Source organism: Urocitellus parryii, chromosome 4 (genome assembly GCF_045843805.1).
Source record: "Urocitellus parryii isolate mUroPar1 chromosome 4, mUroPar1.hap1, whole genome shotgun sequence".
In the NCBI taxonomy this organism is placed as follows: domain Eukaryota; kingdom Metazoa; phylum Chordata; class Mammalia; order Rodentia; family Sciuridae; genus Urocitellus; species Urocitellus parryii.
This window is the reverse complement of record NC_135534.1, coordinates 12,938,955-13,011,043: the sequence shown is the minus strand read 5'-3', so window position 1 is coordinate 13,011,043 and position 72,089 is coordinate 12,938,955. Positions and strand designations below refer to the sequence as shown.

The 72,089-nt window shown below is 39.4% G+C and overlaps 2 protein-coding genes and 1 pseudogene across 3 annotated transcripts; 1 reads left to right on the top strand and 2 right to left on the bottom strand.

Moving 5' to 3' along the window:
* Window positions 1–21,779: 21,779 nt before the first annotated feature.
* LOC113198791 (membrane-spanning 4-domains subfamily A member 6B-like) lies at window positions 21,780–32,427 on the bottom strand. 2 transcript variants are annotated; one of them, XM_077797470.1, is made up of 7 exons: window positions 32,339–32,427; window positions 31,550–31,712; window positions 30,443–30,577; window positions 28,406–28,462; window positions 25,242–25,451; window positions 23,325–23,426; window positions 21,780–22,412 (listed from the first exon to the last, which is right to left on the bottom strand). In XM_077797470.1, the coding sequence occupies exons 2-7, from the start codon at window positions 31,694–31,696 to the stop codon at window positions 22,320–22,322; spliced, it is 744 nt and encodes a 247-aa protein (XP_077653596.1). In that variant the 5' UTR covers window positions 31,697–31,712; window positions 32,339–32,427; the 3' UTR covers window positions 21,780–22,319. The 2 variants fall into 2 exon arrangements, with proteins under 2 accessions (XP_077653596.1, XP_077653597.1); XM_077797471.1 differs by having other exon boundaries at window positions 31,565–31,712.
* Window positions 32,428–42,442: 10,015 nt separating this feature from the next.
* On the bottom strand, window positions 42,443–64,805 carry LOC113198801 (membrane-spanning 4-domains subfamily A member 4A-like). Its single transcript, XM_026411645.2, has 7 exons — window positions 64,725–64,805; window positions 58,155–58,314; window positions 50,930–51,049; window positions 48,503–48,559; window positions 46,068–46,223; window positions 45,303–45,404; window positions 42,443–42,719 (listed from the first exon to the last, which is right to left on the bottom strand). Exons 1-7 carry the CDS (start codon window positions 64,742–64,744, stop codon window positions 42,648–42,650), a joined length of 687 nt encoding a protein of 228 aa, XP_026267430.2. The 5' UTR covers window positions 64,745–64,805; the 3' UTR covers window positions 42,443–42,647.
* A 298-nt stretch (window positions 64,806–65,103) lies between these two features.
* Window positions 65,104–65,941, top strand: LOC113198782 (protein kish-A-like; annotated as a pseudogene).
* The last annotated feature ends 6,148 nt before the right edge of the window (window positions 65,942–72,089 follow it).

Below are 72,089 nucleotides of genomic sequence, written 5' to 3'. Positions count from 1 at the left end.
ATTTCAGGAAAGGGCAAAGTTGTCCTTATAAGCCACAGTTACCAACTGTCACATTCTTCCTAGCTCTGACTTTACTGCATACCAGGGACACGCAGTCACACAGAATCCTGAGAAAGCCACACGTCCTTGGACTGTCATTGCTATGTACATTTGTTGGCATCACACTCTTGATCCACTTGCAGAAATTTGCAAGATATACTTATGTACCGGAAGGCTCTCCTTCTCATCACTAGCACATCTTTTCTCTTAATTTAAGGACTTAGATCATCTTGAATTTAAACATGGACTAAGAAAGGACAGAATCTAGGAAGATGAGACAGACTGAAACAAACTGAAGAACATGACTAGAAGAGAAGAGGCATAAGAAAAGAAAATACAAAATTAAGCCCAAACAAGAAAACAAAACCTCTGAGGAGAATTGTTTGAGATTGAGCCGGGGAACACAAACTTTGATTTCCTAAAGGATGATATGCAACAGAAAATTGATTTTAAAATTGGGCATTACTGCCTAAAATCTCAATGACAAAAGAGATCTCATGTGAGTTTTCTTATGTGGACAATTGTTGTTACCGTGTCATTTAGTTTCTCAATATATGTACATAAAATCTCTGTTTTTATTTCTTCCCATATCTATACCTATACTCTTTCCTCTTTCATTGTTTCAAATCACTAGTAAGGAAATTCTGCACAGTTTATTCATTACTATAGACTTAGCACAAGGTGCCCAATACACATGCATTGAATTGCTATGTAGACTGTTTGATCAAATAAATTATTTTTTGAGTGGAATATAAGGAATACTATGACTCTTTAAAAAAACAACAGTGAAATGGTTGGCTGTTACAATATACTCAAAATTATACAATTTTTGTTTTGCCTTAACTTGCCACAGGATCAAATATAAGACAGACTATATTCATGTAAAGCATATGAAAATAACATCAAAAAATGCTCATTTTGGAGCCTTTTGTTATAAGTCACATTCAATCCTCACAAAACCTGGAAATAATGACTAAAATATCCATTATCATCGGCAAGGAGACAGTTATCTGCTCAAAGTCACTCAGTCATACAGATAGAGAATGAATCGCATTTAGTAAGTTTATTCAGTTAAAACGAGCTTTCAGGTGAGCACTAATCCAAGAGGACTGCGTCCTCAAAAAGAAGAGATTAGGACACAGATATCCACAAAGGGGACAGCACGTGAAGACAGAGCAAGTCCGTCATCTATGAGAGAAGAAGAGAGGTGGGAAACACATCCAGTCCTCAGAGTACTCAGAAGTCCATGCTGCTAATACTTCAACTCAGATCTCCAGGTCTCCAGCACTGAGAACATTCTGTAGTTTAAACCATACAGTCCACAGCACTTCATTATCCTAGCAAACTAGTATGGGTTTTGGTACTGCAAAGTGGGGTGACTCGTAACAAACACTTTAAATTGTAGAAGTGGCTTGGTAACAGGGTAATAGGCAGAAGCTGGAGAAGCCCTGAATTTCCCTGAAGAGAGTGTGGGTAGAACAATGGACATCACAGGTAAGTATAGTAAGGACTCAGAAAGTATAAGGGAAATAAAAAGAGACACAGAGACAAGATGCAGAAGCAGGAAAGATGGCTGCTCATCCAAGCAGCCAGATTTATTTATACCAATAGGTTACATTAGGTCATTAGTGCCATAACTACATTATTGTTTATTGTATCAGTAAGGTCACTTATTCTGCAGTTACATTCTACAGTTACAATGTGCAAGGTTAGGAGATTTGTCCAGTTCTCAAGAAAGTTCATTGTCTGAAGTTACTGTTAGGCAGGCAGATCCAGGAGCACCAGAGCTTGGTGAAACATTGTAGTTATCAAGGAAGCAAGTTCCTTTATTCCCAGGAGATATGTACCTGAGATCAAGGTCAGGACTGATAAGACTCTAGCACAGAGCCTTCTAATGCAGGGCATTGCCATAGCAGCTAGATGTCTCACATACATCAGTTATCTTACTAGTTCCTAGGAGAAACCAAAGGGCTTTCTAAGGGTGGGAAACAGGGTGCCTGTTACCTGCCCACCCCCACAGGAGTTTGCTCATTAGAGGAATGCTTCCTCGTATATTTCCACAGTCAGAATCCCTACAAGAAATGAAAGGGGAGAGTGACATAGAAAATGCCTATTGTCTTTCAAACATACCATTCTGAAAAGAGCATTAATAAAACTACGAACCTTAAAGGTGCTTCTGGAGAGGTTGCAGATGGGAATGAGGAGCTCATGGCTGGAAACCAGAGGAAATCCCAGTTAAAGTGCAAAAGTTGAATTGAGCTCCCGTGTTTTGTGCAGAATAGGACTTCCAGTTAATGAACTTGGATATTTAACAGAGATGTCTAAACAAAGTACTGAAGGTGTAGCCTGGTTTCTGCTTACTATTTATAATAAATGTAAGTGGAGAAAGAAAATCAAAGGAAGCATTGTTAAACAAAAAGGAACCAGAACCTACAGGTATGGTCCTGGGACCTTAAAGAGTCCAAGGTAGAAAAGGGCTTACCTGCAGAAGTCACTTATGTGTGACTTGTGCCTAATGAGATGACACCTCATAAAACACACAAAAGACCCACAAGGTTTTTGAGAAAACTACATTTAGAGAATAATAGCTATATTGAAAGAAACAGATCAATTTAGAATGAAGAATTTTTAGACCCACTGGGGCCTAAAATTTCAAGATTTGTAAGCGAAGCAGAGACTGATAATTAGGAATTCATATGGAAATAATGTGAACCCATATTATTTGGGAAAATGTGTTTCCTTGATTTATAACATACATAAAGGTTAAGGTATGAAAATCAAGTTCTTGATAATAAATAAATCATTATATTACATATATGTAAGAGAATTTTAAAACAATTCTGAAATAAATAACAGATAAAGAAAATCTTGATGAAATTAAATAAACTATGAGTGAAATATTTTAAACTAGATAGATTTCTTTGAAAAATAGAAATGAATTCCAATGCCATAAATAATCTGTTTTCAGCCTGTATCATCTCACACTTATATCCAAAGTATAACAATAACTTCTGGAAAAAGAAAATAGTACAATAAATACATTGACAAAACATATAAACTGCCACTTGGAATAAGATAAATTATACGTGACTAACAAAATATTAACCATTAATTTAAAATATATTGCAAATATATATGTAAATTAAATTGTAACACATTACTAATCCATACTATTGCTTCTTTATGAATGGAAATTTTAAAATGTCACTATATTTCAATGCATCTAAGACCTCATTGATTGTGGAATCTCGTATTTTAAAACACTATTAAGAAAAATAAACTGTCAGTTATACGCCAATTCTTTCAAGACAGATCTCAGAATCACAAATGATAAATATTTTAGAGTACTAACAAGGAAGAAATACAGTACAAGTAAAAGACCAAAAAGTCATGAATAATTCTATCATTATTCTTTCCTAACCTATTTGTGGACAAACAATAATTTTTGTACATATCCACCTTGGAACAGAAGTACTGAGTCAGGAAGAAGGCTTATGTTTGACTTGTCAAGGACTGTTAATCATTTTTTCAAAGAAGTAGTGAAATTTCATAGTGAAAAGGCAAGAAAAGACACAAGATGAACTAACCAAATGGGAATTGTGAATAGAATGACTTCTTGCACATCTTTGGGATAAAGTGGCATTCAGAAGAGAGACTTAGAACCATCTAGGTGAATAAGCATGGTGTACCAGGAGAAAGAACCCAGTGAAAGGCTTTATTACCTCATCATTTTTTTTCTAAACCTTCTGAAAGTCTAGCCTCTAAAAGACTAGGAGCTAATAGGTTTTCCTCTTGCTGGGTAACCTCCTTCTGCCTCTATGACCTCCTAAGAAGATTTTCATTTTTTCAAAAATAGCTCAAACAAAATCACCTTCTATGATGAGATGGGTATGAAATGCCAAATGTACAATGTGTAAGAGTTACAACACATTATAGAAATATCAGCAGAAGTCTGGTGGACCAATCCGTGATTGGCATGGATTCTTTGCATTACATTAAGTAAACCTATTAATTGTAGATATTGCTAAATGGGAAGGCATGTTTCAGCAGACAACTTATCCAAAGTGGGGGCCAGAAGTTTGAAATTCGGACATTGTTATAATTGGCTTTCCGGGTGAAGGCCTGTGTTCAACACTCATCCTTGGAATTCCCTCACTAAGCATGGAACCACATGGCAAGAACAAGACTACACCACACAGGAAGGGTTTGTCAGCATTAGACCTGTAGTACCAACATTTTTCCAGTGAACAGGATTCTTGTGGGGTTACTATATGTCCCCACAGTTACTTTATATTGAAAAGATAACCCCAAATAGGGATAGTGAAGGGAGTACTTTCCCAGGAGAGTGGAGATGGCTGGAAATCAGCCTGGAGGAACAGTGTAGCTGAAAGGATGGGCCGACTATTTTAGTAGAACACGCAACCACTGGGATTTCACTTTCCTTTAGGAATAACTGTGGGTGCTTGGTATTGAAAGTGGATGTCTTTGACAATCACTGGTAGGTGCAGAGGGTGACCCTTTAGGACAGTCATGGCCCTAGAAGCACCACCTAGAAGCTCTGGTCTACAGGGCCTGTTCAATAATATCTGGAGGATATATTTTCATCAAACATTAAACAGGATCCTGAATTTACTGAACAATGGCTTCTCATTACCTGCCATAATTGGAACTATACCCTTCGTGTAATTATACATTATGAAAGAAACGGAAGATGAGTTTGAAATGTAACTAGTGAAGTCGCATCAAACATTAATCTCTCCAACAGAATTTCATGGGATATCCAAAGGTTTTCCAATATATAAATAGAATTAAATAAAAGTCAATTTTATTTAAAATTTAATGTTAGGTGGACAGTCACTATATTGATAACAAAATATACTGGGAGGTTGATTTGAAGCATCCATTTGACAAAATGATTTGACTGAAAAATAAAAAGGGTGGATTTAGGCTTTAGAATATATACAAATTGAATTAAGTGTCTGAGTCAACATCTATTTTGAATGTCCAGATAAGTGTGAATGATGTAGGGGGGAAAGAGACACTGAGTTGTTAAAAGCATTAAAAATACTTGTGAAAGAATCTCATGGTTAACAAGATTTAATCTGGCAAAATCACATGGAATACGAGCAAAGTCTACTAAGCAATAAGAAGACTCTCACGGAGTATGAATTATTGTAGGTTTAAATGGTACATAATAGAATCAACTAAACTGATCAGGTAAAATAGAGAATTAAAATAAGGAGTTTCAGCAAAGCCTTGATTTATGGGCATTCATAACTTGCATGCAGCTAATATTTTATAAATCCCGAGTAAAGTGAGCTCAGAGTGGAGGTTCTAAAAGTGAAGACGGAGGCTTAGTAACCAGGGGGACAGGGCAATGGGAAGCGTAGTCTTGACGGTGAGCTCTGACTTCAATACTGTGTCCAGGATATGTGAGAAGTGGAGAGAGACTCACATCTCAGAGATACAGCACAAAGCTTAAAACATTATAGATACGCATCTGGTGAGCTGAGTGAGATGAATCCCAGGAAGCACGTGACCGACTGGACCCCTGGCAATGTCCTTGTCATATAGCCCACCTAAGAGCAGGTCACAATCTTTGAGGACTGTGAACCAGAGTCCATGAAGCCTGAAGGATGATAACTCTCATGTGTGTGCTCTAGAAAGATGCAAAGGTAGGAAGAATCCATCCCTCATCTCAGCCTTGCTTTGTCTATTAGAAGCAGATCTAATTGGGGGTAAGGGATATGAGCACAAGGGATATGGGGGTCCCTGTAAGTTGAATTAGAGGGAACTAAGGAATGAAAAAAATGTCTTGTCTGAAGTCTTGCTGCAAGTGAGCTGTTTGCCCTTTTCCTGGAATCGGAGGGGGAGACTCCCAGTCTTGGAAAGCAGAGACCTCTGCTATATGATCCGAAATACTGTATGCACAGGGCTGAGGACAGGAAAAACCATTCAAGATGTATTTGAGCTGACTCCTTGGGCAGATATGGAAATGGAGATATATAGAAAAGTCAGCCTACCCCGATCAAAAAATGTACAAATTGAATATGATTCAGTTTCTAGAGAACCACAACCCCATCCAGACTCCCTGTTGTCAGCACAACTAGGTTTTGATACTGATCATGGAAGAGACTTGAAAATAAACCTGTACTGTGAAGTGATTCCTCTCCTGGTGCCAGAGCAGATGCAGCAGGACATCCAGAGCAGATGCAGCCCCGGGATTGACCTTAAACTTTCCAGGGAGTTGAGGACATTCTCTAGCCAGGCCAGCCGGGCCCTTGGGCCCTGCCCTCTCAATAGCAAAAGAGTCTACTGCTCTTCCTGAAGGGGCAGCCCCAGGTCCTAGGGATGAGTGGACAGAGCAGAGCACAGGGCTGGGAGAGGGGACCACTTTCTGAGACAGGACAGGGGGAATGAGACCCTTGAGTTCTCTGGATCATTAATTTGTCTTACACTAATCCAAACAAAACTGACCAACTCAGGAAGTGGAGAAGTGGAAGGAAGCAGTCCATCCTTGGAAGAAACTGCATTGTCTAAGTAGCAAATACATAAATATGTATTTTAAAACAAATGACAGTGTCTGTGTGAGGTTAGGAAGCCTGTTGAGGTGAAGACTGTTACTTTCCTAGACAGTCTTCCCACACTTGGAGTTTTGAAGGGGATGTGTAATGATGAGAAAAGTTCTTCCTCCTACGAAGCTACACCTCCTTAGAAGATGTTTCTTATCTTCCAGGTACTTCAGATTCTCACTGGGCTGATGACCCTGTTCTTGGGGCTTACAGTGGCTTCTCTAGCTCATCCTTCTCTTGAAAACTGCATGGTTCTTGGGACTCACGTAGGCTACCACTGATGGGGACCTTTCTCTGTGTCAGTAATTATTGCACTGCTTCTAATTTCAAGCACCTGCAAATACTTTTAGCCATTTCTTTTGAAAATCTTTGCACAATTTTTGGGGGTCCCAAGCTTAGATCTACTGTTTGGGTAGCTAATATTGACAGGGAGGTTAAGGAAGCTGGGAGGATTTTATAACAAGGAGAGTGTAAATGCAAGCTCAGATTGGATTCTCTCTTTTATCAGTTCTTCATATCTAGGACTCTGTCTATTGCTGCTGGAAGGAAAATAACCAAGGACTTGGTGAGTGTCTTATTGGGGAGGCTCAGGTGAAATAGGGAACTGTTCCGTCATTTGGCTAAGGCATGTGCAATCTCACTGGATCTTTAAGGAAGGGCCCTCGATGTGTTCTGAAATACTTCTTCCATGACACTTAAGCAAGCATGAGTGACTTGGCTGCATGTTCTTTGACATTCTGTGTGAAGCATGCTGCCTGCATTGGAGCCCAAGGTCATCAAAGTTGCTATTTTATCAACTATTGCTTCCAGCATCTTCAAAGAGGACAGGTCCCCATGTGGATTTCCAAACTCAACCCAGACACAGGAAGAACAGGAGGTGGAGGATTTTTGACAATCTTTCTCATTTTGTTCAGACCCAAGGAAGCCTGGGGAGGAATACCATCAGTGCCACAGTAGTGGGGTCCGGTGCAGGTGTGGTATTTACTAGCATAATTTGGTCTACATGTGGAAATAGAATGGTTGGATCACTGCAGCTTGTGCCATTTTACTCTGGTAAGTATTTCTTGTTCCAGTGGTGGCCATTGGTTAATTGCTTTGCCATCTGAAATGTCCTTTGTGGCTTCCCACCATGAACCTGAGTAGGAGCCATTGGTTCTACAGATCCTGACTCATCTCCTGAAAGTTAATGGCATCTGGTTACTTTGCACCTTGCTAGAAGTACTGAGCACAAAGTTTTTCAAAACCCCTTCCTTTCTGAGCATCCTGAGGTGAAGTTATTTAATAGAAAGTTCTGCAAGAATTTGGAATCGCTAAGGAGCACTCTTCGCTTGATTTTAACATCCTGCTAAAGAAGAAAAAGAAACTGGCAGTTTCAGGTGCTCCCTGGTTTTCAGGGACTCTGAGCAAACAGCTGGGGTGGCTAGAGAATAAATGTCCCTTTTCATTGAAATGCTGTCTAGCCTGACGGAGGGAGAATTTCAGGGGGTGAATGATAAGCTCTGTTTTATGTCTGAAAACACAAATGGATTAAAAAATAAAGGGGACTTCTAACCCCTAAAAACCTACAGGAACACTGTTCATCCTGTTTGGAACAAATGAGTGAGAGAATAAATGATTAATTATCCACTTTTGGTAGTTAATTACCGAATATTAATTTGGAGAGAGCTCACTAATCTTCATAAAGCAGAAAACCTCTGCACTGTAATGAGATTAACCAGCACCAGAAGGGAAATTCTGCAGTTTCTTGTAACCCAACGTTTTGCCTTCTACCACTTGAATTCTGTACTCTGAAACCTATGTGTGTTCCTCCTATCTGACAAGGGTTTTATTTTGTATACATATATTTTTTTCTACAGAGCCTTTGTGTAGGCATGGCAATCCTGTCTGTGCTGGAAGACTCAGTGGCTTTCTCTCTATCCATGTATGGGTGTAGGGTGGTCTGTTCTATCAATAGGGTAAGTGTCCTGGACATTCATAGTTTCTCTCTCTCCCTCTCCCTCTCTCTCTCTCTCTCTCTCTCTCTCTCTCTCTCTCTCTCTCTCTCGTGTGTGTGTGTGTGTGTGTGTGTGTGTGTGTGTGTATGTGTCCTCCTATCCTCTTGTGGCATAGATTAGGAAGAAAAATTTAAGAAAATAGTGTTGGATGTATGCATGACCCTTACAGCTAGAATGGCCATGGGGGAGATGGTCTCTTTCCGCCAAAGAATAGACCCCAAACACTGAAGAATCCTTTATGTTTCTGGTCCCCTGGAAATCCTCCTTGGAAGAAGCATAAGAAAAAGATGGTTACAGCAAGTATGGAAATAGACCCACTAGGTACCAAGTGACAAGTGACGATACTGAAGAGGTACCAAAGCATGGAGATGCTTTCCTTCCTAATTTTCTAACTATAAGAATCTAATGTTCTGATTTCTCCACAGGTGGTCATTTTCTTACCACATAATAACACTATAACCTCTGTAGTCTTTCCTGAATGTATTTATGATGAGGGGGCATTTTGATAGCCTGGAAGTTTGATGTTTCCAGGCACTTTGTCCTGTTATCATCCTGTTGGCTGTTTACCCTACATGGTACACCTAAGCTCACAGTACAGTGTGTCTGACTGTGCTCAGGTTTAGACACTAGGAATCCCACCATGATGAAACAAAATGTAATAAAGACTCTTTATTTGCTGATGCTGATGATTCTTTTGATTGCCCACCACTATATCCTCCAACCTCTGGATGAGCCAGGGCACACAGTGTCATTTTCAGATTCTCAAGTCTGCAAAAATAGAACCTTGAACTGGGCAGCTTCGCTTCTGCCTGTATCACAACAAATGTATCAAAGGAGAAAGGAAATGCATTCTGATTATTTCTGTGTGTCCCTACTTTGATTCTGCCTCTTTGACTGATGACCCAGCATACACATGTGCTGAAAATAATCTCCCGATGTTAACCAAAATATGTTTTTCATTATGGATTATTCTGTTGTTCTATGTAATCAATAGACTCCTTTACAGACATGTTCCCATCTATATGATAGAGAGAGAGAGACAGACAGACAGACACACAGGCAGATGACAGATGTGATGTTGAGAGAATGGTCAGAGAGATGCAACATAAAAAGGATAAAAACATCCACAGCTCATAGTGAAGGGGTCAAGCACCAAGGAATACAGCAGGCTTCCACAAGCTGGAGAACTCAAGGGAATGGACTCTACATTTAGAGTCTCCAGAAAGGAGCACAACCCTTTGGGACAACTTGATTTTAGCCCAGTGAGACCGGTGTGGGACAGTGAAACACAGAACACTAAAACAAAATTCCATTGCTTCAAGTCACTATGTTTGTGGTCATTTGTTCAAATACAACAGAAAACTAGTATAGGCAGAATGACCACAGGAGATGATGGCCCATACTTCCTCCTGAATATAAAAGAGTTTGAAAAATATAATAAATAAAATAGGAGGATGTATAAAAATAATGAAGATGCACCGTGAGCAAGCTGAAATCATTCAAGATATTGGCAAGTAATGTAGCACTGGAAAATCTTTTATTTCCAAAAGAAATGAATTAAATTTTAAAAATTAAAATTTAATTTCAATTTGAGCTGGATGCGATGGTGCATGCCTGTCATCTCAACAGCTCAGGAGGGTGAAGCAGGAGAATTCAAAGCCAGCCTCAGCCACCTAGTTAGGTCCTAAGCAACTTAGCACGACCCTGTATCCGAATAAAAATTTAAAAGGTTGTGGATGTGGCTCAGTGGTTAGGTGTCCCTGGGTTCAATCCCTGGTACCAAATAATAAATAAATAAATAAATGAAATTAAAATAAAATAAATAATATAAAAATACTATGTAATATCAACAAATGCATGCAAAATTTTGATAAAATCAAGTGTACATAATTTTTGAAAACCTCTCAGAGATAATAATAACGGTAAACTTACTAAGGCAATAATAAAATGCACTTGAAGTCCATAGCCATTAGTATTATTGGAGTTGAAGTGCTAAAAAGTAGTCTGGTGTGATTAGGAAAACAGGTAAGGCATGAACTCTACTTTTACTTATTGTTATCTTGGCTCTCCAATAAGAACAAAAGTAAAGAAAAAAATAAGTATTGTGAAAGAAGCAAAAGTGATGTTATTAGAGATAATTATTTTTATATGAAGTACTTGCAGAAGATAGCATTTGAAATAACATGAGCATTTGTAAGGTATTGTTTATAAAATCAATTACATGTCTACACTCAACAATAAAGTTACAATACAAAATCTAAAATAATCAATATTATATCAAAAACAACAAATATATAGTCAATAAGGTTGAACCTGTCAATAATATGAAATATATATTAATTCTGAGTTAGAATTGAAATATATTTACAAATTTAAATAAAACCAAATCATGGTCTATAAATTGTCATGTATAATGAAATCGACCTCTAAATGTGATTCTAGTTTCAGAAACATCTCAGAAAATTGTTATTAATGAATTAACAAATTGACGCTAACTCTTTCCCATCACAGGATGCCCTAGAGACTTTTTGAAGTTGGAATTTAACAATTTAAGTTTGAGGTAAAGTTTTCAAATACCTAAATTCAAACATGTTTTGATTATCTTAAATTATCAAAATCTGTTGCAGAGGCTGAAAACCATCTTTTATTGTGAACATCCTATGGGGACTTTGAGTGCCCAGGATACTCAGAGCATTTAATAGAAGACTGTGGATGCTTTCAGGCATATGTTAGGACTTTTGGCCACTCTGTATATAGCCTAGAAGATTTGTTCACAAGTGCAGCCCAATTATGGTCCTCAGTACTTGAATGGTCTCCAGAAGATCCAAGGACTTGACACAGAATATGGGTAGAAAGGGTCTCTGTCATGAAGGCAGATTCACCCTCAGCCTTAACTGTTGATTGAGTGCTCTTTGTAAAGTCAGTGCCAGGAAAGGTTCACAGTCTTACTGTGGAATGGGCCAAGCAGAGAATCTCTCACCTTATAAATCTAACATACTTCTTTCTAGATAGAAATGTATTAGTGTATATGTTAAATATTCTGTTCTTTTGATGTGTAAGACCCATGTAAATCTAAACCAAAACTTACTGAAAGTACTTTTCCTATTTTCACAATAGTAGTCCTGAAGATAAACAAACTTGAGGTTTTGTCACAGGAAACCAATACCGCAATCTGATAAATGTCTGTGTCTATGCATGCCAGATGGTGGTATAGGTATTAGGAGTTCTTTTTGGATGTGTTATGTTTAAGATTTTTACTAAGTATACAAGTAGAGATCTAAAACTGATAATAAAAAGTTAATGCACCCATGTAATTACTACAAACACTTTATGGTCACTGTAAATATTTGGAGGGTATGGAAAAGGGAAGAAAGTAACAATAGTCCCTTTGTCCCTAGCATCTGTTTAGAGAGAACAGTGTGCAGAATCTAATGTTCTTTTGTTAGAAACATTCTATGATTTTAAAAATAAATTCAGGGGACAAAAATTTAAGAAGTAAAACTCATCATAGACTTCCTGTCTAGATCTAATATAACTTTGGGATCATGGACAGAAAATATTAAAGAAAAGTAGTTAGGATCACCAAAGAGTAAATGAAAATAAAAATATGAATACCAGGTGCTTGATTTGTGTTATAAATCTTGCTATCCTGAAAGACTAACACAAAGCAAGCACCGGGGCCCTTAGTGGATTAAAGAAGAACACTCAAGGTTAAAGGGAGAAAGAGGCTGCAGATAGTATTAAAATAGGAGAGGATTCTCTAATCCAGGAGAAAAAAGTTTCCACTTACTTCTAAAAATGATAATTAGGACTAAAAATACCTATCACCAGATTTTTCTCATTATTTTATGTACTTTCTTGTATTTTTTAGTTTTGGTTTCTTCAGGTAATCCGATTTTAACTATTTCTCTAAATTACCAGTTCTCTATCATTGTTAGAACAAAGGTGGGTATTTGTGACATGATAACCTTAAATCTGTTATCTCAGGGTTCATTTGCATAAAATGCTTAAAAGAGTATTCTTTATTTCTTATGAAAAATATAGTGCAAAGAATGGAGAGTAGATAGGTTCCCTTTAATAAGACTGGATTTGAATTATGGTCAAACTCCTTACTAGCAGTGTGACTTATAACAGTTGGTCTTATCTTTACTAAATCTGACTTTCTGATCTCACACTATTGGGAATATGCATGAGCACAGCCCCCAGCCTGTATGTGTGAAGGAAGGAGAGGCCAACTCTAGAGCTTGTTAAACTGCTATAAATGTGGTTACTGTGCTGTCTGTAAGTAGCTGGTTGCCAAAAATGAGAGTGTGCTCTTCCTGGGGTGGGGATCAGCCCTGCCATGATTTGGAAAGGCCATGCCGTTCTGAGGCTCACTTTGGGGAAATCTAAGAAGCTACCAGATGAAAACCTCTTCTATCAAAATCATATTTACTGACTTCTTCTGTTGTACTTTACTATTTTTAATAGGTTAGGAAAATGATAATGTAAAAGAGACATTTGTTAGATAAACATCAAATTTCAATAACTCATTCTTTCTTCAAGGTCATTAAGAGGGAAATAAAACTATTTTTGGTCACAGAATAATGCACACAGTGGAAGCTTCTTGCAGGGGCATGGAGGATGGATTTATCCTTAGCTCTCCTGCAGAGGGGACATATAGGGTTCCACTCTGATGATAGTTTAACCTACAATAGCCCTTACAAGGTCCCTAAGTGAGTAGTTATTTCTATAAAGACAGAGTTGAGCACATGAGTCTTAAAAGATGCATTTTCTAGAAAAACAGAACCAATAGAAAGTCCCTATCGTAGGTGTTTGTATAGTAAAGAGTAGAAAATTATTTTATCCTGCAGGTCAAGGGAGTTTTGGGGGGTGTCTTTTGAAGACTTAAAGAGCTTGAAATTGATAATGGAAGTTCCAGAACAAGGGAGGCAGCACTAGATGAGAAGCCTGGGCTCTCTGCACTGAGGAGAACCACAGGAGGGTAGATGCAGGGACCCCCAAACCCCAGAGGCTTGTGCAACGTCTCCAAATCCTAAAATAGAGAAGGAGAAGCACAACTCAAGAGCTGGTTTAACTGCCGTAAATTCAAATTGTGCCCTTTTCTAAAAAGAAGCCAAGTTTAGGTATGAAAGAAATCGCTGCAGATTTGTAGAAAGAGATCTAGGAAGAAAATGTGACTTGAAAGCTGGGCGGGGCCGAGGAAGTCCTGGCAGAAGACTCAGGGAACATTAGGCCCTGGAGCTAGATGTAAAATGACTTTCCATGTTGGAATTGTTTAGGGTAATCCTGCAGCTCACACAAATGAAGGAATTAGGTCAGGACAATATCCTCCATGTAGGTAAGTTTCAAGGAAGGGCCGCCATGGTCCCGAGGCAGAAAAATGGAAGCATTGCAGTTCAGAAGAGGTAGGGGAGACTCCAGCATGAGCCAGAGCCCACAGGCCAAGTAGCACTGTGGCCACAGAGGCCAAGAGTTTATGTTCATAAATCTCAAAACATAGGTAGCAAAAGGGTTAGAACCGACGCCTTGACCTTGGTCTTCTCCAACCCATGGCTGCTATTTTCAGTCAGTTCCTCAGCTCAAAGCAAAACAAAGCAACGACGATGCCCCTACATCTCCTATTTTAAGAGGAACTACAGCAAATCACCTATGACCTGAGCTAACAATTTAGGTCCAAGGAAAGTAAGGATAGGACCAAAGCAGACACCAAGGCTTGGCCCAGGGAAGGAATGCTGCTCAAGGCTCAGTGGTGTCCCCCACAAAATATAAGTACTGAAGCCCTAACCTTCAACGTGGCTGTGGGGAAACAGGGCCTGTAAAGAGATAATTAGGTTTAAAGAGGTCCTCAGGGTGGAGTTCTGATCTGATAGGGTTAGTGCCCTTGGTGACCTCTAAAGGAAGAGACAGAAAGCTCACTCTTGCTATCTACTGTGCTTCAGCCATCTGTCTTGAGAGGTCTTTCCCCATCAACCCCACCCTCAGTCCCCCCACTGTCCACCGCCTGTGAACCTTTTGCAAGGTCTGGAACTTGGCTGGATTTCATTTTCCTGACTGGTAAAGGATGGTAGTAACAGGACCAAATTCAAACAGAAGTTGTAAGGATTAAATAAGTTGGTCATTTAAAAAGGCTTAGAACATCTCTTAGTACTTACTAAGCACTCAATAAAGAAGTCATTATTTCTTAAGAAACCCTCATTTGACCTCTAGGATATTAGATATTTGGAAATATTCCTTCATTTATTTTTACTTTATACATAGTAATTTTTCACATGGAAAAGACATTCTAATTTAGACACAGAAAATCAAATAAAGCACTCTGAATCTTAACTGGAATCTCTGACTAATGGTATGTTTTAACTGAGCTATTGTTCTATTTTTTAACACTTCATTCAAAGAATATATTTCTAAATGACCAAGGTTGACAACAGGTTATGGTTTGAGAATGAAGCATTAATCTTTTTTAGAGACTCTCTGTCTATTTAGATTTAGAGAGAAATCTATTTAATCTATTTAGAAAATATCCCAAAAGATTAAAGTGCCTTGTTTGGTTGAGAAATAGTCCCTAAGAGGGCAATGGCATAACTGCTCACAAGATCTAAATCATCTTATATATTCATCTGGTGTTCAAATCAGATTGGGTCTCAAAAGAGGAACCTTGCAGAGCACCTCATGTTTATTAAAGAACACATAACATTATCAAAAACAAAGTCCAACATCAGTGTGTTGCAAAGTTAGTTTCGAGTTCTCACCCCTGAGAAAGTCGGGAACATGCTTAGCCAAGTCCCACATCAAGTGAATAAACATTGACGGCAGAGAGCCCTCCTTCCTCCTGTCTCAACAGCTGCAGAATAGCTGCTCTTCCTCCAGCAGGGATGCCTTAGGTTGCAGATGAATACACATTTCTTACTGTCAGTCCTATGTTATACTTTGTTGATACACATTTTGTATTCTAGTATCTTTTCTCAGACTCTCCTTGAGAAAAGCAGGGAAGACCTGGAAGCATTCAGCTAAGGAACTTGGCTTGGACTTGGTGTCAGATGGCATGACGGTGCTCATCCAAGCTACCTGTGCAGAGACTTCAAACTTGAATGAATCGTCAGCCAAGAAAGAAAGCAAACTTTCTAGGTGAAATAAAAGATCACAAAAATATTTCTGTTTGAGAGCTAAGTATTAGATTTTTCCTAGAAATGATGATAACCCTAGTTAAAATAAATCTATGAATGTAGGGAATATGAACACTACCAGGTTCCTCTTTTGAGACCTAATCTGGGCAACCATAAAATAAAGAGCAGCGCCATACTAATCATGTGCACATGCATGTGTGCATGTGTGAAATTTAGTGACAGGCATGAGGAGGAGGGTATGTGTAGCAGATTCCTACCATAAACCTGTCTTTGGTTACCATCGTGATGATCTGTGTGGTAAAAATATATTATAACAGAGTCTCATGGATGGCATTCACAGAATCTATACCTTGCAGTGCTAAGTATTCATCAGCTTTAGGTGGAGTCAATAAGTCTTGATAAAGATCTTCAGAATCTAATCTAATCAAGCCAAAGCCTGCAAATAACAACAGCAATAGCATCCTCAGTTATTCCACCTGGATCCTCATTATCGCTGAGGATTCTTTTCTTTTTTTGTCTGTACTGCAAATTTCTCTCTGCAATGCTGAGTCTAGTTCAGCAGTTCTCAACTCGAAGTAATTTTGCCTCCCAGGGAACATTTGGCAATGTCTGGAGACAGGGATTTGGGAGGAAATACTGGCAACTAGTGGATTGAGATGCTCCTAAACATCCCGCAGTACACAGACACCTCCCCCAACAAAGCAATATCTATCCCCAAGTGTTAATAGTGTCCCTGTTGAAACACCCCACCCAGCCAGTGTGTTCACAAGAACCTAGGGAGAGGGGTAGGGCAATTTTAGCCAAGTCTGAAACGTTTGTAAAATACTGAGTGATCTTGTAAAATTTCTAAGTGATTTTTGTGAAATATTGTATAGCCAACAATCTGTGCAGTGTCTACAGAATTTTGAAAAGTAATAGGAGAAAGAACTACTCCATTAAAAAATGTGAGATAGATTCATAAATACACTGAGACACATTCCTATGGCTTTTGTCCCCAGAGCATGGAAACAGAAATCTCAGCACAGTGGATTTGGGGTTATAACGTGGCTACCACTAGCAAAATCTGTGGTGGAACACACATGTGCCTATTGGGGAGACTACACACACACACACACACACACACACAACTCGAACCTGTGTATGTATACATGAGCAAATGAATGTCTCTGTGTGTATGATTAATGGGGATTGTGTGAAGTGTTTTTAGTACTGAATTAGTATCAAGATTACACTACCATTCCTAGGTTTTGTTTTGTTTTTATCTTTTGACTCAACTATTACAATTTTTCCGTTGAAACGTTTATTTATTTAATATGACCTATAGTTCTTCAGGATATTTGCAATGCCATTGTCTCCTTATCTTACCACAAAATAAGCACAGTCCATGTTCAATATATTTTAGATCAGTTAACTTAAAAAGACATATGAGAATGGATAGCACATACCACACTATGGAAGTTATGTGACAAAAGAATCTTTAGAAAATAGAGTGGTGACTATATCACAAGATCAGTGTTCTCTCACCCCTTCTCCCATCTGACCACTAATAATTTATTCTAGGCAATTCTCTACCTAAGCAGAGATTGAAGTTGGTGATTCCTCATGATTCTGGGAAGTGTTTCAAATGCCTCCTCCCCTTCCCAGTAAACAGCCATGCACCAGCAGACCCCACGGCTGTTCACACCCTGAGTGAGCCCAGGGAGTGAGGGTGAAATGAAAGTCACACATTGGCCACCTTGTTTGGAGGACCACGTGATCTAGCAAAGAGAAGGTAAGTCCAGGGCTGAGGTGTTTCCTCACTCTGTTGTAGCAAAATGCTCTCGTCCTGATCTCCCAGGGGCAAATTTCAGAGAAAATTTGGGGAAAGGATACATTTCCTAGTCAAGATATGCATATTCCATTAAGACAGGATACTGAATCCAACACAAACCTTCTTCTAGTGATCACCCATAAAGAGAATCCTACAGAACTAAATATGAGTCATGGGAATTCTGAATGGCAAACCTACTAAGAGCTCTCTTCACATTCCAGAGGTATTTATTTTATTTTAATTATTTCTTCACATGTATTGAGGAAACACTGATTATGAACATGCTGTGATTTCACACACACGTGCACACACACGCACACACACACCCACACATACGTACAAATGTCATGTGACTCAACTTTACCCATTGAAAGGATATATATTTTGACATTTCATACATGGTCTCTTAGATAATCATGGAAAGGATGCAGACCAGCTCCTAAATTTGGTATAATTGTCACTACTAAAACTCCATAAGCCAATATTTCACTAACGTTCCAGATCCATTTTCTCTTCTTTGGACATATTGCTCAATGAATGTATGGTATTATTTATGTGTATAACAATTCATTCTCATTAGAGAAAAATTTGAAAAGATAAATGTATATGTTTTAGAAAAAATACACAAAATATAGTCAAAAAATTCTGCAACTGTACGCAAAACCCCTAATATTGTATTTTTTAAAAATTTTAACAAAAAAGATGTTACTGCATTTTTTTGTTATTTTTCAATACTTAGAAATTTCATCTCTAGGCTTCACTCATGGAAGTCTAATGGGGCTGAAAATTAACATTTCATGTGAAAACACCATCCAGCAAAAAAATATTTTCAATTGTGAAAGAGAGATAAAAGCATCTAACACACATTAAATTGTAGTACCTGAAAGAGAACAGAGAGGTTACAGAATTTTAAAAAATACTTTAAAATACGTGGTTGAGTATTTTCAGAAATTATGATAGAAATAAATCCTTACATTCAAGAATCAATAAGTCCTAAGCATGTTTTGATAGGAGACAGACAAAGAGATAAAAAGGACCTTGCAAAAGGTAGGGAGAGAGAGGGAGAATCCATACTTAAATATGCAACATAAACACAATCAAACATTGTTTAAAGAGTCAGAATATATGCAAATGGCCAATAACCACATGAGAAGATGCTCAATGTCATTATTTATAAAAGAAAAGCAAATTAAAATAATGCCATTCACATGCACTGGACTGACTAAAATTAAAAATAGCAAAGATTAGTAAGGATGTTGAACAAATAGAACTGTCTTACATGTTTGGTAGTAATGTAAAATGAGAATCACTGAAAAAATAGTTTGATAATTTATCGAGACATTAAATAAATGTTTATCTTGTGATGTCATCTTGTTCCATGTAATAATTCAAGAAACAAAAACATACAGTATATTAACAAAAAGATTACACATTAATATTCATAGTGACTTTACTCATAATAGCAAAAAAACAGCTCAAATGTCCATCAACAGGTAAAGGATAAAGACTATAAAGTGCTCATATTATGAAATACTACTAAACAATAAAAAACTACTGATAGATGCAGCAACACAGAAACATTTCAAAATTGTAATGGTAAATATCAGAAATCAGATGCAAAGATGATTTGACCACAATCTGCTTGATTTTGTTCTATTGATATATGTAGCTTGTGTCATTAGGGTAAATTTCAGCAGACTTAAAATTGTCCTAAGCTATTTTGCTGTAGTTTCCCCAAGGCACTGACCCTCAGTCACTGCATGAGCATACTGATGAACAGTGCTGCTTTGGAGCCAGGGGTGTGTGGAGTTGCTCAAAGGTTTGTGCCAGCCTGTAATCACCGCTGAGAACAATGAGACTAGGGATTTGCATGTGATCTTTAATGAGATGCACAGAATGATCTGCTATCAGGACCCATTATATGCCAATAAATATGCCCAAATCAGGTAGAAGAAACCCTAACTAGTACAGTGTCTGGGGGATTCCTGGTTCCGAGGCGTTCTATTAGGGCTTCTTACCAAAAACAGAACATGCATCACAGAGACAAAGTGAGGGCCCTTGGAGCTCAAGCCCAGGCTCCGTGCCTCTTGCTGCAAGACAGTGTTTAACCCGGATGCACATCTTAACTCCAATACTGTTGGTACACTGCCTCCTATTCCCATGATTTGTAAACACTGTCCTAATGGTCCTGGGAGTCTTCTTTAGAAACTGAAGCCTATCAACCACTGTTAGAGGCAAATGTATCAGAAGAGACATTACATCAAAGACACAGAAACAATTTTAGCTAAAAGTATTGCTAAGAATTGCCTATAAGTTTAAAAAAAGATGATTCTGATAAATAAAGTGGAAACAAACTGCTAATAGAGGGTAATAACTGCATGCCTTTGGCTTAAAGAAACAAAGCTTTGGAATCAGTTAGTGATAGAAAAACATCCCAGAATAACATGAACATAATCAAAGCAGTCTCAGGATATAGCAAAATGAATGGGAAGAGAACTACAAAACAAACAAACAAATACAGCAAATCCACTAAAATTTATTTCCAGTGTTTGGCTCAGCAAAAACAGAAGTAAGCTTTTCTTCTTCTGGCCAGCAGGTGGAGCTCCAACCAAAGCAACCTGGGAAACTAAAATGGTCTATAGGAGTTAAAATGTTGTAATGGATTCTGAGGATTTATGAGAATGGATTAAAGGAAAGGTGAATCATACATGCTCGGAAAATAGCAAATTTTCTGATTTACCTCCTTGTGATATAAATATTCACAGCCTACTAGAGTCATAGGAAAGCTGTAAATGATAGGCTATCAGATGGGCTACGTGAAGACAATTGCATGATTCCAAACAGCATGTCCCTCGCCCAAGTTATGATTGACACTATAATAAAAGAGGCAACACCAGAATGTCATCTCATATGACTGTAGTGACCTCAGAAGTATATAGCAGGCCAGTGAGGAAGCATATTTCACCTTCGCTTTCTTTCCTTCTGGTTTTTTTGTCTAAGTTTGACACCAGGATACTAACCTCATGGAACAAGTTGGGAGTGTTCCCATTTCCTCTCGGTTGTGAGTAAGTTTATAAAGGGTAAGTGTTTTTCTTTAAATATTTAAATTAATTCACCTGTGAAGCTCTTTGGATATGAGCTTTACTTTCAGGGAAGGTTTTTTAATACTATTTCCATTTTTCACTTGTTACAGAATCATTCATTATTTTTAAATTCTTGGTTTGCTTTCTAAATCCTTTTGGGTAACTCTTGTTAATGTATGTCTTCCTATGATTTCTACTGCCCCCACCCACCCACCCATTTCATCAAATTGTGAAAATTGTTGGCATAATGTTGTTCATTTTATTCCTTAATAATCTTTTTCTTTTAGTTTCTTTTAATTCTGTAGAGCTTGGAGAGATGTCTCCTCTCCCCCGATTTGAAAAAAAAAATTGGTGCCCAGCAGTGAGGTGTGAAGCTAGAGTGACAGTACAGTAGATCGATACATCAACTGTGCATTCTAGGTGATTCTGAGGCAGGAAGGTGGCACCATGTGATTGACATCCAAGGTGGGGAGGGTGGGAGGGGTGAGAAGTTCTCCAGGAAGGGCTCTCTCTCTCTCTCTCTCTCTCTCTCTCTCTCTCACACACACACACACACACACATTATTTATCTCCTCTCTCCCTTTCATCTTCTACATTCTTGTAGGCAGAAGAAGGTATTCTTCGTTCTGTGCTCAAATATAATAAATATAATTTAACACCCTGTCCAATATAATCCTATTTTTATTGTACCTCCACTCTCTTTGTTTAACTATTACCTTTCTTGAAGCTAAGAACGGAATATTATTCACCTTGGTAATCTTGGAATCAGACATACCTTCTGGATCCCCAAATAGTGTTGCTAAACATAGAATGTTCACTCAAATTCAACCTAAGGTAAGTATTTATCATTTATCCTCTGACTTTAAAGATAGAAATTGCAATAGGTAAAGTAATAAGAGTGTGTGGGTGGGTGTGTGTGCACGTGCGCACGTGCGTGTATGTGCACATGCATGTTTATGCTTATTTGCCAGTGCAGAGGCCTAATATGTACAATTTAACAATTGTTTCTTTTTATTAGAAAAAAAATGTAAGTTGTTTGTTGCTTAATAACAGATAAATATTCCCGGTTAGACTCCTGTGCTTCATTTGTTTGAATATTTGATGAAAGGGAAAGAGGCTTCACATTTAGGTTTGTATAGATCATGGTTAACTCGGCCCTTGAAGGAAAAATAACACAATGACTTTTGAAATGAAATGTGCAGTCACACAAAGACTTTATTTTGAAGCCAACTACTTTTACAGTCTCTGAGATGCCATCACATGAACTTGTCTCCATGCACTAACAAGTGAAATACATGAGGTGAACAATTAATGCCACCTCTAAGAGAGACCAAATCTACAACCAATCAGATAACTCCTGTTAAGGGGGGCAGGAAAAAGTTGTCTCCTGGGCTTCACTATGATCCACTGAAACATTGTACCTAGTTTTCTGGGAAATGTCTGGGACTTTTGGGCCAGTCTATTTAAGCAGTTTTCCAGACCTGTGCTTTTGCTGAAGCCGACGATGTCCGGCAAATCAAGAGAGCATCAGCGGACACATACGTTCAACAAGTTTTGTAATACTCATTGCATAAAAAGTCTACATTTTAGGGAACCAAAACTTTTCTGTTCTACGATGGGTTTATTACTATTATTATTATTATGTATTATCATGAAGACCAATTTCTGCTGAATATTTTCCTCTTCTTTGTTCTTTAAGAAGTCATTTCCTCATATGCAGGGTTACAAAGCTCCTGTGGGGCCATGTTGAATTTATTCCTGTTACTATGAGGCAGGAATAACACACTCTAGAAAAAAGAGGATATGTTAGATTTCAGTCTTCACACAGGTTCAACTGAACATATACATATAACTATGTATATATTATGTGTATATATGAGAATATGAACATGAATATATATACATATATTATACATGTACATATACATGTATATAAGTTTGTTTGTGTGTACAGAGAGAGAGATAGCATTCCCTTGAAACTTTTACATAGAACTTTTGCCATTCCAGGATGAATATAGTACATCATTAAGTCCTCCAAATAGTTGCTATTCACCCATGAAGCATTCTACTATTTATAAGCAAAATAATTAAAACAATTCATTTTGGATACATTGTTTTTTAAAGAATCCAGTTCAATGAAGCTGTGAATTTGTACTGGTGGCAGAATACTGTCCCTTACAATCTGATTTAACAGTATTTCTTTAAGATCTTTTGAAGGAGAAATAACATTAAGATGACAAGAAGGGAAAGGAGGGCAATTAGACAGAGACAGAACCCAGTTCTCAGTGCCTTTTCCCAAGTCAAGACTGTTATAAAGACCAGTCATTAGGGCGGGAAGAGTTCCTGCTAGCAAGGGTGGCAGCCAGGTCCTAGTGTCCTGAGCACAGCCACCAACACAGCATAGCACCAGGACAGGCGTTCAGCTCCACAGAGCCTTGGTGTGGTTGTTCTGTTTGCAAACCAGGAGGACTAAGCCCCGGGACTTTTCAGGGCGGACTCTCCAGTGCAGGCAAGCCTCAGCTGCCAGCCAGTCCTGGTCATCTGCTTTCCTCAACTGCCTTTCCTCATTACCAGCAAAGCCATCCCGCAAGTGCCTCTTGTGCCTGACGGCTTCCTCCTTGTGTGACTCCTGGGAACATTGCTCAACACTTCCCAGAAAAACCCCAGGCACGATGGCATGAGGCCGCCAGCACACTCACCCCAGGGACATCAGAGTGGGCCTGCAGCCACCACAGCACAGAAATGAGCACAGCCAGGCAGGCCTCCAACACGGTGCCAATCAGCATCACAGACAGGACTCCCTGAAACCCAGCAGATAAGAGAGAGATGGTGCCTGTGTCCAGCGCAGCCTTCATGCCCGGGTGGGAGGTGACTGTAGAGATGAGGACCACCTCCGCCATCCGGGGATGAAGTAAGGACACCACGGGCTCCTCCCAAGCCCAGCAATGGCCTGATTCAACCTCTCTGTTCATGAACTCCCTCTAGATGAAGAGGGAAGATTCGGAGTCGTTAAGTCAGCCCCCCGCCCCTTACACCTGGATTCTTACCTGCGGGGACACAGGTTAATTGCACTGTTCACTCATTGAGAGAGCAGAGTGGCAAAACTGTTCCCGGGCCTGAGAACCTACAGCTCCTACTCCAGCCTCACCTGTACTGCTTGGTATGAGCCTAGACCATTCTCTTGGCTTCTCTAGCTTCTGTTTCCTTCTTTATCAAGTGTGCACAATTTCTTTCTCAGAGGTTTGCTAGGATCAATGAGGTTTTGGACTGTGCAAGTTCTTTGTAAAATGCAGTACTGACTGACCCTTCTAAGTACCTGAAAAATGTGGATGTTTTCCCTGAGTCTTTTTTGGTGATTAGAAGAATTAGAAGATAACCATCAAGGCAGCAAAGTAACACAAGCCATCTCCAAAAGGTGGTCCAGGGGCAAGGTATCCTTCAGGCAGGTCACTTGATAGTAAGGGAGAGAATGTGATGGGGTGTCTTCTAGCTGAGTTACACATAAGGAGAGAGAGACGTGCCGTACCTGACACCGTCCTAGCCAACAAGCTCGGCTCAGTCTCTCTTACTTACAATGTAAAATTATCCCATCATGAATTTATACTTTATCCACTACTCAGTTTCTTCCTCAGCACTCCAGAATTTTCCCCAAGATTAGCTTAGCTGTGCTGATGTTAATTTATGCCAATTTCCATCCATTTCAATTGCATGTACTTTTTTCTCACTGTCATGTCACTAACCAGGAGAGAAGCACCTGCAGTCCGCTCCTTAAGGAGCAAGGCGCAGACACAGTTCCACCAGATCTTCCTATCTGTCCTTCCTCCACCTGTGTCTTGGACGACTATCATCTCAGCACAATGAGCATTCCGCAGCCTCTCTTTTTTGGTCATGTTGCCTACTTTTCTCTCAGGATGTTGCTGTCCCACTTAGGACATAATATTTTTGTTAGTCAAACTTAATTGCTTTAGTTCACTCAATAAGACAGAGTTCCCTTAGAATTATTATCAGTTAACCTTCCTCCTCTCCTAAGATTTCTTATCTCCCAATTTAATAAGTCCAATCTGAATCATAACAAGAACGGCAATGATTTGCCAACTCACAGAGTCAGTGTCTCTCATCACTACGATCTTGGAAAGGAGGAAAAGCCCTGCTCTTCAGAGACCCCTTGCTTCTTATTCTATTTTTTCCGGGCTGAGCCTGGTATCGATCAGACCATTTTAACCCTTGCCGTACACATGGGCCAGGTCTCCTCTCTGGCATGTCCTGGTTACCTGTTCTCTCTTCTGTTTGCCTTTTGTAAGTCACCTCTCCCAGGTACCAAGTTCTTGGCTAGACAAATTCCTATTTTGCACCTCAAAAGTTGATTTGTTTGATTAGTAAGAATCTCTCCCCGTGACAAGGTCTAGTTTTTCATCCCCAACCTTATGGGACACGTACTCTTCAATTCCTCCCTATTAGCATGTAACCTTTTATTCTCCTTCTTTTAATCTCCTTCATCTAGTCTTGACCATCCCTCGTTTCCCCCAAACCAGAGAGAATACAGAGTTTTTCAAAAGAGGAAAGAAGGGCTTTTTAAAAACTCATAGAATCAGAGCACCCCATTGAGAAATACTTACAGCTAGACTGGCCTTGGCTGGGTAGCAGCCCCTGTAGTTCTCTCCATTATGGGGATAGTAATACCCAAAAAAAGCGGTTGGCTTAGCCTGTTGCTTCAACACGCACTCCTCTGCGGCAGGACCCAAAGCAGCTAGATTGACGGCGATGATAAAGAAACCCACCAGGGCACACAGAGCACTCAGAATGTTTGTGATCAGGCTGCTGTTAACCTGAAAGAGAAAGGCTGAGTAAAGTTCACACTTGCGAGAAACAGATGTTTCTTCCATCTTTTTGCCAGAGTACTGCAATCATTTACTTCATTTGTCCCCCTTGGGAGGTCTAGGATTAATCACTTATTTCCGCTTGCCCCCGCAAGTGCCTGGGAAAAACATCTCTGAACCTGGAAGGTAAATCGTAGCGCACTAAATGAGTAAAGGAAATCTCCCCCAACCCCAGAGACGACCTCGGTGGTGTGGCAGGGAATAGTCCCCTCTAAAAGATTTGCCCTGCACCGACAGCAGGGCCCCATGAGACTGTCTGCAAAAGCCTTCAGACTATAGGGCCAAAAACAGAGGTATGAGGGCTCCAGATATTGTTTCCATATCCCTCAACGGATTCAAGTGCAGTCTGCATGTTCAGTGTCTCCCAAAGCCCGACACGTGCAAAGCTTAGTCTCCAACTTGGCACTGTTGCAAGGGGGTGGGAACTTTAAAAGGTGGTACTAGTGGGGGCTGGGTCTTAGGTCATCAGATGAGGGCCCTTGAAGGGGATATTGGGATGCTGGTGCTTCCTCTTTCTCTCTTTCCTTCTCAGCTGCCATGAGGTGAATGGCTTTCTCTACCACTTCCTGACCACCGTGAAGTGCTGCCTTACCTAACGCCCAAAAGCAATGGATTCACCCAGCCATACACCGAAACCTCCAAAACCATGAACCAAAACGTCCCATTCCTCTGTTTTGTTGTTGTTGCTGATGATGATTTATCTCAGGTGTGTGCTTTAGTAACAGCAAGTGGACTGATAACACTCAGAACCTGCCCCACCCACCATGGAAGCATCAGCCACCCACGAGAGGTGGTGAGCAGTTCACTACTCCTTGCACACCACCTGCAACAGCACACCCAGCCAACCCTGAGCCGTGCAATGTGGTTCCCAGTCGCAAGCAGGCCTTGAATCCTGGACAGGCATGTGGTTGGTCAAGGCCGGAGCCACCTATGGATGGCTGCAGGCAGAGGTCTAGACACAGGCCCCAGGTGAGGTAGAAGAGGAAGGCCTGCACTGGACGTTGGACACTGAGGTCACGGTAGAGGCTTGCCTCAACCTGTCTGTGTCCTTGAGTCCTCAGGTCCTCCTTTTCCCTCCCCACACTGGGTCTCATCTTTACATTCAAGATGTAAGAAGAATAAATAAGCTGATCTCAGAAGTGGCTTCCTTTATTCTCCAACTCACAGAAGAAGAGAACTGAGCTCATACCGTTCTGAAAGTCGTGACTCTAGGTAGGGAAGTTTCAGAGCATGCCAACAGCCTTGCACTAAGTGTTATTGAATTCCATGTAGCCCACTCTTCTTACATGTAGATCACACAGACCATGCACAATTGATGTTCCCAATATAACAACTGCAGTGCATACTCCTGGACTTTCTGATTGACTGTCACAGTCCTGGTGTCCAGAGTACATTTCTTTTCAATTTCATTTTTTTTTTTTTTTGTAATACTAAGGATCAAACTCAGGGATGCTCCCTCACTGAGTTGAACCCCAACCCTTTTAATTTTGAGACAGGGTTTCACTCCATTGCCAAGGACTATCCTGAAATTGCAATCCTCCTGCCTCAGCCTCTAGAATATATATGTTTAAGAATAACCTAGATTTGTCCTGGGCTAACATCCTTCTTCAACCTCAAAGGGGCTAATAGAATGTGTGACAAGATGAAAATTCACTACAGGCTAAGTGCTTCTTATAAGCATTAGCCTCACACCACCTCAAGACCACCTCCTGTGTCCTTGAGTTGCTTGCTCCTCACTGCAGCTTTGTTCTTTAGGGTAAGAGTCCCACGCATTTCCTCTTGAAAGTCTGGAGACTTTACTCCTATACTATGATTCAATATGATTGTCACTAGCCACATGACCTACTTATATTTAAAGTAAGAGTAAATGAAATTTCAAACTAAGCTGCACAGCTGCATTAGCCACATGTCAACTTATCAACAGTCACCTGTGGCTACCGTGGTCGACAGCATAGACCTAGTGGATTCCCATGATCACAGAAAGATCTGTCAGACAGCACTGATCTCCTGGCTCGGGGTCCAGGGGGGAGTTTCAGACTTAATCTCTAATATCTGATGGCAGGGATATGCTGGCATGGCCCTGAGAATGTTCTCTCTCATTCCTTGCTGCTTTGGGGAGACTTGTAGAGTCGGAGCCTCTAAATTGAGTTTCTGAGCAATTGCATTCTATGGCATTCACATGATGCCACACACCAACCCCTGGAGGGATTGAGCCAGGACTAGGTGAATCTTTTGCAGATCACGAATGTTTCTCCCTATTATCCAGCTTTCTTCTTCCTGCAACTTCCGGTTCAGATTTCCTCCAGAAAGAGTTAGTGGTAGGTAAAGTTGATTTCTTAGCCAACACAAAAGACAGCTTCTCGGGCTCACAAATTTATACTCAAATCCAACAAAAGTATCAACTTTGAGGTGAGAGAGATGAAAGAGAGATAATTCCTGACACAAACAGCAGCCTTTTAAAGACTGGGTTTTCTCAAGGGTTTTGACACATAGGATTATTGGTGAACCCACCCCCCACACACACACACAAAACACCTTTTTATAATGCTATCAGCTTCCTCACCACTGAAAAACTAAATCTGAACGCTTTTTACCTATAAAACAGCATTATAAGTCAGCAGAAGTTTTTTTTTTTTTTTTTTTTTTTTGTGTGTGTGTGTGTGTGTGTGTGTGAGATTCCTGGGTACTAGTGTAGGATAAGATTCACTTCCCTGAAGGCAGACTGATTGAGGGCACCGTGGTCGGGTGAATGAGCCTTTGACAGGAATTGGGAGAATCTCGAACCAGCTCGACGACTCTGAAACTTAGTTTCCAACTTTTCAAAGTTGAGAAGAGACTGATTCTGTAGAGGTCTAAATTTCACCTCCGTGCCTTGAGGGGTGGATTATGGTTTTCACACTCACCAAAACCTCTGTTGACATCTTCTCGGTGACGATTGATAGAGATCCACAGACGATAAACTACTCAGAAAGAAAGAAAAATATGTCATTTCAGTTTCTAGGTTCCAAAAAGTTACAATGTCACCTTCAGTGTTGATGAACAACTCCCACGGGTAAAACCCTGGGGAACAAATGACCAATGATGAAAGAAACACTAAAAACAGATTTGTCCCTTTTGCCCAGAGAGCACAGGAAAAGGCAGATGTGAGCAGGAATCTAACCCCATAAATGGAAGGATGACCTTGAAAGCCAGTGAATACATTTATTTATTTATTTATTTATTTATTTATTTATTTATTTATTTATTGTTAATGAGAGAAGACCAATTTGGAGATAGATGATCTTTAGAGAAGGAAAAAGAAAAGAATGGTGGATGATCACAGGGTTTTTGTCCTTCTTTTCATCGTGCCATCCCAGTGATTCACCTGTGTTCAGTCACGCTTCCATCCCTGGGACAAATCCTACTTGATCACATCAAATCACCCTTCTAACATGTCCTTGATAAATGACTACCAAAGGAAGGATGGGGCGAGGTGTCAGGAACCTTGGAGACTGTTCAGAAAAAATGAAGAAATCATCTCCATTCTCTGGGGTCTTTGTGATGTAAGAGATTTAAGGAAACAAACAGAAAGACGTTTTTAAAATGGTGGGTGGGGGGAGAGGGAAACAAAATAAAAGAACCTCTGGGGTTCCAGTGGTCACGGCATTAAGTCGTTTGCCTAGGTAGATAAATGTCAAGACTTAAAAATCGTAAAGGAACTAGATGCCTCTGCTTCTTCACATATGGACTGTGGTGAGCCACAGGCTTCTAAAGAGAAGAGAAGAGAAAGAAGGCATGAGGCATTGGAGGAATCCAGAAAACACTACCTCCGCCCCATGATCAAGGTCAACTTCACTGGTCACATAATCTTGGTGGTGTGCATTCTTCACGTGACCTAATGGGAATGGTCTGTCACTTCTGTCACCTTCTAGAAGTTCATTACCCTAATCTAAACATGTGAGAAGAGTATCAGACAAATTCAAATTTAGGAGCATTGTGCAAAATTCTTGTCTGGGGTGGGAGGGAGCTTCTCAAAACTAGATCAACTCATCAAGGGCAAGGAAAGTCTGAGGAAGCCTGGAAGAACCTCAGGAGACAGACTCACCAAAGGCAATGCCATATCCTTGAATGGACCTTGGAAGAAGGGCACTTGGGAAACACTGGTGGAATCCAAATAAAATGTTGATTTCAGTTAATAAAAGAAGAAGAAGAAGAAGAAAAAGGACCCGACAAAGAAAAAGGTGGAGTTTTGGATACATAAAAGAAATGAAGGCAGGAGAGAGTGATAGATCCCGGGCCGTGGGAAGAAACTATCGGAAAGAAAACCTTCACTGTGAGAAGGGCAAACCCACATCAATCTGGAAGAAAGTCACCTTCTGAGAAAAGAACCATTAATTCCTCCCAACACCGCAGATGTGGTGCTGTTACAGAGAAGTTTCCAGTCCCATCTGGAAAGTATAGACAGATGCATAGATTACACACTCCGTCCCCCTCCCCTGCCCCCCACCCCACCCCACCCCGTGGAAGCAATGAGCTGGGAGTGTCCCTTCCTCTCTAATGCCCACAAGCCTCTCAGTGTTTTTTCCTGGGAGCGGGTGGCCTCTTTCATTGGTGCTCACCGTCCTATATGGAAAGCCCTCTCCCACCTCTATCATACTTCATGATTTTTTCCCCCTCTAACCCTGGAAAGATGTCACCAATCTCAACATAGCTTAGGATACTATGGTGAAAAATAAGGTGACCTTTAAAAGAAATGTTTATCTAAACCAGATAAGAAATTGACCCCCAATAAAGCCACTGCTGCCCTCCTGCATACTGATGCTCTCCCTGGACTACACACAAAGGAGAGTGCTCCTTGCTCCTGATGGACAGAAGAATGGTGGCCAGTGGAGAGGAGTATGGTCCCTGGGTATGGCCTCACCCCTTCCTCCCCACCCGCCCTCCTGAGGAACTCTACTTACAAGCAAGCCTCCTATGAATGGATAACCAGATTTTAACAGGGCGGAATACACCCAGGTAAAATGCTGAGAGAAGGGAGCAGATGCCAAAATGATCCCCAGGCTCAACACCATCACACCACACATGATCTGGATCGTCTGTTGGAAAAAGAAAGGAGGTCGAAGATTAAGCTTAAGTTTCTTAAAAGAAACAGAGAAGCCAGGTACAGTCATGCAAACCTGTAATCCAAGCAGCTGGGGAGGCTGAGATAGGAGGATCCTGAATTCAAAGCCAGCCTCAGCAAAAGCAAGGTGCTAGGCAACTCAGTAAGACCCTGTATCTAAATAAAATACACAATAGGGCTGGGGAGGTGGCTCAATGGTCGAGTGCCCCTGAGTTCAATCCCCAGTACAAAAAAAAAAAAAAGAGAGAGAGAGAGAGAGAAAGGAAAGAAAGTGTGTTTTTATTGTAATTTGCAGTGAGAGAAAAAGACCCTCATCATTATATAAAATACATGTATGAAGATATGAATTTGGTGTCAACATACCTTATATATAATCAGAGATATGATAAATTATTGTATAATGGTATATTAATAATTGTAATGCAAAAATAAATAAATAAACAAAGGCAAAAAAAAAAAATCATGGAACAGTGCTTGCCTAGCATGTGTGAGGCACTGGGCTTGATTCTCAGGACCACATAGAAATAAATAAAATAGAGGTCCATCAACAACTAAAAAAAATTAAATCAAAAAGTTAGTATGATTATTACGCATGTAATTGGTGAAAAAAATATAAAATGTGTAATTCTTTATAATAGATTTCATAAAAGAAATATTAAAAAAAACACTGCACTTCAGAAATACAAAAAAAAAAAAACAATAAGTGAAGCAATCAAATTTCAACTACTGGTTTTCCAAATAAGAAAAACACAGATTAATCTTGTGAGGAAGTCCTGGGGAAGGTTTAAACAGCTTTCCACGTGACTCGCACTGGTCTGCAGATCAGCCTGTCATGCCTCCGGCAAAATGTGAATCTCCACACTCACAATGGATCTCTAGTAGCAAGACCCTCAGTCTCTTTCCACCACCCACCACCCAGCTCCCATGTGTCCTTCCTTGGCTTTACCCCAATGACTTTGACCTCTGCCTTTAGACGTTTCTTCAAGTTGTCCAGGTTACTATGGGTGGGTCTTGTATTCTCTGTTTGGGGAAAGTTGATGCCATTTGATGTGAGCACAGCCACATTTGCACTGGGCACAGGTTGTGAAATCATGATGGTGCTGCTGACACTGGAAGACAAAACAAGGCAGCTCTTGCAAGCACTGGACTCCCAGGTTCTGTCTCCCAAAACTATAGGAGAGGACTTGCCCCTTTGTCCAGATTTGGACCCCCCTCCCCTTTTTTTTAGGGAAAGAAACTGATAGTACTGAGCAGTGAAAACACAAAGCCTTGGTTTCCTAAGGGTTTTCCTGTCGTGTTTGACACTGATTGTACAGAATCAACACATCAAGGAAGGCCTGAGCATGAATCATGAGAGAGGTCCCCATGTTCAGAAGCAAATGTTCACAGAAAGCCTTCAATATGTAGCCATCTCCCTTTCCCCTAGTCCTACCAACAACAACTGCATCGCTCGCTATGTGATGAATTTCAACCCCAATCTACCTTGCCAGTCATGATTTATTAGGATTCAGCCTTCTACCTTTATGCCATTCTTTGCCCATGGGTTGCACAAGTTGCCAATGGCCTGATGGCATTTGAAGAGAAAAATGTTCGGCTTCCATTTATCCTGTGACCTCAGCTAAGTGCCTCACCAAGATCATGCAGTCAGAAAATAGCAGAAAGAGTTAAAATCCCCTGTGCCCATAATGTCACAGCAAGAGCGCTGGGTTGAGAAGAGTCTTCCTGCATTGCCTACCTGTGCCCGTGGACCAGTGCCGTGGTCCCAGCTGACTCTCAGAAACCCCCAGGACGTGGTAACTCCAGGTTCTCCAAGTCTGATCAACAGTTCCTACTTGTCGCCTTCGGAAAGTCACCAGCCCTTCCTGAGCCCAGCGTTTACAGCTGCACAGGATGTGATGCTTGCAGCGCGGAGATTTGTGAAACGTGTCTGCACTTTCTGACTTGTGAACTTCTAGTAACTTCAGAAAAATCACTAATTGAATTACCAACGTTGAGAGTCTGTAGGCGTCACAGAGCTTTCTGTGTGAATTGCCCCTTGAATACTTACTAGCTCCACACTGTTAGACAGGTCTATGTTCTTGAAGTTACATTTTTCTAATCGATACCAAAAGTTGGGTCCTTGTCCCTGATGCTGATCCAATAAGAAGGACAAGATTTTGAGAAAAGGGAAAAAGAAGTTTTATTGCTTTACTAGCAAAGGAGACTTCATAGTGCACATCCCACCCAAGAGGCTGAGATTCTAACTGCCTGGGGGAACAGTAACCTTTTATAGAGGAGATTCAAAGGCTACAGATGTGCCCTGTCAGGGAATATCATTCATTTGTAGCCTTAAGAGATACATCTGCAAGGGCCAGCCCCAAAGTTTGGATTCTTTCATTCCTGTGGTCTGTGAACCAAAGCTCAGATAACTTGGGCTGAGACAAGAATAAATGTCACCTTGTTCTCTCCATGGTTAGGGAGGGGCAGAGGAACAAGAGAAAAGAAAAAAAGAAGTATGTCACTTTTAAAAGAAGCCATAGTGGCAGAGCAGCAAGGGTTATATTCCAAGCGTGAAGTGGACCCCTGTTACATAAACTGTTAGAAAACAATCCTAGAAAATTGTTATAGAGATGACATAAAATATTTATGAAAGGCCTATACTGCTTCTAAGCAGCGTTCAATAATATGTCGCCAGTTCTAATAATAATATTACTAGTAATAGAAAGATGATAAATAATAAAGTATTTTATATTATGTAGTTAACCATATAATAATAGTAATAATGCCTACGTAGCTTTCAAGGCACATTCAATAACATATGGCCACAAATAGTAACAATAGAACATAGAAAAATATTTTTGTTGTTTTGCTGTCTAAATATATACATATTTGTATTTATATATTTGTTTATATATATATATATATATATATATATATATATATATATATATATATATATTTTTTTTTTTTTTTTTCTTTTTCTAATTCCACAACTGGAAGCAGACTTTCAGGTCTTGTTGCCTACTTGCTGCCTATTCTAAAGCCCCCTTCCTCCCCTGGCCACTTTCTCTACTAAGAGACTTCAGGAAAGGTTGGGGACTTCTATGGAAGTAGTGAAACTGGAAGAGGTACCGATGGGGAAGATTCAGGAAGACCTGAACCCGCTCAGCAAACACATGCTTAGAGTGGAGTGGTCTCCTGAGGACAGAGGTCCCTGAGAGCCTGCCACTCTGCAGGGGGCTCTTCTCTGGAGCTGACTTTGAGGCACTGGGCAGGGGAACCCAAGCCAGCTGCAGACACAGCTGCCACAGTGTCCTTCCTGCTTTCCTTGGGGTGGGGGTGGGGTGCTGCCAGAAGGAACTCAGGAACACAGCATGAGCCACCGCTGTCCCCAGGGAGCAGTGGGCTCTGCATGAAGGAACCCCATTTAGAAGGTTGGCTTTGCCTTCAGGGCCAGAAGGACCAGAGGTTACTGGCTAGATAATTCCTTGTGGTAGGGGACTGCTCTGTGCTCCAGTAGATTGTTTAGCAGATTCCCTGTCCGCTACTATCTAGATGCCAGCAGCAATCCCACCTCAGGTATGCCAAAGGTCCTCCAACAGAGGAGGGGCACAATCCCTTCACCCCATGTTGATAACTGTTCATCTGGAGATGGGACTGAGAGAGAGGATGGATTCTCCCAGAAGTCTGTGGCAGGGGGAAGAACAGCCTCCACCCTCACCCTCCTGTCCACCCTCACCCCCCTGGTCTCCTGGTGCCCCTTCCACTTCCTCAGGTGCCCGCTGTCATTTCCCCGTCACATCCTGCCCCCTTATTGCTATGGAACAATCCAGTGGGTTAGTGGGGTGCAGCTTTCCTCCTGAGCTTGACCAAGAAGGGGGTGGGCCTCTTAAGGGACAACCACAGCCACTTCCCTTCCAGGAAATTCATCAATAAACCAGTTGAATCTGCCCACCCTAGCAAAACCTCCCTCTTGCGACTGTTTCCTCTTTATCATAAATTTAAAAGAAAACTTAGAGAAGTTTGAAGGATTCAAACACATGTAATGTGCTCAGCACAGAATCCTGCAGAGTGGCCCAAAGTGGTCCATGTACTGCCTTCCCTTCTTATCTGTCCCACTTCTTCGTCCCACCTACCTCCCCCTCTGTCCCCTCTCCCACCCTTCCCCATCTCCCTCCCCCTCCCCATCTTTCTCCCCCTCCCTCTCCCAATATCCCTCCCCCTCCCCTTCCTTCACCCTCTCCTGTTTATGTTTTTCTTTTTGGGCTTCATCAACCTCTGAACAAGGCTCCTCTCTCTAGTGTCTCAGCTGAGTTCCATCCAGCGTTTATATTATCAGTTGTTTACAGAGTCTGAACCCCACCCACCTAATCAGGAGGGGAAAGACTGATATAATGATAACACCTGCTGATTAATAATCTAAGACAGGGTTTCTCAAAAGAGGCTCCTAATAATCACGCATTGGCTAGATAATTCCTTATTTTAGGGGACTGTTCTGTGCTCCAATAGATTGTTTAGCAGGTATCCTGTCCGTTACTCTCTAGATGCCAGCAGCAATCCCACCTCAGGTATGCCACCCAGGAATGTCACCAAACATTGCCAAAGGTCCTCCAACAGAGGAGGAGCAAAATCCCTTCACCCCATGTTGATAACCATTAATCTAGGAACAAAAGGGTTTTCTATGACTTCTGTGTATCAGTGGGTATGTAAGAATCAGGATATTGTTTTCTTTAAAACAATTTCTTGATTTTGGCTTTTTAAACTTTTAGTTATAATTAAAAACTCACGTAATTCACCATCTTAACCATTTCAAGTGTAGAGTTTGGTAGTATTCGTTATAGTCAAATTGTGGCACAGCAGATCTCTAGGGCTTTTTCTCTACGGAAACAAAACCTTTGTCGCCATTGAACAAACCACAGGCTCTTTTTCCCGTTCTCCCTGACCCTGGCAACTGCTTTCTGCTTCCTGTGACCTCTAGGATGACTTGAGACACCTCTTGTGATCACGGCATTTATTTTAATGTTTTTGGCAACTGACTTGCTTCACTTAGCGCGATGCCCTTGAGTTTCGTCTATATTGTAGCATTTCTTTCTTTCACGTACATGCCACATTTTTTTTTTTTTTTTTTACCCTTCAACAGATGCTTGGGTCATTCCACCTCTTGGCTTTTGTGAAGAACGCTGGAAAAAAAAACCTACAAGTATGCAAACATCTTTACAAAGTCATATGATTTATAGACCTTTGGGTATTTTTTCTTATTTTTTTAATGAATGTATTTTCATTAGAGCTTTATGGTTACGCACAGTAGTTGGGTTCATCCCGACAAACTCACACTTGCATGAAAACCGATTTGGGTTCATGATGCTCCCCTTTCCCCTCCTGGCCTCCCTCCCTGCTCCCCTTTCCTTCCTCTGTTCCACCAGGCTTCCTTTCACTAGAGACATCTGTTTTTTAGCTTTGATTTCTGAAGATTTATTTTATTCCTTTGAAATAGGTGTTTTTCTGTTCCTCCGTATGCTTGGTGCTCTTTTGCTGAGATTTACGTATTTAAAAAAAAAAAAACAAAAAACTTTTCCAGTCATTACAGATTGGCCAATCATATAAGAGGAAGACTTCAGCAATCAGCATAGCTAGAGATTCCAGAGACCCTCAAAACCTTGAGGCCGGGGTGTTCAACCCTGGGATTAGATGTAATTGTCCAGTTAAAGAGATTTGCTGGCTTATTCTCTGGGCGTGTTTTCTCTTTCTCCTGCTGGTGTCTGGCTGAGGTGCTACAATCTCTCTAGAACTGAAACCAGGGTGCTCACCTGTATTCTTGGTACCCTACCATGGTACCCAAATTGTGCCAGTTCATGTCAGCGCTTGGAGTCGGGTGAGACAGAAACCAGGCCCCCAGACGACACCCCCAGAATGCAGAATGCTGGACGCGTGGTCCACTCATCTTGCCCTTCTGATGTAAATGTTTGGAGTTGGGTGCCAGGGTGACAAAGAGGCGAGGATTGGTAAAAGTGCCATGAACTTCACCACCCACCTCGATGGGTCTCTTCCTGGCTGCACTCTCCACCTGGGCGCTCGCTCCTTTGCCTCCTCCCTGAGTTCTTACAAAGGCAGTTTGGTCCATATGTTGTTAAGTGAGAAACTTCAGGAGGAATGAAGGCTGGCGCTTCCTATTCCACGTCCTGCAGATGGCACTCAAGTTAATTTCTTGCTACTAGATCCCGTTTGACTTAGCTGGGAGCCACCCGTGTTCCTATGGCAAAGCCCAAGAGCAGATATTTATATGTGGCAATGAGGGAGTTAGGACTAATTTAACTGATCATTTAACTCTTCATACAACTCTGTACACAGGCTCCAAAAATAATACGCCTTATTCCTGTTGGTCCATGGGTTGTTCTTTTCCACCCTGGCCTTTCTTGGGCTAAGGATCTCTACTTGGAAAATAAGAAGGTCCTAACTTTTGGACCCCAAATAACCACTTGCCTATTTTGTTTGCTGGTTTTCTACCTAGATCCTGTTTCCCAGGTCCCTTCTGCATCTTAGCTTTTATCATCTACCCTTCAAACTTGCTTCTTCAAAACCACAGGAATCTTTTTGAATTTTTTTTTGGTTGTTTTTTTTACACATCCCCAGCCCAATTTAGTATTTTATTTAGAGACGGGGTTTCACTGAGTTGCTTAGCACCTTGTTTTTGCCAAAGCTGGCTTTGAGCTCGCCATCCTCCTGCCTCAGTCACCTGCCCAAGCTGCTGGGATTGGTTTCCATTTTGAGGATATCTGCCCTTTTCCTAGTTATCATCATCAGCTCCTCTATTCCAGGTCACTCTCCTAGGCCTACAGTAGGAACTCTTTTCTACTGATTTCTGTTTCTATTTCTATTTCTATTGATTTCCATTGAAGCACTTGCCATAATCTTTTTAGTGGAATATTATTTTTATTATTCTTTGGAGTTTTGCAAAACTCCAAAATAGCTTCTAGACCACGTCTCCTTTTCCTTCCTCCGTTTGTTTTCCTCTTCCTTTCCACTTTATATGCATTCTTAGGAAAGAACTTGAAAAAATCCTAAATGCTTGAAAGAAAGAAGAAAACAAATGCATTGTTTTGCAAGAAGTTGTGTTTTTCATAATGTCTTGTGGATAAAGGCGGTTGGGAGAACGGGAGGTCTGCCTGTAAGCATAACCTGACCATCTTCTCCAGGATTCAACGACCTCAGAGAAGACGGGAAGGTCATCACCAGCTGTTTCACAAAACTTTCTGGAACTTCTCAGAGAAGTGAAAGAACTTCTTCCCATTGTGGAGAAGAAAAGGGAAGTGTCACAGAGAGCAAAGAGTAAACATTGTCCTACAGCTGAGATTTAAGCAAAGTGAAGTAAGCAGTAGGTTCTCTCTACAAGGGAAGAACTAACAGCTAGGAGCAGGTCTCTGGCTGTTGGATCTCTGAGAGTATGTGGATCGTTACGTCCTGGGGTTTCATAAACTGACTTCCAGACCACTCACATGTAATCGAATCAAGCCTTTATTGAAGCACACCCTCGGCGACTGACCGGGAACATAAAAAGTCTGTTCTGGATCAGCCCCGAACAATTGTAAGGGTGCTCCTTTTAAGCTTGAAAACCACAAAAGGAATGTTTGGGGGTTTAGCTAATGCAAGCAAGCCAGGTTGCAGAAGCGGGAGATTGCAGTCAGGTGGCGGGAAGCTTAGCCAATCACAATCAGCCCAGTCATCCCAGTTACAGAAACAGAGCCCAGTTAGATACTTCTGTGTTCTTGAGGATTTTCCCAACCAAAAGAAAAACAACTTGTCCCAGTCGTGACCTTTCTGGTTGACATGGCTGTTTTACAAAATGGAGTTACTAAACAACATGGAGTCACGATAGTCAAGACTTCTGTCTCATCACAGGATAAACCCAAATGAGGAAAAAAAAAATTTTTTTTATATAGAAGTAATAGCCTCACGTCAATTGATTCTTATTTGTGCCTCATACATATTATTTGAGCATACTCTGGCTCACAGATGGGGGTCCTCCTGCTGTGTCCTCCTCTGGTGGAAAGGAGAAAGAAAGTTCTCCATGGTCTCCTCCAAGGGCACTAATACATTCATGAGAGCTCCACCCTAATGACCTGATCAGCTGCCCAAGGCCCCGTCTCATAGTGACAGCCCACTGGAAGTTAGGGTTTTAGCCTACAAATCTGGGAGGGACTATACAAAAACTCAGTCGATAACACCACGTTCACCATGTGATCAAAGTGGTTAAAGTGGTGTTAGCATTAGCAAAAAATGGAATAAACCAATAGTATAAACCTCCTGATCTGGTACAATAGAAAATTAATAAGTAAATTACTTCACCTATTTTGGGCTCTTGCTAAAAATGTTAACCTGAACTTGTGGGGGCGGGGAGCCAAAACAACAAAAAAATTCCAGGATATGAGACATTTTATAAAGTAACTAATTCAGACTTTAAAAACAGATTAAGCGATAAAAGACCAAAAATATAAAATCAAGCTAGCTAACAGGGTGGGAACTGATCTAAGAGTCTAGATTATAGGAATCTTAAGAGACAAAGTAATTGTCATAACAATGTTTCTTTGTCCATAATTTACTAAGTGTTAAGTTCCAGAAATAAAAGGTGTTGGCCAGGTGACCAGTAGTGGGAATCTGTCAATTATGAAATAGAGGAATAATGTCAAGGTAGTCTGGGAGGTAATGACAAAGTTTTAGTGGTGAATTTCTATGTTTGATATGTACATTCACCTTTAAAACCAAAAAGTCACATGTTAACCTGGTACAAAGAATTGTCTCAGCTTTATGCTCCAATTAAAAAGAAAAATAGTTGAGTTTGAATTGTTACTCTATTATGTACTGTTATAAATACTTTTCTTTTAGAAAGGGTTAATTATAATTACTCTTTAAAACTTCCTTTGGATATTTATAAATTCAAATTATATAATAGAATCATCACCAATGAAACATGAAAAAATATATAATTAATTCTAAAAAAATCATTGAGAAGTTTATTCAAAATGCTTTCATTTGGGCAAATTGTGCTTATAATTTCTTAATTTACCAACATTATTACTAAAATCTACAAATAAACTTGAATTGCTTGAGGAAAAAAATAATTACTTTTCTGGAAAAAAGAGACAAAGTAGCCAAATATACAAGTGATATATATATATATATATATATATATATATATATATATATATACAAAAACATATATATACAAACAAAAACATATATATACACACACACATATGTATATGTGTGTGTTATATAATTACATATTAATTGTAGTTTTTTGCTAATATATACATATATATATATTTGGGAACAATGGAGGGCATTTTAATAGAAACTATGTAGTATATTAGTATGTAACTACATTTTTTATGTTCATTTTCATTTTATAGTCTTTTTTCCCATTTAACTTTTTAATTACTTTTATTTTTTAAATACATGACAGCAGAATGCATTACAATTCTTATTACACATATACAGCATAATTTTTCATATCTCTGTTTTTATATAAAGTATGTTCACACCAATTCATGTCTTCATACGTGAACTTTGGATAATTATGTCCATCACATTCCACCATCATTGCTAACCCTCTGCCCCCTCCTTCCCCTCCCACCCCTCTTCCCTATATAGAGTTCATTTATTCCTCCCATGTTTCCTCTCCCTACCCCACTATGAGTCAGTTAGCTTATATCAGAGAGAACATTCACCATTTGTTTTTGGGGATTGGATAACTTTACTTACCATTATCTTCTCCAACTGCATCCATTTACCTGCAAATACCATGATTTTATTTTCTTTAATTGCTGAGTAATATTCCATTGTGTATATATGTAATTACATTTTTAGGACACAATATAGTATTCAGGTTGTATAGGAGAATGTTATTCCTAGGAAACATATACTAAGGGATTTAGGGATCAATTATCATGAAGTCAAATACTTTTCTTTTTTTTATAAATTTCACTGTATATTTGTTATACAATGTGATATTATGAGATACATAAAACAAAAATGATTACTACAGTGAAACAAATTGATATGACTATCATCTTACATAATTACCTGTGTGTGTGTCTGTAGAGCAGATGAAATCTACCCAAATACAAAGTCTTCATATTGTACATCTCTACATATCTACCAGGTTGTGTCCTTTGATCTACATCTCCCCATCTCCTTCCTTCTCCCCTCCCTCCACCCCAAATAACTACTGTTTGGTTTTCTGCCTTCGACATTTTTCTCCTAAATGAGATCATATACTTTTTCCCTTTCTCTGCCTGGCTAGTTTCGATTAGCACGATGCCTTCCAGGTTTGGGATACTACAGCGCATGGCAGGAGGTCCTTTCATCCACTCATGCTGATGTGCATACTTAATTGTTTCCATCTCATGGCTGTTGTGAATAATACTGCAATGAACACAAGAGTTCAGATTTCCTTAAGTTTTGCGAATCTCATATCCTTTGGGTGGATGCTAAGAACAAGAATTGCTGTGGTCATGAGGGTTTCTTTTTTGAGGAACCTCTGTATTTTTTTTTTAATACTGGCTACACCAATCTATATCTCCACCAACAGTGCACAAGTTTTCGAACTCATACTACTACTGCATCAGAGACTAAGTGCTAATGTATTTTAAAGAGACACAAAAATATTCCACCTAGCTTATAACAAGCTAGGAAAACAGTTGAATTGCTTATGTATAATATGTATCCTTCCCCACAAATATATGACTTCCAACAGGGAAGGGTATTATCTATCTTATTTACAACTGTGTTCTCATATGCTTAAAATAATGTCTGCCTCATCATTGACACTTTGTGAATCTGTGTTGAATTAAATGATGAATTTATACTTGTGTAATATATGTGCACATATATTCATGTACATGTATAGTTTAAAATTTTTAAGCCAGGTTCTGTGGCTCACACCTTTAATCCCAGCGGCTGGCTCAGGAGGCCGAGGCTGGAGGATTGTGTGTTTAAAGCCAGACTCTGAAAAAGCGAGGTGCTAAGCAACTCAGTGACACCCTGTCTCTAAAGAAAATACAAAATAGGGCTGGGGAAGTGGCTCAGTGGTTGAGTGAATCTGACTTCAATCCCTGGTACGCTTACTCAGTATATGACAGAGTCCTCGTGACTTTACCTACATTATACCAAGCAATTATCACAGGACTGTGAGCCAAGTGATGTTATTATCCATGAATATGAAGCACAGGGAAATCTTGTAGTATTGTCCATGGTTAGACACATAGCAAATAAAAGAGATGAGATTTTTCAAGATAAAAACCCTAGGTTGATTGTATAGAAAGCTCACATTCTTTAGCACATTACTCTTTTTTCTGACCTCAATACTGAAGTCTCTTGTCACAAATATGGGCATCTGAATGGGAAGCAGGTAACACATGAATGAACTGCTTTTAATTTTATTTATTTTTGCTCTGTAACAACAAAATCAAGTATATTTGATGAATATTTATTAAAAATGGTGTATTGTATAATCCTGTATATGGAACTGGAAACAAATCTCATTAAAATTCAATCCTGCCTAGTAGGAAATAGCAGGAGAGAGGGAGAGAAAATATGAGTTGTATCTGATCCACACGTACTTATATGCAATACTCAGGCACATGCAAGGACTGGATGTGCTATCCCGTGGCACTTTTCATGGGAAAAAAGAAAGAAAAAGTGGGGAGACACGTGTATTCAAATTTCTTGAAGGAAAAAGAATCTGTGTCCCAGCTGTCTCATTTCGGCAGCAATCACAGTTTCTTTGCCTGTTTAATCCCTATATGTCAAGTCTTGAGAATAAATGAAAAAGTCCAAGTTCTTCTTACCCTTAAATGCATGCTTTATTTATTTAATTTCAAATATTCTGATAAAGATACAGAGGATTGAGTTGTCAAGTTCCTGGAGAAAAATGAGAACATGATTCTGAATTTATAAACACACACACAGACACACACACACACACAAATCAGAGTGGGATTCTAAATTGCGTTCTTGAGTTAAAGTAAGAATAGATTTTCTGGAACATTTTTCTCTTGATGGTGGCATTACACCTCCTTAAAAGGTGCACAAGCTGCTGTATCTGTCACGGGAGGGTTTGGTGGCAGAATGAACAGGGCCTGTGAAACACATGAGAATGCCGCAGGTGAGAGATCAAACCACCTCCCTTCCCCACCCACTTATGTCATCTGCAGCGTCCACACCTTCTCTGAATTCCATCCAGAGCAGCCTGGTGGGCTCTCAGGCGTTCCTCAGACCAGGCTGGATCCAGGAGCCTCACCCAGGGATGCTCTGGGCCTGAGATGTGGTGGCTGGGGCTGAGCCTTAGAGTGGATCCATCTTATGCGTGGATGATGGTCCCTGAGGAGTCACCCCTAGCCCAGGTGCTATGGGAAATGCCGGGCTGCTCCTCCAAGCCAGGTTACTGGTGCTGATGACAGTGCACACCCAAATCAGGATCTGCTGCCACAATAAAGCCCCACCGAACCCACACTGGCCCAGGGTGGCAGGAATTATCAGGAAACTCACACTTCTCAGGCCTTAATTAGGCAAAACCCACTATGAGACTTCAGGTGATTTAGCTCCTGTCTCTTCTGTGGGGGTGCTTTTTGTGGTGTGGCCTGGGAGCCTCCAAAGAAGGCAAAGAGGCACAAAGAACAGAAATGAGAACCCCAAGAGCAGTCTCATTAAATTGTTGTTCTCTATTTGTCTGTGAGTTTTGCTGCCCCAGGGCCTTTGTGTAATGAAGCTAATGAGCAGCTGCTGGGTTTTATTTATTTACTTACTTATTTTTTATTTGTTCTTTTTAGTGATACATGACGATAGAACATATTTTGACATATTATACATACATGGAGTACAACTTCCTCTTCTGGTTGTACATGATGTGGAATTACATCGGTTGTGTGTTCATATATGAACATAGGAAAGTTATGCTTGATCCATTCTACTAGCTTTCTATTCCCATTCCCCCTTACTTCCCTCCAATCCTCTTTGTCTAATCCAAAGTACTTCTATTCTTCCCTACTCACCCCGCTTCGCTTATTGTGAGTTAGCATCCCCGTATCAGGGAGAGCATTCAACCTTTGGTTTTGGGGAATTGGCTTATTTCACTTAGATGATACTCTCCACTTCCATCCATTTACCAGCAAATGCCATAATTTCATTCTTCTTTATGGCTGAGTAATATTACGTTGTGTGTATGTACCACATTTTCTTTATCCATTCATTTGTTGAAGGGCACCTAGGTTGCTTCCATAGCTTAGCTCTTGTGAATTGAGTTGCTATAATGTGGCTGTACCACTACAGTATGCTAATTTCAAGTCTTTGGGGTATATGCTGAGGAATGGAATAACTGGGTCAAATGGTGGTTCCATTCTTAGTTTTCTGAGGAATCTCCATACTGCTTTCCAGAGTGGTTGCACCAATTTGTAGTCCCACCAGCTGCTAGGGTTTTACTAGCCACTTTCTTTCTGGAACCCTCAATGTTTAGAGGAAACCCCCGATCAACGTTATGGCTGGATCTGGAGCATCTCCCCAAAGGCTCAAGTATTGAAAGCTTGGTCCTCAGTAGAGCAATATTCACAGGTAGATGTTTTAGGAAGTGATCGGATCCAAGGAGCTCCAACCTTATCAGTGGATTAGTCTACTGATACGTTCATCATTTGAGTGGACTGTAGGGAATGGTGGAAACTACGGGAGGTGAGATCTAGTTGAAGGGAGTAGGTCTTTGAGGGTGTGTCCTTGAAGACAATACCTTGTCCCCAGCCCCTGTCACCACCTTATTCTTTTTAGGACCTCTTTCCTGGTCTCTTCTCTCCATTTCTTGCCTTACTCTCTGTGTGAGTCATTATTTTCTGGGAGAGCAGGAGACGGAATCTACTGCAGGTCTCAAAATGGATAAAGAAGTTTAACCCCTGGAATTTCTTCAGTAGTCTAGGGAAGGTTTCTGTAATTGAGTAAAGAAACAAAATCTGGCATTCTTGGAGGACCGCTCCATTGTGAAGAAGTCTCTGATCTAGACTCAGGATACCCTTGAAGGGGGATAGTCAGACTCCTAAGATCACACCCAATAGTTGAGACTTTTGTGATTCTCTCCCCTTGAGTGTGGGACTTTGGAGAACTGTTTGGATCACAGGGCTATAACCTCATCGGTATATTAATTCACTGATGGATTCCTAATTTGAATGGACTGTTGGGAGATGACAGAAAATGTAAAAGGTGGGACCTGTCAATTCGAGGAGGTGACACTCCTGTAAGGAGGTTAGGAATCAGCTGACTTTGAGTATATCAAAAAGAACATTGCTCTGGATGGATCTTACCTAATCCTGTGAGCCCTTTAGAAGAGACTGAAAGAACTTGAGACATAGGCTGTCCTGCTGTCCTCAGAGAAGTATTTCATATTTCATGTGAAATATGCCACATGAGCATGGAAGAGGGCTAGAAACTTCATATGAGACCATGGGCTCAACCAGCTCCACGAGTACATCCTGGTAAGACCCCAAGGAGAGGACCCAGCTAAGCTGTGTTCAGACTCTTGAGCCTTGAAACTGAGGTAATCAACCTGTGCTGTCTTAAGCCTCCTGGGAGAGCAGAAGACAGAATCCCACCGGCTGCTAGGGTTTTCCTAGCAGGTCTGTGAAGTCAGTCACACAGCAGTAGAAAACTGGTATAGACGCCTTCAAAGGAAGGCCAATACTCACCTCACCGGGGCTGCAGCAGATCACTTTGCATCCAAAAGCAGAGAGGGACACAGCAATGCAGAATTCCAGCACACTCAGAATAAGCACCACACACTCCAGACCCTAAAACAAAGCACAACAAAGGAACACAAGGAACGGAGATGAGAGGGTCCAAGCTTATTTGCCCCAAATCCATTGTAAGTGATAAAAAAAAAAAAGTAGTCAAGATAGACAACCAAGATGGAGAATTTGTCCGGAGCTGGATATGGAGGCTAAAATGTCCTCAGAAGGATATTTGAACATTGGGAATCATGTCAAGAAGGTGGCTGGATTTATCGCCACCGGTAGGATAATGTTCAAGACAATTTTCAAATATTACTAGAGGATCATGGAACCTCATCAGGCTCCCTCAGGAAGCCCTGAGGACCTATAGGAACTGACATCTGCCCTCCTATTTTTTTCTTTAAGTGGACATAATAGTACACACTGATCTGTGTTTTAAAATTAGACAGGAAAAATGGTGCAAACATGCTCATCTCAGTAGCTATTTGATGAGTATGTGCTCTGTCGATATTGCTTTCTACTCGGTTGGCCTCATGCTATGTAGAGGAAGAACAAACAGCAATGAGAGGTGAACCTGATGGCTCAATAAAGGACCGTTGTATTTCTCAGCCACATCCAAATTCCCAAAGTGCCTCACTAATTAATGGAGGTTGCTTTTGCCAAGGTCAGAGCCCTGCGTACTTCCTTCCACCCCGGTATCCCCGGAAAAGAGGAAGCACTTACCATAAAAGTTTTCATGGTCCCACAATGATCTGAAATCTCATTGTAGTTACAGTAATAGTAAAACCTGGTAAAAAGAGTCACATTAAGTGTAGTGATGATCATCCCTGTAGAAGCCAACACCGAGCTGACAATGTTCAGGCCTAGACTGCTTCGGACCTAGGAAGCAATGAAAATCAATTAAACAACCCACAATATCCCCAGATAGATCTCCATCCATCTCTTTCAACCTCCACCTCTTTCCCATCCCATTTCATCCTCTCAATCTTCATCAATAATCTCTTAAATCGACTCTTTTCCCTCAGGACTTTCAATCCTAAATTTTTGCCGAAACAAAAATATGATCTTGTTCTTCCCAAGAATAAATCCTTCATAGATAAAGAACTCAAAACACTTAACACCAAAATCCCAAATAACCCAATCAATAAATGGACTAAGGAACTGAACAGACACTACACAGAAGAAGAAATACAATCGACCAAAAAAATATGGAAAAAACTTTCATCATCTCTACTAATAAGAGAAATGCAAATCAAAACTACTCTGATTTTCTCTCACTCTGGTCAGAATGGCAGTTATCAAGAATACTAGCCACAATAAGTGTTGGCGAGGATGTGGGGGAAAAGGTACACTCATACATTGTTGGTTGGACTGCAAATGCATGCAACCATTTTGGAAAGAAAACTTGGAGTGGAACCACCATTTGACCCAGTTATATGGGTCAAATGGGTTTATAATCAAAGGGCTTAAATTCAGCATACACAGTGACACAGTGACGCAGCCACATCAATGTTCATAGCAGCTCAATTCACAATAGCTAAACTATGGTACCAACCTAGGTGCTCTTCCACAGAAGAATGGATAAATAAAATGTGGTACAAGTGCACAATGGAATATTACTCAGCCTTAAATAAAAACGAAATTATAACATCTGCAGGTAAATGGAAGGAACTAGACAACATCATACTAAGTGAAGTAAACCAATCCCCCAAAACAAAAAGCCAAATGTGTTCTCTGTTAAGTGGATGCTGATCCATATTGGGGGGAGGGGGGCTTGCAGGGGAAGAATGAAGAAACTTTGGATTGTGCAGAGGGGTGTGAGGGGAGGGGTGGGGCTGTGGGGATGAGATGGAGGGTAGAATCAGACAGACATTATTACCATATATATGACTACACGACTGGAGTGACTCTGTATCATGTACAGACAGAGGATGAGAAGTTGTGCTCCATTTGTATACAATGTGTCAAATTGCATTCTACTGTCATCTATAACTAATTAGAACTAATGTTGAAAAAATAGAAGGGAGACCAGTAGAATAGAAACAGGGAACCTGGGGGAGGGAGGGGAGGAAAGGGGAAGGTATTAAGGAATGAAATTGATCAAATTATACTGTTTTATTGGTGTGCATGTATGAATATATCATAAAAATCCCACTGTTATGTATAACTATAATGTGCCAATCAAAGTGGAAAACAAAGATTAAATCCTTCAGATAACTCCTATGGGCACAAGAGATGAACTCTCAATCCCCCAGGAGAGATTTCAAAGTCCCTTATTCTGTTCCTGCGTCCATTTCCTCCCCTGTTCTGCTACAGGTGAGTGACCTCTCCTCATTTCTAACTGCTTCTCAACTCTCATGCCTCTATTCTCATATTATGTCTCTCTTCTGTGTATGCTTTTGTTTGTATTCTCTTCTCATGGAGAAGGTATGGAAGCTTTTTATAGAAATAGAAATTGCTCGGGCAAGTGTGAGGTTTGGTGTGCGTGTCGTGCAAGGTACATTTTAATGGCGGTAGCTGGTGGAGAAGGTAGGAAGGTAGGTGGAGGACATATTTGGAAAGACTGTATTTATTATGCTCCAGAATTTAAAATTTATCCTTGAGCAAAGAAAACTCAAATATGGCCCTTAGCCAGTAAAATGTTTGCTGAGATCTAGACTTTTGCCTTTTACATGCTGACCCAAGAGTTATGTTTTAAATTCACTGCTTCTTATGTAATAGTGCTTGAGGAACTTCCTTTTTTGCAAACTCAAATCCTTCCTGGATACAGTTGGAATACTCATTTTCATCAGTAAGTCAATAAAGATTAGTCCACTCCAATACCTGATGTTGTCATTGTGGGCTGGATCTCAAGCTTCAAGACTTGGATGGCTGAATCCACCTGACATTTCTTTTCTAGAATTCTCTATATCCTATATCGGCATAACAATTTGTGCAGCAACTACTCTGCCAAAATATCTGGTCAATGTCAGTAACTCTATCATCAGCCAATTGTTCGTCCACCATTTTTGAAAGAAAGATCTTTCTAGGTAAAATTCATAATATCTCTTGATGTTTTTAAATCAAAGAAACAAACTTTGCTTTCTGTTCTGGAAGAATGCACATTTGATTAAATCCTTCCCCTTTCCATGCTGAAGTAAAATGAAAAGAAATATTACCATTCCTTTTGTAGTTCTTTTTCCTGCTGCAATTGAAAAGGAGCCTGAAATAATAAACTAGGAATAAGAGGGAAAATGTGGTTAAAAAAACTTTAAAGATATATCAGAAATTATAACTTACTATAACTTATTAATTTATTAAATTTGTGGTATTAAGGGAAAATCACATTAATTGCTACTATTATTTACAATGTTGATAAGGCATTTAATACAATTCAAAATTACTATTGACTTAAACATGGTTAATAGAATGTGAAGAACTGTATTTTCTATAATATGATAGAATGTCTGTTTTCACCTAAAAGTTTTTATCATGTTCAGTGGGGAAATACTAGGGTGTCCTCCTTAAAATTAAAATCAAGATAATGATATGGATTATTATATAATAGTATTCTGAGTACAGTAACCAAAATACTTAGGTGAGAAAATATTTGAATAATTTGTTAGACTTACTCTTATTCACATATGAATATGATTTATATTTGAAACATCCAAAAATATCATCTAAAAACTAATACTAACTATTAAAAGTTCAGTCAGGCACATGGAAAACATTATATATTATATATGTTGTATCAGATATGCTGTGCCAGAAATTATATATGATTTATAAATATTTGTCTATTTGTATGTTAAAAGATAAGACTTAATGAGAAAATGTCATGAAGCATAGCAAAAATTATATATAGCATCTCAGAAGACTAGACTTCAGAAGGAAAGCAAAAGATACACATGAGTAAAACACGACAATGTTCCAAAGGAAACAAAAGCAAGCTTGAATAAATAGACCAAAGTGGGGATAGTGCTCCAAGATTCTCATCAAGACCCACAGCTGTACTAAAGACCTAAAGAGGCTCCAAATAAGAAAAGTGTACAATTGGTCTTTGAACTTGTACCATATAAAGGAGAAAAGGGAGGCACTTTTCAACTGAAATTTGGAAGTAAGGGTGAGAAAATAATTGAAGGTATCAGCAAAAATGTTTCTCCTGACTAAGCAAAGGCTTGTCAGGTGGCAAAACGCCTGCAGTCCTCTGATGACAGATCCTGTAGTTCCCAGTGAACCAATGAACATGCAGAGAAGTCATGAACTGGGTAAGGTGGTTTCCACCCTGGTCTTGCAAAAAAATAAAAAAATAAAAATGAAAGTAGAAGTGGAAAACTAGATTGGTTAGAGTGGTATGTTCTGATTCTAGAACTGGACTGATGCTTTTCAAGTCATGATTCCTATACCAAAAAGATCTTGGGAAACGTCCTTAAATTCCGTAAGTCACGATTGCTTCATCCATGCTATGAAGACAAATCCTCCCTCAGAAGTTGGTGGTGATTACTTGGGACAGGACTGTGCCACTCAGCAGGGAGCCCAGATTTGTGGAAGAGTTTCATAAAAGCTCTTTTGGCCTTGGTATTATTAAATAAAGTGTAGCTCAGCTTCCAAAAGATCTGCATTTGCTCTTCTTCAAATCTGGCACTTCAGCTGTCAACAGGACAGAAAAATTAAAAAGGCAAGTCTCTCACAAAACTCCAAACTCTCTTATTCTCAATTTTATAGATACGTGGATATCCTTTAACACTTGAATATGTTCCCTAGTTCTAACAAAGATGCATTTTAGACAGTTTACCTTTCTCTTGTTGGTAGACGAAAAGATAATTTATACTTAGTTTACACTTTCAATTTGCTAAAAAAACAAACAAAAAAACAAAAAACCCTCTTCTTGAATATGTGGGGTTTTTAGGGAAATATTTCTAAATTTTCTTAAATTCGAATATAAATTGTAGTTACGTTCATTAAACTTGTGAAACAAAACTTATCTAACAGCAACTCAGTTTTCTAAGATGAGTTCGACAGTACAAATTGCCTATCAGTTATGTCTTCTCTTCTTCCTTTCTAACAACACCCTCATTTTGTTTAGACTCCCATGAGATTCAGAGCTGGGTGAACAGATACAGAAGTGATTCTCGATTAGTCCAAGTTAACACTAGCAAGTGCATTATTATTGCCCACAGCTGGTTTAAGAATACACATATAACACATTTGTGAACATGAGATGTGTCAGCCAGACAGATAAATTCTTACCCTACAGGATACCAGCTCTGGAACTGACTAGCCTTTGCACTTTTTGTGGTCCGTCTTTGCTGTCTTTTGCTGTCAATCTTCAATTCGTTCTGATTTGAGTCTGTGGTTACAGGCTGCTATGCTCTATCCTAATAGATACATACTAAATATTTGGTAGATCCAACTTTCCAAGAGTTTTGTATTTTCATTGACACTTTAAATATGAAAAATCTGAGTCATCGCAAGGTAGAATATACCTTTCTGAAAATTCTAGAACTACTAGAGAGAGTTGGGGTAGGATTCCATGCAAAGCCTGACCTTATTAACAACAGTGTTAAGATACCTCCAGTTATTCCAGAAGATATGCTACTCACCATCAGTGACCCCCAAAATGTGTACCCCGAAACTGTAAGTGGTCCATAAATGGACCACTCGAGAGTCATCATTATTATCCCGAAGATGAAGATAATCAGGGCAATTATAATCTGCACAACCTAGAAATGACAAAGAAAGTTTAAAAAGATCATCCACCACCAAAATTGTGACCATGCTATCTCATATCCAAACACTAAGTGACCCTCATTCTCCATCTTTTGATATAGTCTGATGAATTTCCAGATATTCTTATCACTTTTTCTCATCAAGAACTGTGGATATTCTAACTTATCAAAATTATTCCTCCGAATATTTATCATTGACCCATTAATTTCAAGGTTAGAAGGAGCATGCCAAAACCTGCTCAGGGCACTTTTCTGATACTCTTATTGCTTCTTCTACCACCATGGCTGTTCTCTTTGTCACATGCTCAAACAGGAGTCATACAGGACATAGGAAGCAATCATTCTAGCAAGAAGAGGTAACCTGAAGGAAAAAAAAAAACTTAGATGGAGGCAGAGAACAAATGTGGCATTCTCTTGGGATCTGAGGAAAGAATTTGTGTGGGAAACCCACCTTGCCCGTGACTGAGTCACACTCCCCGGCTGGGTGCTGAGGTGCTCAGTCACAGAAATGTGGCAGAGCTTTCCCCACCCTTCTTGGGTTTTAGGATCAGTGTCTTGTGCATGGGTGTGTCTTGCTACAGCCCCATGGGTGAAGCTATGCTCACCTGTTCCTTTGTAATCTAACCCCTTGCCCTGTTCAGGATAGAATCTTCCATGGAAGTGCCTTGTGTGTGTCCCCTTCTCTTACTGTGCCCTTGGGTGTGGCCTACCCAGGTGTCAGTCAACCTGCTGACAGTGGACATCATGAAGATACACTCAGCCCCCTGAAACCTGACCCCTTGCCTCATTTGAACAGCTTCTCCTCAATAAAAGGGGTCATCGCGTGCTCTCGCTCTCTCTCTTCCTGCGGACCCTTAAGGTCAGAGGAGCCGTCACAGCGACCCCAAACAAAAAGGTATTTGTGTCTCTTGTGTGGTTATTTTGCAAAGCCCAGTTAGCCCAGTTCAACTGGAGTAACCCCTGAGCCTTTTAGTCGAGAGAACAGAAACCCGACAAATTTGAGTACAGTAAATAAAAATGAGGAATTGGAGTTCAGTTGCGCAAAAGGTATTAAGAAGGAGTTGAAGAAAATGAAAATAGTATCACAACCTTGGGGATGTAGTGAAGGTAGTGTGTAAAGGGAAATTCATTGCATGTGTGCATGCATAAGAAAAAATGAAAGACCTAAAACCAATCCCCTGAGCTTTCATCTTAGGAAACCAGAAAAAAAAAAGAACAAATTAAGTCCAAAGGAAACAAGAAAAAATAAAAAGCATAAGAGAAATCAATGAAACTGAAAATATGAAACCAATAGCCAAAGGCAACAAAAATAGAAAAACTGTTTTTAAAGATAAATAAAGAACCCAGAAGGAATGTTTTTAAATCAATTTCCTTTTAGCCAGTCGATGAAAGAAATAGGAGAATACCAATTAGAAATATTAGATATGAAATGAAGAATGTTATTGCAGAACCTAGGGAATAAAAAGGTTAATAAAGAAATACTATAAGAAACTCTGTACCCACAAATGAGATAACCTAGATGAAGTGATAAGTCCTCAAGGCATAATGTACCAAAACTTACAATAAGAAATAGCTGATATGAGTAAGCTTATGTCATTAAATAAGATGACTTCATGATTTAAATATTCCAAAACAGAAAGTACCAATTACAGAAGATTTCAATAGCAAATTCTAACAAATTCTTAAAAAAGAAATGATACCAGTTCTCTATAATATCTTCCAGAAAGTGTAAATAGTGGGCATGCATTCTAACTCATTCTATGAGAGAGGGCAATATCATAATAGCAAACCCAGACAGAAATTACCCCAAATAATAAACAAATAAATAAATAAGAAGAAAGAAAACTGAAAGTCAACACTTTTGAAATTCTTACTAAAATATGAATATGGATACTAAAGTCCTCAACAAAACATCATTGAATTGAATCTAAGAAGGTATAAAAAGAACTATCTTCTGTAACAAGTGATATTTATCCCAGGTAGGTAAGTTCAACATTTAAAAATAAATTAATCTTAACTATCACATCAATAAACTGAAGAAAAATCATGTGATCATATCAATCGATGCAGAATAGGCATTAAAAAAAACCTCCTAGTAAATTAGAAATGGGGAGGAACTTCCTCAACTTGCTAAAGAATACCTACAAAAATCCCACAGCTCCCTTCATAGTTAACATAGTTAACAGTGAGAAGCTCAAAGCTTTCCCACCAAGATGAAGGGCAAGGTACTTCTTTCAACACTGTGCTAAAGTCCTACCTAAACTAACATTAAAAAGTAAAGGAAATGGAAGAACTAAATATGTTCATAAATGACATGATGGTCACGTAGAAAAGTCTGAAGGTAAAACAAAACAAAATACTCCTGGAACTAATAAAACTCATAACTGACTATAACAGGGTTTGGAGGATATATGATTCTGAATGTTTGCCTCTAAATGTGACCTGACATTTTTCCCTTAGAGCTTTTATTTGATCCTTGTTTTGTATGTTAAGCATTTTAATTATAATGGGTCTTGAAGAGCCTCTTTTTTCATCTGCTCTATTTGAGGTTCTGAATTCTTCCTGTATCTGAATGTCCATCTCATTCTGAAGGTTTGGAATTTTTTTCTATTATTATTTCCTTGAAGAGTTTATCCATTCCATTAGCTTGCAGCTCAGAGCCCTCAAAATTCCAGTGTTTCTTAAATTGGGTCTTTTCATGTTATCCCAGAGTTCTTACATATTCTTATCATGTTACTTATTTTTTTCCTTTGATACTAGCTGAATATTCAAGGCTGGCCACTTTGTCTTTCAGTTCTGAGATTCTGCCTTCAGCATGGCTTACTCTATCTAAATTAGTAACCTTAAAAATTACATACTTAGGTATTGATTTGGGATTGTGATGTGTAAATCTGAAAAACTTGTACAAAACCTGTAAGGAAAACTATAAAACTCTGATGGAATAGATCAAAGAATTAAATAAACCTGAGAAGATATTCTATTCATTGTTCATAGACAGGAAGACTTAATATTGTCAAGATTTCATTGCTTCCCAACTTTATGTACAGATTCAATGCAATCTAAAAATCCTAATAAGTCATTTTGTAGGTATGAACAAACTGATTCTGAAGTTTATATGGAAAGGTGAAAGACTCAGAATAGCAGATGCAGTATTGATGAAGAATAGAGTAAGAAGGCTAACACTATACAACTTCAGCACATATTAGAAAGCTGCATTTATCAAGACACTGTGGTACTGGAAAAAATAATAGTAAAACAGATCAAGGGAATAGAATAGAAACCTCAGAAACTGGCACATAAACAGCATCAACTGACCTTTGAAAAAGGAAAAAAAAAAAGGTGATACAATGAAGAAAAGATATTACTAGTAAACTAGAAAGCAAAAACTAAATGTAGGCTGATCTTTATCCTTCAATGTAATTAACTCAAAATGACACACATATCTAAATGTAAAACTCAAATCTATAAAATTCCTTAAAAAAATAACATAGACAAAAATCTTGGGTTTGGGAGACTTTTTCTCTACAATGAAAGAGAGAACAGAGAAGCTGAATTTCATCAAAAATAATTTTTTTTTTTTTTGCTCTGCAAAAGGTACTGGAGGTAAGAAAAAATAGCAGAATGAATCAGGCATTATTACCCTATGTATGTCTATGATTACATGCCAGTGTGATTCTACATCATGGATAACCAAAAGAATGAGAAGTTACACTCCATTTATCTATGATGTGTCAAAATGTGTTCTACTCTCATGGATAACTCATTAGAAGAAACATTACAAAAGAAGAAGGAGGAGGAGGATAAGGAGGAGGAGGAGGAAGAGGAGGAGAAGTAGTAGAAGAAGAAGAAACAACATACTATCAAGAGAAGAAAATGCAAGCCAGGGAGACTGGGAGAAGATATTCCCAAAAGACATGGATGACAAAGAATTGTCATAAAAAATATGAACTCTTAGAACAATAAGAATACAAACAACTTGGTTAAAAAAAAGGGGGGGGGGGGCAAAGACTGACACCTCACCAAGAAGGATATAAAGATGGAAGAGTCATGCATGAAGGTGCTCCACGTCACATGTTATTGGTGGGATGCAAATTAAAGCAATGAGGAGATCCCACTAAACACTGTTCTTGGGACCAGCCCAGAGCGCTGACAACACTGAATGCTGGAGGGGAGGCCAAACAGCCGGGAGCTCACCCATTATCCACGTTGTTCACCCACTGTGGCTCCCCGCTGGTTGGAAATGTTCAAAATGGCACAGGCACTTGGAATACAGCTTAACAGTTCCTCTTTAAATTAAGGTCTTCGTTTTCAATATACTTATGCATCCTAGTGAGCTCATTGTTACGCATTTGCACATGCATATGACCTAATTTAGTCAGCTTCTTTGCCCAAACCTCACATTCTTTTCTTCTCATCCCTTCCCCTGGACCCCTTTCTCTACTGGCTGTAGCCTCCCTTCTATTTTCATGAGATCCCCTCATTTTCTTCCCTTTTTTTCTCTCTATTTTCCACATATGAGAGAAAACATATGACCTTTGGTTTTCTAAGTCTAGCTTAGTTCATTGAACATAATGTTCTCTAGTTCCATCAAGTGACATAATTTGGCCCTTCTTTATGCCTAAATAAAACTCCACTCTGTGTGTGTGTGTGTATGCATAATGCAGATTTCTTTCACTTAATACACATTAAGTTTCCTCCATTTTTTTCCCTGGCTCGATAGCTTGTTTCAATTAGCATTGAAAATACTCAATATGTATGTACACACACACACACACACACACACACACACACACACACTTACACCTATTCTTTATCCACTCATCCATTTATGGATACCCCAGTCCCCTGATTGTATTGCTCTAAACATGAGTATGAATGATTCATTATGGTATGCCGACTTTAATGCTTTTGCATAGATCCCAAGGAGTAGAATAGCTGGGTCATATGGTGGTTCCATTCCTAGTCTTTTGAGAAATCTCCATGCTGATTTTTATCTGGTTTTACTAATTAACAGTTCTATAGTCTTTAAGTAAATCCATTTTCCCTACATCCTCACCAGCATTTATTATTATTTGTATTAGTGATAAAGGAATTCAGCAGTTTCTTACAAAACTGAACAAATTCTTACAATATGCTATGATTCGGATTTAGTTTGTCTTCCAAAGATTTGGGTGATGAAAGCTTGGTTTCCAATGTGGTAGAGTTGAGGTGGCAGGACCCTGAAGAGGTGAGGCCTTGTGAAAGGTAATTAGTTCATGTGGAACCATCCATGTAAGGGGTTTTTACTGGACTTGAAGAGAGGGGTAGCTCTCACAAAAGCAAACTGTTATAAATTCAGGTGCGGCATGTACTTGGCCTCCTCTACATATGGCCATTTTTCTTTATCCTCCTCCAAAATGTCTGGATGTAGCCAAGGAACTCTCACTAGAATGTAATACATTTTTCACTTTTCAGCCCCCACAAGGGTAAACCCTATACACTCATTTCTTTTTTAAGTTACCAAGCCTCAGGTATTTTGTTCTAACAACACAAAATGGACTTGAACACCATATACTCCAGCAATTGTGTTCGCTCCAATGAGTTGAACATTTATGACCATTGGAAACCCAGACACAGATATTCATAGCAGCTTTATTGACATTTGCAACCAAAATATCATTTTATAGAAGAATGTGTAAAAAGGAACTGTGGTACATTCAGAAAAAGGAATATTTTCAGTGCTAAATTGAAACAAGCTATCAAGTCATAAAAAAATCATGGAGGAAACAATGTATATTAAGTGAAGGAAATCTACATTAAAAGGCTAAATTATTTAATTTGTCATTTAATTAAATCATTAAATTTAAATTGATATTTAATTCCAGTAGTATGAGTTTTAGAACAAGGCAAACTATAGAGGAATTAAAACAATAGCAGTTTCCAGGGGCTAGAGAGGAAGAAAGAATGAGTACACAGAGCATGGCGGATTTTCAGAAAAGGGAAATTACTTTGACACTATGAAGGTGGATATGTGCATTATATATTTGTCCAAAGAGAGAATCTTAATGTGTATTACAGACTTTGAATTATAATGATCTGTCACTGAAAGTTAATCAATTGTAAAAAATGTACTGGCGGGGGAGATTGATAATGGGAAACTATGCATGTATGGGCACAGAGTGACTATGGGATATATCTGTGTTTTCCTCTCAAGTGTTCTATAAAACTAAAATTCCTGTTTAAAAAGTCTGTTTAAGAATACTTACTAAGCCTGGTGTGGTGGCACACTCCTGTAACCCCAAAACTGAAGCAGAAGGATCACAAGTTCAAAGACAGACTCAGCAAAAGTGAGACACTAAGCCTCACTTTTGAGACCCTGTCTCTAAATAAAATACAAAACAAGGCTGGGGAGTGGATCAGTGCCCCTGAGTTCAATCCTTGATACCCCCCCCAAAAAAAAGAACACCTTTTAATATATTAAGAATAGACATTTTATATGTCAATATAAATAAGCATTTTCCAAAATTGAAAAAAATTGAATAAGGGGGTGGGGGAGAATATAAAGTACAATTAGTTGAGCCCAGCTGAAGTTGGGATAAAAATAAACATCTGTATTCAGCATCCCTTAACCTGCCCTATAGTGGCAATGTTTAAACTCTCCATTTCTTTAGCCACATCCATCTGAGATTCCAGGTAGAAGTGTTTGGAAGATAAAATATTCTTTACCATCTGAGAATCAGGCTAAGGAAAGGAACCAGAGAGACAGATAAAGGGACAAATGGTCTGTCTACTACCAGACAGGCTAGTGGCGAGGACCTCGGCTAGCCCACTAAGCCCTTTCTGCAGCTGTTCTTCCCCTGGGCTGAAATAGAACTCTCCTGGATGACCCACCACCTGGAATGGACCTAAAGTCACCATACTTTAAATGTAGCTGGATCAGAAACATGATGTGACAGAGTACCATAACAATTTTTTCAAATGATTAGACCTGAAAATTAAACACTGAAGACTCTAGGACTGGTGGGTAAACTACAAGGTTCCTGGGATAGTATTGGGCATTGGGTTGATCCGGTGTGAGTTTACACCCCTGGTCTTCTCTCACACAGGGGACTGAACTTACCCCGAGAACCAAGGGTTCACCCTTCAAGAACTTCTTCTGCATCCTTTTCCACACTTGGGAGCGTAGAGCAGTTACCTGCTCCAGGAACTGCAGAGCAGGGCCACCCTCCACGGAGGTCTGTTCCGTTCCTTGCATGGTTATCACGGCAGCAGAAACAGTGCTAGAATAAGAAATTGATTCAGGATAAGGACCTGGGTGGGACTAGAGAGGGGCATGTCAGTGTGAGTCAGCTTTCTCCCTAAGGGGAAATTCTGAACTATATTATGATAGCTATTTAAGAAAGGAAGGCATAAAAAGGAACACATTAAGAGGAGAGAAGGGGAGAAGGAGAAAAGGAGAGAGAGAGAGAGAATCTAAGGACCACGTGATGTCAAGATCCTAGTGTTGAAGATAGGAAAATGTGGAGAGAACCGAGGTAAATATGTTGGACCCCCAAATTAGGAAATTTTCTTCAATTTCATATTTCAAGTGTGATCGAACTGATCTCTATCCATATTTTTCCTATTCCATTGGTTATAGCCACCTCTCCATTGAAGGATCACTTTAATATTAGTAGTTAGCTACCCAGAATCATCAGCATTACCATTTATAGTATCTTATAGTCCCCTTTTTCTTATTGAAACATAGGTACACTCTCCAAACTAGAAGTCTTTCCACTGTCTGTCTTTAGTGAGTGTGTTTTATGGAACCTTGAATTTTGTTCTACAAACTCCAGACTTAGAGGATGGAACTTAAGACTCAGAGTCATGCCCTTGACACCACATTTTAAATCTCTTGTCTTATTATAGTGCCTTAAATCTCGGGGCCGGGGATATGGCTCAAGCAGTAGCGCACTCGCCGGGCGTGAGTGCGGCCGGAGTTCGATCCTCAGCACCACATACAAACAAAGATGTTGTGTCCACTGAAAACTAAAAAATAAATATTAAAAAAATCTCTCTCTCTCTCTCTTTAAAAAAAAAAAATCTTGACTTGCCGATGCATAGTGAAGATCCCCAACCTGTAGGTCCAAGCTGCTAGTTTGTCCCTCAAGTTCAAAGACCCCCAGATTCATTTGCAATCTGCATCTACTTGTGCCTCAGTGAGAGAACATGTTCCTAAAGTTTCAAGGGACACATTAGTTTCGTAAGATCCCGTTCAGCTCCACACAGCTGAAGCAACTGCATGAAGCCTGCAACACTATCCCCAACCAGAGCTTCTTGCCCATCCCACCAGCTCAGACTCATGTGCAGGTGAAAATCTTGACCTTTAAGAGTACTTTGTAAAGCGTTGAGGATGTGGATGCTCCAAAAGTTGTGCAGACAGCCACACAGATACGCAAGAAATGTGAAAACGCAAGGAAATACGGCACTTTCCAAAGAACGCAATAATTTGTCAATAACTGACTCAAAGAAATAGAAATACATGAGTTTCCTGAAAAGGAATTAAATAGACTTAAGGAAATTCAGAGGTACAAAATAATATAGGTAGACAATTTAGACAATTCAATGAAATCAGAAAAACAACTCATGATCTGAACAAAAAACTAAAGATATATATATATATATATATATATATATATATATAATATATATTATATAATCTATTGTATAGATTATATAATCTAGTATATATTAATTATATATTAATCATATATTAATATTATATATGAATATATTATTATATAATATATTATATAACATATAATGTTATTTTATATTTATGTTATATAATATATGTTATAATATATATTATATAAAACAACATATATATATATATATATATTATATATATATATATAAAACAAAGAACCAAACAGAAACTCAAAACTGAAATCTTCAATAAATCAAATTTAAAAATACAAGAGATTTCCATGAAATTCATTTGTAAAAACAAGAGACCCAGAATAGCCAAAGCAATCTTTATCAAGAAGAGTAAAGCAGGAGGCATCACAATACCAAACCTTAAATTATCCTACAGAGCAATAGTAACAAAAACTGCATGGTATTGGTAACCATACAGACATGTAGACCAATGGTACAAACCAGAAGACATAGAGACAAAACCACATAAATGTGATTGTCTCATACTAGAAAAAGGCATCAAAAACATACATTGGAGAAAAGATAGTCTATTTAATAAATGGTGCTGGGAAAAGTGGAAATCCAAATGTAGCAAAATGAAATTAAACTTCTATTTCTCACAAAAATCAACTCAAAGTGGATCAAAGACTTTTGCACTAGAACAGAGATCCTGCACCTAGTAGGCCAAATGTTCCTAATGTCAGCTTAGGACATGACTTCCTTAACAAGACTCTTAAGTGCAAGAAATAAAATCAAGAATCAATAAATGGGATGGATTCAAACTAAAAAGCTTCTCTCAGAAAAGGAAAAACATCTTCACCACATGCTCCTTAGATAGAGCACTAATCACCAGAATATATAGAGAACTCAAAAAACTTAACACCAAAAAAAATAATAATAACCCAATCAATAAATGGGCTATGGAACTGAACAGACACTTCACAGAATAAGAAATACAACCAATCAACAAACATATGAAAAAAATGTTCATTATCTCTAGCAATTAAAGAAATGCAAATCAGAACTACTCTAAGATTTCATTCACTCCAGTCAGAATGGCAATTCTAAAAATTACAAGCAATAATAAGTGTTGACGAGGATGTGGGGGAAAAGATTCATTGATATTGGTGGTGGGACTGCAAATTGGTACAACCACTCAGGAAAGCAGTATAGAAATTCCTCAGAAAACTAAGAATGGAACCACTATTTGACCCAGTTATCCCACTCCTCGCTTTATATCCAAAGGATTGAAAATCAGCTTACTGTAGTGACTCAGCCACATCAATGTTCATAGAAACTCAATTCACAATAGCTAAACTATGGAACTAACCTAGATGTCCTTCAAAAGATGAATGGATAAAAAATGTGGTATATATACACAATGAAATATTACTCAGCCTTAAAGAAGAATAAAATTATGGCATTTGCAGGTAAATGGATGAAACTAGAGAATGTTATGCTAAGTGAAATAAGTCAATCCCCCAAAACCAAAGCCCAGATGCTTTCTCTGTTAAGAGAATGCTAATTCATACTGGGGGGTGGAAGGTAGGAAAGAATGAAGGAGCTTTGGATTGTGCATAGGGCCATGACGGGAGGGGTGTGGCTGTGGGGGTGGGAAGGATGGTGGAATGAGACAGACATTATTACTCTATATACATGTATGAGTACACTACTGGTGTAATCAGTACATGTACAGCCAGAGGAATGAGAAGTTGTGCTCCATGGGTGTACAATGTGTCAAAATACATTCTACTGTCAAAAAAAAATAAATAAATAAAATTAACCACCACCACCCCCAAGTACAACAGATTTCAACAGCAGACTGGATAAAGCAAAATTTTAAACTTTGTAAACTTGAAAACATCTTGGAAAATTAGCTGTAAGGGGGAAAAGAGTGGGGGGAAGCATAAAAATATGTGAAGAAAATCTAAGATACTGGTGGGATACCATTAACAACAAGTTTTTACATTATGGGAGTTCCAGTAGGAGAAGAGACAGAAAGGGATAGAAAGTTCACTTAATAAAATAATTGATGAACAGTTTCCTAGTCCAGGGAGAGAAATGGACATCCAGATCCATGAAGCTCAAAGTTCCCCAAAGAGATTCAAACCAAAGACCTCCTCTCCAGGGCATATTATAAACAAAACATCAAAGTCAGAGACAAAGATAGACTCTTACAACAGCAAAAGAAAAAGCAAGTCAAATCTAAGAGAATCTTGATTACACATCAGTGGATTTCTTGACCAAAAATATCCTGAGGGCCAGAAGAGAAGGGGATGAAAAAGTCAAAGCGCTAAAATAAAGACAGTAACCGCAACTCCAAAATAGTATAACCAGAAAAAACTCTCCATCAAGGAAAATAAAGATTTCCTCAGGTAAGCAAAAATAGGGAACTTATTACCCCCAGACTGATCACACAGGAAGTAGTTAATGGAGCTATTCAAGCAGAAACTAAAGGATAAATACTATCATGAAAATATATGAAGGTATAAAAAAAAAACCACTGGCAGAGGTAGACATATAGTCACATTCAGAACAAACTATCATGGTGGTGCATACATCATTCATATCACCCATATGCTGGGTAAAAATTAAAATGGTCCAAAATAACTATGGTGACGCAAGTTGTAAGGGAACACACAATGTAGAAAAACGTCAATTGTGATATAAAAATATACATCATGGGGAGGAGGGTAAGGTTCTATAGGTCACCCTCTTCTTTAACACACTTCCTTTGTATTACACTATTAATAAATAGTTAAGCATTTTTAAAGTTGTTGATAAGAGAAATTCAGCTGATTCTGTCCACCTTTGTTACCCTAGCCTTATTTTGAACTTCTCTTCTCATTTATGTACTTATTTATTCTGTGGTCCTGGGAAATGAAACCAGTACTGTTCTACCACTGAGCTAGCCCATTCCTTCTTTTTCCTAACACCCCCCTGCCCGAACACATGGGCTTTTTAAACTTTATCTTGAGGCATGGTTTCAGTAAGTTGCTGTGACTGGCCTTGAACTTGCGATCCTGCTGCCTCAGCCTATCTAAGTAGCTGACATTACAGTCACGGGTCCCTCTGCTATCTCTCCTTTTTACTTTTGATATCTCTAATGCATTGGCCTTATTTTAGTTTTTTTCCAAAGCAACAATTTCATTCTTATATTGGGGCATTTCCGCCTGTTGGTCCCATCCATAGGAATTTCCCTATGAATTGCATCTCTGTCTGCTTCATAACAATAAGCAGAACATCCCACCCCAACATTGACCCTTCTCGTAAGTGCACCGACAGTATCACGCAGTCTCTGCCTCCATTCAGACACAGCTCCCCCCGCATATGAGTCACTCAACTTACCTCCCTGTTACACCACAGAAGCAAAAGGGCTATGAAGTAACTAAAGAGGATTCGTTTTAGTCTAGGTGAACGAGTACTTTATTTTATTCTCTTTTATGCAGTGGGGTCTCTGCCTGTGGGGTCTATCTTCAGATAGAGGATTTAGGAAATTTATAAACACCTCTGGTGACTCTTCTGTATTTGAAGCCTCTCTAGTAAGATGGCAGGCTTCCCCAGGACAAAGACGTTATATCAAAACCTGCTTTCAAATGACTTTGATGCTCGGCCAAGACAGGTCAGGCTCTGGACACTGAAGGCTGATACTCTCTATGTCTTTCTAAGAGACTCTGGCCGTGGGAGGAGCTCCTACCTTCATATCACAGAAATCCACATGTCCTGACCCAGGACAAGTCAACTCCCCAAGGACAAAAATGTATGTCTACACTCCAATGATCAATGTCTTCATTTTCAAATATCAAGAAAACCCCAAATGCAGACCCTTGGATAGTATGAACAACATTTCTTCCAGGTTGGGGAAGATCTGACACACACTTTGCCGCATGGCCTGTGACCTCTGGGAGACCATTGGCGGTAACAGTGCACTTACTTGGGCTCCTGGTACAGAGATAGAGACACATGGGCAACTCTTTCATCTCCTATTGGCTATCAAATCCTTGTGGATATGCATGACCACCAACCTTTTGTGTCCTTATTTTTATATTGACACCCCTTATGGGTCACCATCTCCAAGGAGGCATGAAAAGAGTGGTCTAAAGGTCTAGACTCACCTTTGACAAACTTATAAAATATGAGACCCCAAAGGAGGCCTGTGTCTGGATGGGTTTTTTTGTTTTTGTTTTTGTTTTTGAAGAAAATGGTGGTGATATAGAAATGGTGACCTGGGCAGGGAGACAGACTGGACTAGAATCCAGTACAGTCCTAGCCCTTTCATGAACGAGTCTGATTCTGGGCAGGTCATTTCCCCTCTCTAGGTTTCTTTCATCTCTCTAAAAAGAGAGTGCGTTGGGTAGTTTCCCCCAATCTTCTTTGTGATTTCCACAAAGCTAAGAATCTTCTAAGAATTTTGCATCCGCATAGTTCTTCATGAGCAACTTCAGTTTGTGGCCTGGGTGTGCCATGCATGGTGACAAAGACCACTGGAGAACTAAGCCAGGCCACAGACTATGGCAGGACCATTCACTGTAAGTGCATTTGGCTGAGGACTCTGCCTTGACCCCAAGCCCTCTCTCCACCAGATTCTGCAAGTGGCAGATCTTTTCTTTAAATGTCACATTATAAAAATGACAAGTTTGGAGACAGAGAATGAAAACTACAGAAGAATGAGTGTTTTAAAGGTACATAGATTGATTAAGCAAACATTGAAAATATGTGCTTACAGTTTTTTGAAAGTCCAGAAAGTTAGAGAACAAAAATAACTAAAACTACCGACACACACCCAGCTTTAGACTTTAGGAGGTGGTTGACCGTCTTCATCTTGTGCTGCAAACCTACTCCTCCAATGCACCAGATGTACACTTCAAGGTGCACTCAACCCTCCCCGATCCACAGTACCGGTGTGTGCTATGTGACCTGTCTCATTCTTTCTCCTATTCCCAGGAGTCTAAGAACCAGTAACTGAAAGTCCATCAGTCCAAAAGCCCAGGAAGGATGTCCCTGGACCTACCTTCTTCCAGCCTGCAGCATGTGCTGGGTCTGATGGGGTCCAGGCTCCAGGGAAGTGCCTTGATTCTCTGTGAAGCTAGAATCACCTCCTCCCACTTCACACCTGACTCAGATTAAATCTGCACTTTTTTTTTTTTTCTAGTGGCTTCTCTGAATCCGAAAGGCCATGCTGAGAATTTCTGAGAATGACAACTAGTTCCTTTTTTATTGTTCCTAATATGGGAGTGTCTATTATTGTGCAATTTACTGAAAAGCCGTGATCACGGCTTACAGTGTCTTTCATATGAAAATAATAGTGGTGACCATTTGTGGGGGTCAGCGTGAGGACGTGTTGTGTGCCCAACTCTGTTGAAAGGTCTTAATGTACACAAACGAATCTAATGGCCTTTAGAAGCCTTCTGAAGGCCCATTTTCACAATTTCATAGAGCTCCATGTTATTTTCAAACTATACAATTTAAATATGTTATTTGCATGAAATTACACTGTTGGAGATTCATTGTGAAAGTCCACAAAATGGCAACAAGGTATCAGGGCACTATGACGCATACTTTTAACCCCAGCTACTTAGGAGGCAGAGGCAAGAGGATGGAAAGTTAAAGGTCAGCCCGGGCAATTTAGCCAAAGCCTGTCTTGAAATAAAGAGTAAAAAAAGAAAAGAAACAAAAGTTCTGTGATAGAGTTTCCCTGAACTTGGTGGTACACTCAGCTACTTGAGAGGTTGAGGCAGGAAGATAACAAGTTTGAGGACAGCCTCAGCTATTTAGCAATACTGTCTCCAAAAGGAAAAAAAGAAGTGTGGGATGTAGCTCAGTGGTAGAGTGCCCTGGGTTCGATTTCCAGTGCCCACCCCCTAATTAGAACACGTTGGTGGCATAGCAATAATTAATACAACAGCTTTCAAAGTCAAAGAAGAAACTGGAGTAAAAGAAAGAACCTGGTCTTGCTCTTCCACTCTGGGCCTGGAAGGGTGACGTGGCTGGGGCATCGATGGCCTCACTAAGTCTGCCATTTTCAATTTTCAGAGTGTGTTGACTGTAATCTTGCTGCTTATATGCACCTGTGCTTATATCTGGTCCTTGGCATCCAGCCTCCTGGACAGAAATAAAACTGGACTTTTGGGAATATTTTGGAAGTGTGCCAGAATTGGTGAATGAAAGAGTCCATATGTTTTAGTATTCTGTGTAGCGATGGCCTTCAGCATCCTTATCATACAGTAGCTTGGAAAAGTGCCAGAATTCAATTGCCATCAGGCTTCAGTATGAACAAGGACTTATCTGCAGAAAAAAATAGCAAGAATGGTTAACCCTTTTATCTCTGAACATCGAATGAGAGAAATTTCCAAATGGTTTTCTCTATTTTTATGCTATTGGACCAATGTTTTGTATAAATAACTAAGATACAAACATTTGATACACAGAGTTTCATAACCTGTTACAATCAACCTCAGTACTGTGTCTACAATATTACATTCTGTGCAAATGTCATTCTGTTGTGTCTGATATCAGTTTTTAGTAGGGTATCTTTTAAGGCACATAGTAGAAAACAAAATTGGTGAATTACTCAAGTTCCTTTCACTGTGGTGTGGAAAAAATGAGTCTTTATAGAATGACTAGCTTTTCAATTGAGAAAATGGCTCAATTTTGTGTTAGTAAGGATTGCATTCATATTCAATAACACTTGCTTTTCCTCTGGCCATACCAGTTTGATCATTAACCAGAGTGTCTCTACTCTTAAAAATTTTATAGTTTATTACAGGTGTTTATAATACTTAAAACAAACCCATGCAGTTCTTAATGAGGAAGATTAATGGGATGTGACTTAAAATCAGTATTAGGAAAATGTTCATATTTAATATAAGTGGGTTTAGACTAGCCTGCTGCCATAGTAGCCTATGATATCTCTGATCAATATGCACATGGCTTAAGCATGAGTTTGACCATCTAGCTGTTGTTCTCTGAAAAAGATAACATTCTCAGTATGAAAAGAACAAAATAAAACAATCTGTAGAATGACAATTCTGTGTTTTATATTCTTTTTAAAGTTGACTCCTCAAAATGTCCATTTATTTTAGTTGCCCCCCAGATGAAATGAATTTTGTTTAATGTTTTTTTTAATACAGCACTTTAAATCCAGTTTACATTCTGCCAACTTGAATTAGAATCTTTCATAGCTTTTTAAGTTTATACAGATCTGTTTATACAGATCTCATATCTACTATCTACATTAATGGCATAAGTACCTTTGAGCTTTGATATCGAAGGAGGACTAAGAATTTTCTATCCCTTTCTGTCTCTTCTCCTACTGGAACTCCCATAATGTGAAAATTTACAAAGTTTAATATTTTGCTTGATCCAGTCTGCTGTTGAAATCTGTTGTACTTGGGGGTGGTGGTGGTTAATTTTATTTATTTATTTTTTTGACAGCAGAATGCATTTTGACACATTGTACACCCATGGAGCACAACTTCTCATTCCTCTGGCTGTACCCGGTATAGAGTCACACCAGTAGTGTACTCATACATGTATATAGGGTAATAATGTCTGTCTCATTCCACCATCCTTCCCACCCCCACATCCTTCCCACCCTCCCCTTATGCCCCTATGCACAATCTAAAGTTCCTTCATTCTTTCCTACCTCCCACCCCCCAGTATGAATTAGCAATCTCTTAACAGAGGAAATATCTGGGCTTTGATTGTTGGGGATTGACTTATTTCACCTAGCATGATGCCTGGGGTGGATCTGGGTTGGTTGGCACCTTGATGGTGACAATTGAATTTTATACAGTTTCTTTCCTACTGCTCATGTGTAAGTTTCTTTTTCCATATGCATGGAAGGGGAGCAAATTGCAATGCCAATGATATGTTAATATATAGCAACAAGTTAACTTTACGTCAGTCCCTTGGGCTATTGCGCACCCCCAAGACTGGAGGTTTTCCCTTCACACACTTGAATTTCCCAGGTGGTGGTCTAGCTTTCTCACTTGTGGTTACAAGATGGCCTAGTTTCCTCCCACAGGAAGGGGTTTCAGGTTGAGTCTTATAAGGGTTTTGAGTGGAACTGAGAACCTTAAAGGGTGGTCCCTTCCCCATCGCTATCTCCTACCTAACACAAAACAAGACGGTCCTGCAAACGGCAAAAACACTGCAAAGAAAAACATGATTCTTAAGAAAGCACTCTTACAGTTCTAAACCCCTAACCCCAGACACTGGTTCTTATACATGTTAAAATAGAAGAAATGCTTTCCTTATGGTTCACAGGCATTTCAAAGCCCTACGATTTCGTGTTGCTAATTTCACTTATTTTGAACATTGAGTTTCACTGACAATAACCATCACCCACGGTTTCTGGCAAATATTCTCTGAACACTTCCATTTTATAGAGCTATAAAGTCATGTTTATGGTACACTGAATTTGATCTTGTGACTTTGGGGCAGGAAAATAGTTTCCATAAAAGGATAAATAAAATCAAATAGCAGTTCTTCAAGTCTAACTTCAGTTTACTTGATATAAAATTTTTCACAGTATCATTTTATCCAAATTCTGAATAAAGAATCATAAGCCATTCCAAGATTCCTATAGCATGTTCAATAGTGAGGAACGAAAACTATTTTTCAGTAGTCATTCAGTATCATTTGCCTTAGCAAATTAGTAGATGAAATAAAATTTTTGCCTAAACATTTTGAAAGGCCAATGGACCTTGATTCAACAATATCATAGTTCTCGCTCTGGTTCCTAAGAAAAGGGTAGTAAGATTAAGCTCTAAGAAGGAGCACGATGGTCAATGGCAACATGGGATATCAGGACAAACAGAAGCCGGAACCCTCATCACTTTAGTAAGAACTCTTTGCCATGAACACTGTCTGGGGAGCAAGGAGCCTGAAGACAATCAGGTACATTTACTGAGAATGAGACGACCCAAGTTTTAACTTCAGCTCAGCCTCTAAACTCAATATGATCAGAGTGGGATTTCGTGGGGTTTTCTTCATCCTCTAAGTGACAAATTGAAAGAGGTAAGTTCTAATGACCAACCAGTCTGATCTCCAGTGATTCCACACCTGGTGGACTCCCCCCATGTGATGTTCTCACTGTCAACATGAAGCAGCTCAGTTGAGAACCACCTCCCTTCCCATCAATACCACCTGCCATGGGCATCCCATGACTGTGACATATCGTGACTGTTTTTGCCAACATGAAGAGATCAGTCCACAAAGCCCAACCCTAGAGATACACTGGGCTCCATGGAACATGCTGACACTGTTACCCTGGGAGAGTTTGAGTTCAACTGTCCATAGTACAGCAGCACATGCAGAAGAATCCCAAGGCTCAGCAGTGTCTCCTGTAACAAGAGAAGAGTGGATAGCGCTGAGCCTATATCCTTCCACATTTTGAATATTTAATTCAACTTTCTTCTTGCTGGATAATTTATGAAGAAAAGTCCAATGTAACTTTCTTCCTTTTCCTCTATAAATGAGCTCGGCTCCCCCCCCCCCCTTCTATGTGGCTGGTTTGTTTGTTTTTAAGATTTTCTCTTGGTCTTTGGTTTTCTGCAGTTTGAACTTGATAAGCCTAGGTGTGAATATTTTGATATTTATTATGCATAGAAGTCTTTAAGTTTCCTATATCTGTGGCTTGGTATCTATTACACACTTTGGAAAGATCGCCATCGTTATTTAAACTTCGAATATGTCTTGCATTCCTTTCTATCTGAGAGTCTTTCACGGTATTTCCATTATATGTATGCTATGGCTTGGATATGTGATGTCCCCAAATACAGGAATTTTCAGAGGTGAAAGGATTAGATTAGAGGAACAGAAACCTAATCAGTGGATTAATCCATTTGCTACATCCATAATTTGAATCGATTACTGAGTGGTAACCATAGACTGGTGGGTGTGGCTGGAAGAAGTACATCATTGGGGACATTCCCTTAGGGCTTGTATTTCTCCCTGTCTCTTTCCTTGCTCTGTTTGGCTGCTTCCTGGCGGTCATGAGTTGAGCCTCTGACTTCCACCATCCCCTGCCACCATGATGTTCTACTGCACCTCAGGCCCAGAGACACAGAGTCAGCTGACCATGGACTGAACCTCTGAAACCATGAGCCCAAATACCCTTTTCCTCCTCTACGTTGTTCTTGTCAGGTATTTTGGTCACAGTGATGGAAAAAATGACAAAAATATGTGCTACAGCTTTGGCAGTTGTCCCACACTTTTAGGGGACAGTTTTCCATTTTTTTAAATTTCATTCATTTTTGCTCTTGGCTTTTCAGTTTGAGAAGTTGCTTCTGACAGGTCCTTAAGCTCACTGACCATCTACTCAGCTGTGTCCAGTCAATCAACAGCACTGAAAAGCATTCTAGAACTTCCGTCAATTCTGCTTTAGAGATACCATCTCTCTGTTTATATTACCCATTTTTTTCTGGCCCTAGAATATTCATTATGATTATTTTTAATCTGTTAACTCTAAAATCCCTCCCATATTTGAGTCTTGTTCTGTTGCTTTATGTTTCAGGATAAGGAACATACGAGATCAGGTGAACGTTGCAGATGAATCCTTTTTCCCCCTCTCTCTCCATATCCTCCTCCATCCTATACGTGCTCAGATCTTTCAGAATAGGAATAAAGTTGGAGAAAGGAGAAAAGACAAGAGTACATGACAGATAAAGTCCAATAGACTCTTCTTCAATTTCTAGAATACAAAGTGGGGTGGTGGTGCAAGGCACAGACACACACACACACAACACTCTTAAAGTATTATAATTCTATCATCATAAATACATATTAGCTTAAGAATCAACTTTATTTCAAGCTTTTGATATTCAATCTCAGTTATCTCTTCTACTTTTATTTTTGGTTCTTCTTAGTTATACATGACAGTAGAATTCATTTTGATAAAATTATAGAGCCATGACTTATATGTTATTCTAATTAGGACTCCATTCTTGTGGGTGGGCATGATGGTAGGATTCACTTAGGTATTTTTATACGTGTTCATAGGAAAATTATGTTCGAATTATTCTACTATCTTTTCTATTCCTATCCCCCTCCCTTCCTTTTGTTCCCCTTTGTCTTATCTACTCAACTTCTTTTCTTCCCTTTTCCCTTTATTGTGGTTTAACTTCCACATATCAGTGAAAACATTCAACCTTTGGTTTTGGGGATTGGCTTATTTCACTTAGCATGATAATCTCCAGATCCATCCATTTACTGGCAAATGTCATAAATTCATTCTTCTTTATAGCTGAGTAATATTACAGTGTGTGTATATACCATAATTTCTTTATCTATTCATTGTGAATTGAGCTGCTATAAACATTGACGTGGCTGTGTCATGATAGTATGCTGATTTTAAATGCTTTGGATATGTACCAAGGAGCAGGATAACTAGGTCAAATGATGGTTCCATTCCTAGTTTTTTTGAGGAATATCCATACTGCACTCCAGAAGGTTTGTTCCAGTTTGCGGTCCCACCAACAGTATATGAGCATCCCCTTTCCCCCACACCCTCACCAACATTTGTTGTTACTTGTATTCTTATAATTGGCATTCTAATTGGACTGAGATGAAATCTCAGTGTAGTTTTTTAAAAATTAAATTATTTATTCTAATTTGTTATACACGATGGCAGAATGCAATTCACTCCATATTACACATGTAGAGCACAATTTTCCAAGTCACTGATTGTACACAAAGTATTTTGACACCATTTGTATCTTTATACGTGTACTTAGGGTAATGATGTCTAACTCATTCCACCATCATTCCTACCCCCTCCCTTCACCTCCCTTCCCTTTACCCTTCCTCCATTCCTCCCATGCTTCCCCCCCTTCCCCATTATGAGTCAGCATCCTCATATCAAAGAAAACATTCGGCCTTTGGTTTTTTGGGATCAGCTTGTTTCACTTAGCATTATATTCTCCAGCTCCATCTATTTACCTGCAAATGCCATGATTTTATCCTCTTTTAGTGCTGAGTAATGTTCCATTGTGTATATATGCCAAAGTTTCCCTATCCGTTGATCTACTGAAGGGTGTCTGGGTTGGTTCCACAGTTTACTATTGTGAATTGTGCCTTTATAAACATTCATATGGCTGTGTCCCTGTAGTATGCTGTTTTTAAGTCCTTTGGGTATAAACCAAGAAGTGGGAAAGCTGGGTCAAATGGTAGTTCCATTCCAAGTTTTCCAAAGAAACTCCATATTACTTTCCATATTGGCTGCACCAATTTGCAGTCACACCAGCAATGTATGAGCATACCTTTTTCCCCACATCCTCGCCAACACTTGTTGGTTGTTTGTATTATTGATAGCTTCCATTCTGATTGGAGTGAGATGAAATCTTAGAGTAGTTTTGATTTGCATCTCTCTAAT

Bases quoted from the DNA above. Each gene is read 5' to 3' on its own strand.
- LOC113198791 (XM_077797470.1), bottom strand. From the start codon at position 31,696: ATGATTTCACAACCTGTGCCCAGTGCAAATGTGGCTGTGCTCACATCA. The intron at 30,578-31,549 runs GTAAAGCCAAGG...TTTTTCCAACAG, and splicing joins CAGAGGTCAAAGTCATTGGG to ACGATCCAGATCATGTGTGG. The intron at 22,413-23,324 runs GTGAGTGTGCTG...TCTTTTTTCTAG, and splicing joins CCCACTCTGATGTCCCTGGG to AGTGTGTTATTCCTGCCTCA.
- LOC113198801 (XM_026411645.2), bottom strand. From the start codon at position 64,744: ATGCTGCAGGCTGGAAGAAG. The intron at 51,050-58,154 runs GTAAGTTCAGTC...TGTCATTTCTAG, and splicing joins GTGAACCCTTGGTTCTCGGG to GTTGTGCAGATTATAATTGC. The intron at 45,405-46,067 runs GTAAGTGCTTCC...GCTTTGTTTTAG, and splicing joins GGACCATGAAAACTTTTATG to GGTCTGGAGTGTGTGGTGCT.